This window comes from Phodopus roborovskii, unplaced genomic scaffold (genome assembly GCF_943737965.1).
Source record: "Phodopus roborovskii unplaced genomic scaffold, PHOROB, whole genome shotgun sequence".
Taxonomy (NCBI): domain Eukaryota; kingdom Metazoa; phylum Chordata; class Mammalia; order Rodentia; family Cricetidae; genus Phodopus; species Phodopus roborovskii.
Genome location: NW_026127045.1, coordinates 23,511 through 95,599, shown reverse-complemented (window position 1 = coordinate 95,599; position 72,089 = coordinate 23,511). Strand labels below are relative to the sequence as shown.

The window sequence follows — 72,089 nt, the reverse complement described above, 5'->3', positions numbered from 1 at the left end:
GAACTTGGAGTGACATTCCCAGAGAAGTTTCAAGGATCAGGGATAGATAGCCCAGCAGGAGCAAACACCAGAGCCTAGAGAGGATCCCAGCACATCCATTGGAGAAATTCAAGGGACACGGCTCTTGAGACAGAGTGGGATTGAGCATGGAAATTGCTGTTCATAGTTCTTTGTGAGATTGAGTGCTAACAGGAGAGCTAAGGATGTCTCCAGTGTGTGTGTGTGTGTGTGTGCACTCCCTCAATGTCCAAGAACAGGGGAGCACTACTGGACAAAGGGGCAGCCTTAAGTATTTTGCCTGTCTGTCTTTACCAATGCAGAAACTCCAGAAGCATGTTGGTCTGTGATTGTTGCCATTCTTGAGGTCAAAGACGAACATGAATTTGCTGCCGAGTTATGGCATGCATTTATTCTCAATCTGCTGGGTTTCATGCTGGACATGTTTCAAATACAAATAGAAAAGTCACTTCCCTTACATCCATTTTTTTTTTTTTTTGTCTGCCTTTTGGGTTGTTTTGTTGTGTTTTGTTTCTCATTGCATTCGCGATAATTTTGTTGTGTCTGAAGGCAATTCATTCCACTTGCTTAGTTTATATCAGTCTGCCTTCAGCCAGTGTCAAGAATCAGCTTCTGTCTCATTCTCCTGACACCCTAGGTGACAATCTGCGAGGAAGGCTGACAAGATGCCCAACTTCCAGTATGACTGGCATTCAGAAACGCCTATATGATAACACATCCTTGTACAATCTCTTTAGGACTTTGATTCCAGGACAAGTCTGAGCAAGAATTTGTTTGGTTAATATGCTCAAAGCCCATTAGTAGAAACCCAACAACCTCGTGAGGAGGAGCAAGAGAGATAAATACCTGGGTCAGTCAGGTGGAAATCTGTTTGTGTATGTGTCCCTTGTGTTGTCTGCATCCCCATAAGTGGGTGCTAGAAAATGTAGAGATGCCTAAGGCAGGAATGGCGAGATTTGCCCTGCATAACCTAGGTCTCCCTTTAGACTCCCTTCCATAATTAGTCAGGTCATACATTCTGACAACAACAATTTGAGCCGTGTTTTCAGAAAAGGAAAGCAGCCTGACTAAACCTGTTCCGAATGACCCGTCCACAGATTCCCCTGCCAGATATGAGGCAGGCCGAGGATGGCGGGCTGGATGTGCTGACACCAGCTAATAAGGAAAGGCCAGTGGCATCGGCCGAAGCCAAAGATGGAAAACCAGAGGAAGGTTCGTAGTCTATTCAAAGTCTCTTGTCTGCAAAGTTTTCTGGATGGTAAAATAGGATATCTTGTAGCAAAAACAAAAACCATCAAAATGTCTGCTTACAGAATACATGTGTATGGGGCTGAAGGAGCAAAAATGTGGGACTTAGAAAACACAAAACAAAACAACCAGGATAAAGGGACCCGTGTTCATGGGGAGCTCCAAATTGAATCATCTCCTTGGATAGTACCTCAGAAACAATCACAATACCAGTTAAGGAGGTGTGGTTATTCATAGAGTTCAGAAGTGCTTGATAGTCCTCCATGTGCCCCGAGGCCAGGATGTTGACAAGGAGAAAAACAGCAAGACTTCAAATGTCAGACAATTCACAGGGACAGAAAACTATATGGCATCCTGAGCAAAGTTTTGATGAAGTGATTAGTGATGTGTTGAAGACTAGATGTCCTTTGAGAGACGATAGGGCAGGCAGGTAACAACTGTGCCTTTGAAGGTTCTCTAAAGGGTGAATGGGAACTTTCACGGAGTGAGGAATTTCTAGGGAAAGCCTCCATGGTCTTGACCATCCACCTTCTTGCAACACAGCCTGTATAGATAGGTATTTCCATGTTTGCTAGTTGTTCTGAGGATTGCAATGGGCAGCGATTTCTTATGAGGGTGGAAACCGTCAATTGCGAAGATGAATTCTAGAGACAAGGAATGTGAAGTTATTGTTAGGTTCCATTAGAGTGTTTCTTTTTCTAAATTCGTCGTACATCCTTCTTCCACAGGGGACGTGCCATTGACACGCATGATGGAGGTCGGATGGCTGCTCACCACCAAGCACCCCGACGAATCACGTTCCTGTTGTGATGAGAGAGCAAATGAACAGATTTGTAAGGTAGAAAGCTGACCTTAATCACCTACTCCTGTTGTCTTCGATGACATCACCACCTGAAATGTAATGCCCATTTCTAAGCTACCTCATCCATTCCCGGCTCAGAAGCTGGATTTCGCAAAGAAAACATTTCTCGTCTTGGTCCTTGGTAGCTGTCCTAGAATCTCTTCCTATCGATTTGATTATGCTTTGTTGTTTGTGACTAATTTTCTCTTGTAAAAATGGCTTCGGTGTGAGCTGTAGCCACTATGTAGCTCATGACGGGGATCCCAACAGTCAAATTTCACGTTCCCAGTGAATCCAGCATTTCAAAGGGAAGGTCTACCTTGTATGTTAGAGACCAGGCCATCTATCTACTACATATCGACCCGGTGGCCAGAGAGCTCTTGATCTTATAGCACAACTCTCAGTTGAGTGGCAGTGTCTTTATCTCCTGAGTGTCATCTGGTGTCCTGTGGCCTGGTGTGTTAACCTCGTTTTATGCACCTGGGATTTGGGTCTCCTTTCTCATATATTCCTGATCTGTGCGGAGAGTCCTTTCCTGGGCCAGTTTATTATTTTGTGAGTAGCCACGCTGCTGTGGTGGGCTGAGTTTCAGTTCTTGTCATCATGGCCTGTGTGTGTGTCTGTGTGTGTGTGTGTGTGTGTGTGTGTGTGTGTGTGTGTATTTGGGGTGGAGATTCCTAATCAGAAGAAGGAAGGATCTCCTTCCTTCTTGGACGAGCTTCTCACCAGTTACATCTTCTGATCCACTGATCTTCTGTCCCTCAGGAATGTTTGTTCTAAATATAAGGCTCCACTGAGGTACAAGACACTGTCAGTTCCAAAACTGTGTGATTAAGGCAGACTCAAAATTCGGGAAGCTAAGTTGTGTACTTTGAGTGATGGAAGCAAACTGCCATGGAGTACCCGGTAGCCTCCTGTGTGCAGGGGCGCTGAACTTGGAGTGACATTCCCAGAGAAGTTTCAAGGATCAGGGATAGATAGCCCAGCAGGAGCAAACACCAGAGCCTAGAGAGGATCCCAGCACATCCATTGGAGAAATTCAAGGGACACGGCTCTTGAGACAGAGTGGGATTGAGCATGGAAATTGCTGTTCATAGTTCTTTGTGAGATTGAGTGCTAACAGGAGAGCTAAGGATGTCTCCAGTGTGTGTGTGTGTGTGTGCACTCCCTCAATGTCCAAGAACAGGGGAGCACTACTGGACAAAGGGGCAGCCTTAAGTATTTTGCCTGTCTGTCTTTACCAATGCAGAAACTCCAGAAGCATGTTGGTCTGTGATTGTTGCCATTCTTGAGGTCAAAGACGAACATGAATTTGCTGCCGAGTTATGGCATGCATTTATTCTCAATCTGCTGGGTTTCATGCTGGACATGTTTCAAATACAAATAGAAAAGTCACTTCCCTTACATCCATTTTTTTTTTTCTTTGTCTGCCTTTTGGGTTGTTTTGTTGTGTTTTGTTTCTCATTGCATTCGCGATAATTTTGTTGTGTCTGAAGGCAATTCATTCCACTTGCTTAGTTTATATCAGTCTGCCTTCAGCCAGTGTCAAGAATCAGCTTCTGTCTCATTCTCCTGACACCCTAGGTGACAATCTGCGAGGAAGGCTGACAAGATGCCCAACTTCCAGTATGACTGGCATTCAGAAACGCCTATATGATAACACATCCTTGTACAATCTCTTTAGGACTTTGATTCCAGGACAAGTCTGAGCAAGAATTTGTTTGGTTAATATGCTCAAAGCCCATTAGTAGAAACCCAACAACCTCGTGAGGAGGAGCAAGAGAGATAAATACCTGGGTCAGTCAGGTGGAAATCTGTTTGTGTATGTGTCCCTTGTGTTGTCTGCATCCCCATAAGTGGGTGCTAGAAAATGTAGAGATGCCTAAGGCAGGAATGGCGAGATTTGCCCTGCATAACCTAGGTCTCCCTTTAGACTCCCTTCCATAATTAGTCAGGTCATACATTCTGACAACAACAATTTGAGCCGTGTTTTCAGAAAAGGAAAGCAGCCTGACTAAACCTGTTCCGAATGACCCGTCCACAGATTCCCCTGCCAGATATGAGGCAGGCCGAGGATGGCGGGCTGGATGTGCTGACACCAGCTAATAAGGAAAGGCCAGTGGCATCGGCCGAAGCCAAAGATGGAAAACCAGAGGAAGGTTCGTAGTCTATTCAAAGTCTCTTGTCTGCAAAGTTTTCTGGATGGTAAAATAGGATATCTTGTAGCAAAAACAAAAACCATCAAAATGTCTGCTTACAGAATACATGTGTATGGGGCTGAAGGAGCAAAAATGTGGGACTTAGAAAACACAAAACAAAACAACCAGGATAAAGGGACCCGTGTTCATGGGGAGCTCCAAATTGAATCATCTCCTTGGATAGTACCTCAGAAACAATCACAATACCAGTTAAGGAGGTGTGGTTATTCATAGAGTTCAGAAGTGCTTGATAGTCCTCCATGTGCCCCGAGGCCAGGATGTTGACAAGGAGAAAAACAGCAAGACTTCAAATGTCAGACAATTCACAGGGACAGAAAACTATATGGCATCCTGAGCAAAGTTTTGATGAAGTGATTAGTGATGTGTTGAAGACTAGATGTCCTTTGAGAGACGATAGGGCAGGCAGGTAACAACTGTGCCTTTGAAGGTTCTCTAAAGGGTGAATGGGAACTTTCACGGAGTGAGGAATTTCTAGGGAAAGCCTCCATGGTCTTGACCATCCACCTTCTTGCAACACAGCCTGTATAGATAGGTATTTCCATGTTTGCTAGTTGTTCTGAGGATTGCAATGGGCAGCGATTTCTTATGAGGGTGGAAACCGTCAATTGCGAAGATGAATTCTAGAGACAAGGAATGTGAAATTATTGTTAGGTTCCATTAGAGTGTTTCTTTTTCTAAATTCGTCGTACATCCTTCTTCCACAGGGGACGTGCCATTGACACGCATGATGGAGGTCGGATGGCTGCTCACCACCAAGCACCCCGACGAATCACGTTCCTGTTGTGATGAGAGAGCAAATGAACAGATTTGTAAGGTAGAAAGCTGACCTTAATCACCTACTCCTGTTGTCTTCGATGACATCACCACCTGAAATGTAATGCCCATTTCTAAGCTACCTCATCCATTCCCGGCTCAGAAGCTGGATTTCGCAAAGAAAACATTTCTCGTCTTGGTCCTTGGTAGCTGTCCTAGAATCTCTTCCTATCGATTTGATTATGCTTTGTTGTTTGTGACTAATTTTCTCTTGTCAAAATGGCTTCGGTGTGAGCTGTAGCCACTATGTAGCTCATGACGGGGATCCCAACAGTCAAATTTCACGTTCCCAGTGAATCCAGCATTTCAAAGGGAAGGTCTACCTTGTATGTTAGAGACCAGGCCATCTATCTACTACATATCGACCCGGTGGCCAGAGAGCTCTTGATCTTATAGCACAACTCTCAGTTGAGTGGCAGTGTCTTTATCTCCTGAGTGTCATCTGGTGTCCTGTGGCCTGGTGTGTTAACCTCGTTTTATGCACCTGGGATTTGGGTCTCCTTTCTCATATATTCCTGATCTGTGCGGAGAGTCCTTTCCTGGGCCAGTTTATTATTTTGTGAGTAGCCACGCTGCTGTGGTGGGCTGAGTTTCAGTTCTTGTCATCATGGCCTGTGTGTGTGTTTGTGTGTGTGTGTGTGTGTGTGTGTGTGTGTGTGTGTGTGTGTATTTGGGGTGGAGATTCCTAATCAGAAGAAGGAAGGATCTCCTTCCTTCTTGGACGAGCTTCTCACCAGTTACATCTTCTGATCCACTGATCTTCTGTCCCTCAGGAATGTTTGTTCTAAATATAAGGCTCCACTGAGGTACAAGACACTGTCAGTTCCAAAACTGTGTGATTAAGGCAGACTCAAAATTCGGGAAGCTAAGTTGTGTACTTTGAGTGATGGAAGCAAACTGCCATGGAGTACCCGGTAGCCTCCTGTGTGCAGGGGCGCTGAACTTGGAGTGACATTCCCAGAGAAGTTTCAAGGATCAGGGATAGATAGCCCAGCAGGAGCAAACACCAGAGCCTAGAGAGGATCCCAGCACATCCATTGGAGAAATTCAAGGGACACGGCTCTTGAGACAGAGTGGGATTGAGCATGGAAATTGCTGTTCATAGTTCTTTGTGAGATTGAGTGCTAACAGGAGAGCTAAGGATGTCTCCAGTGTGTGTGTGTGTGTGGCACTCCCTCAATGTCCAAGAACAGGGGAGCACTACTGGACAAAGGGGCAGCCTTAAGTATTTTGCCTGTCTGTCTTTACCAATGCAGAAACTCCAGAAGCATGTTGGTCTGTGATTGTTGCCATTCTTGAGGTCAAAGACGAACATGAATTTGCTGCCGAGTTATGGCATGCATTTATTCTCAATCTGCTGGGTTTCATGCTGGACATGTTTCAAATACAAATAGAAAAGTCACTTCCCTTACATCCATTTTTTTTTTTCTTTGTCTGCCTTTTGGGTTGTTTTGTTGTGTTTTGTTTCTCATTGCATTCGCGATAATTTTGTTGTGTCTGAAGGCAATTCATTCCACTTGCTTAGTTTATATCAGTCTGCCTTCAGCCAGTGTCAAGAATCAGCTTCTGTCTCATTCTCCTGACACCCTAGGTGACAATCTGCGAGGAAGGCTGGCTGACAAGATGCCCAACTTCCAGTATGACTGGCATTCAGAAACGCCTATATGATAACACATCCTTGTACAATCTCTTTAGGACTTTGATTCCAGGACAAGTCTGAGCAAGAATTTGTTTGGTTAATATGCTCAAAGCCCATTAGTAGAAACCCAACAACCTCGTGAGGAGGAGCAAGAGAGATAAATACCTGGGTCAGTCAGGTGGAAATCTGTTTGTGTATGTGTCCCTTGTGTTGTCTGCATCCCCATAAGTGGGTGCTAGAAAATGTAGAGATGCCTAAGGCAGGAATGGCGAGATTTGCCCTGCATAACCTAGGTCTCCCTTTAGACTCCCTTCCATAATTAGTCAGGTCATACATTCTGACAACAACAATTTGAGCCGTGTTTTCAGAAAAGGAAAGCAGCCTGACTAAACCTGTTCCGAATGACCCGTCCACAGATTCCCCTGCCAGATATGAGGCAGGCCGAGGATGGCGGGCTGGATGTGCTGACACCAGCTAATAAGGAAAGGCCAGTGGCATCGGCCGAAGCCAAAGATGGAAAACCAGAGGAAGGTTCGTAGTCTATTCAAAGTCTCTTGTCTGCAAAGTTTTCTGGATGGTAAAATAGGATATCTTGTAGCAAAAACAAAAACCATCAAAATGTCTGCTTACAGAATACATGTGTATGGGGCTGAAGGAGCAAAAATGTGGGACTTAGAAAACACAAAACAAAACAACCAGGATAAAGGGACCCGTGTTCATGGGGAGCTCCAAATTGAATCATCTCCTTGGATAGTACCTCAGAAACAATCACAATACCAGTTAAGGAGGTGTGGTTATTCATAGAGTTCAGAAGTGCTTGCTAGTCCTCCATGTGCCTCGAGGCCAGGATGTTGACAAGGAGAAAAACAGCAAGACTTCAAATGTCAGACAATTCACAGGGACAGAAAACTATATGGCATCCTGAGCAAAGTTTTGATGAAGTGATTAGTGATGTGTTGAAGACTAGATGTCCTTTGAGAGACGATAGGGCAGGCAGGTAACAACTGTGCCTTTGAAGGTTCTCTAAAGGGTGAATGGGAACTTTCACGGAGTGAGGAATTTCTAGGGAAAGCCTCCATGGTCTTGACCATCCACCTTCTTGCAACACAGCCTGTATAGATAGGTATTTCCATGTTTGCTAGTTGTTCTGAGGATTGCAATGGGCAGCGATTTCTTATGAGGGTGGAAACCGTCAATTGCGAAGATGAATTCTAGAGACAAGGAATGTGAAGTTATTGTTAGGTTCCATTAGAGTGTTTCTTTTTCTAAATTCGTCGTACATCCTTCTTCCACAGGGGACGTGCCATTGACACGCATGATGGAGGTCGGATGGCTGCTCACCACCAAGCACCCCGACGAATCACGTTCCTGTTGTGATGAGAGAGCAAATGAACAGATTTGTAAGGTAGAAAGCTGACCTTAATCACCTACTCCTGTTGTCTTCGATGACATCACCACCTGAAATGTAATGCCCATTTCTAAGCTACCTCATCCATTCCCGGCTCAGAAGCTGGATTTCGCAAAGAAAACATTTCTCGTCTTGGTCCTTGGTAGCTGTCCTAGAATCTCTTCCTATCGATTTGATTATGCTTTGTTGTTTGTGACTAATTTTCTCTTGTAAAAATGGCTTCGGTGTGAGCTGTAGCCACTATGTAGCTCATGACGGGGATCCCAACAGTCAAATTTCACGTTCCCAGTGAATCCAGCATTTCAAAGGGAAGGTCTACCTTGTATGTTAGAGACCAGGCCATCTATCTACTACATATCGACCCGGTGGCCAGAGAGCTCTTGATCTTATAGCACAACTCTCAGTTGAGTGGCAGTGTCTTTATCTCCTGAGTGTCATCTGGTGTCCTGTGGCCTGGTGTGTTAACCTCGTTTTATGCACCTGGGATTTGGGTCTCCTTTCTCATATATTCCTGATCTGTGCGGAGAGTCCTTTCCTGGGCCAGTTTATTATTTTGTGAGTAGCCACGCTGCTGTGGTGGGCTGAGTTTCAGTTCTTGTCATCATGGCCTGTGTGTGTGTCGTGTGTGTGTGTGTGTGTGTGTGTGTGTGTGTGTGTGTGTGTTTGGGGGTGGAGATTCCTAATCAGAAGAAGGAAGGATCTCCTTCCTTCTTGGACGAGCTTCTCACCAGTTACATCTTCTGATCCACTGATCTTCTGTCCCTCAGGAATGTTTGTTCTAAATATAAGGCTCCACTGAGGTACAAGACACTGTCAGTTCCAAAACTGTGTGATTAAGGCAGACTCAAAATTCGGGAAGCTAAGTTGTGTACTTTGAGTGATGGAAGCAAACTGCCATGGAGTACCCGGTAGCCTCCTGTGTGCAGGGGCGCTGAACTTGGAGTGACATTCCCAGAGAAGTTTCAAGGATCAGGGATAGATAGCCCAGCAGGAGCAAACACCAGAGCCTAGAGAGGATCCCAGCACATCCATTGGAGAAATTCAAGGGACACGGCTCTTGAGACAGAGTGGGATTGAGCATGGAAATTGCTGTTCATAGTTCTTTGTGAGATTGAGTGCTAACAGGAGAGCTAAGGATGTCTCCAGTGTGTGTGTGTGTGTGCACTCCCTCAATGTCCAAGAACAGGGGAGCACTACTGGACAAAGGGGCAGCCTTAAGTATTTTGCCTGTCTGTCTTTACCAATGCAGAAACTCCAGAAGCATGTTGGTCTGTGATTGTTGCCATTCTTGAGGTCAAAGACGAACATGAATTTGCTGCCGAGTTATGGCATGCATTTATTCTCAATCTGCTGGGTTTCATGCTGGACATGTTTCAAATACAAATAGAAAAGTCACTTCCCTTACATCCATTTTTTTTTTTCTTTGTCTGCCTTTTGGGTTGTTTTGTTGTGTTTTGTTTCTCATTGCATTCGCGATAATTTTGTTGTGTCTGAAGGCAATTCATTCAACTTGCTTAGTTTATATCAGTCTGCCTTCAGCCAGTGTCAAGAATCAGCTTCTGTCTCATTCTCCTGACACCCTAGGTGACAATCTGCGAGGAAGGCTGACAAGATGCCCAACTTCCAGTATGACTGGCATTCAGAAACGCCTATATGATAACACATCCTTGTACAATCTCTTTAGGACTTTGATTCCAGGACAAGTCTGAGCAAGAATTTGTTTGGTTAATATGCTCAAAGCCCATTAGTAGAAACCCAAGAACCTCGTGAGGAGGAGCAAGAGAGATAAATACCTGGGTCAGTCAGGTGGAAATCTGTTTGTGTATGTGTCCCTTGTGTTGTCTGCATCCCCATAAGTGGGTGCTAGAAAATGTAGAGATGCCTAAGGCAGGAATGGCGAGATTTGCCCTGCATAACCTAGGTCTCCCTTTAGACTCCCTTCCATAATTAGTCAGGTCATACATTCTGACAACAACAATTTGAGCCGTGTTTTCAGAAAAGGAAAGCAGCCTGACTAAACCTGTTCCGAATGACCCGTCCACAGATTCCCCTGCCAGATATGAGGCAGGCCGAGGATGGCGGGCTGGATGTGCTGACACCAGCTAATAAGGAAAGGCCAGTGGCATCGGCCGAAGCCAAAGATGGAAAACCAGAGGAAGGTTCGTAGTCTATTCAAAGTCTCTTGTCTGCAAAGTTTTCTGGATGGTAAAATAGGATATCTTGTAGCAAAAACAAAAACCATCAAAATGTCTGCTTACAGAATACATGTGTATGGGGCTGAAGGAGCAAAAATGTGGGACTTAGAAAACACAAAACAAAACAACCAGGATAAAGGGACCCGTGTTCATGGGGAGCTCCAAATTGAATCATCTCCTTGGATAGTACCTCAGAAACAATCACAATACCAGTTAAGGAGGTGTGGTTATTCATAGAGTTCAGAAGTGCTTGCTAGTCCTCCATGTGCCCCGAGGCCAGGATGTTGACAAGGAGAAAAACAGCAAGACTTCAAATGTCAGACAATTCACAGGGACAGAAAACTATATGGCATCCTGAGCAAAGTTTTGATGAAGTGATTAGTGATGTGTTGAAGACTAGATGTCCTTTGAGAGACGATAGGGCAGGCAGGTAACAACTGTGCCTTTGAAGGTTCTCTAAAGGGTGAATGGGAACTTTCACGGAGTGAGGAATTTCTAGGGAAAGCCTCCATGGTCTTGACCATCCACCTTCTTGCAACACAGCCTGTATAGATAGGTATTTCCATGTTTGCTAGTTGTTCTGAGGATTGCAATGGGCAGCGATTTCTTATGAGGGTGGAAACCGTCAATTGCGAAGATGAATTCTAGAGACAAGGAATGTGAAATTATTGTTAGGTTCCATTAGAGTGTTTCTTTTTCTAAATTCGTCGTACATCCTTCTTCCACAGGGGACGTGCCATTGACACGCATGATGGAGGTCGGATGGCTGCTCACCACCAAGCACCCCGACGAATCACGTTCCTGTTGTGATGAGAGAGCAAATGAACAGATTTGTAAGGTAGAAAGCTGACCTTAATCACCTACTCCTGTTGTCTTCGATGACATCACCACCTGAAATGTAATGCCCATTTCTAAGCTACCTCATCCATTCCCGGCTCAGAAGCTGGATTTCGCAAAGAAAACATTTCTCGTCTTGGTCCTTGGTAGCTGTCCTAGAATCTCTTCCTATCGATTTGATTATGCTTTGTTGTTTGTGACTAATTTTCTCTTGTAAAAATGGCTTCGGTGTGAGCTGTAGCCACTATGTAGCTCATGACGGGGATCCCAACAGTCAAATTTCACGTTCCCAGTGAATCCAGCATTTCAAAGGGAAGGTCTACCTTGTATGTTAGAGACCAGGCCATCTATCTACTACATATCGACCCGGTGGCCAGAGAGCTCTTGATCTTATAGCACAACTCTCAGTTGAGTGGCAGTGTCTTTATCTCCTGAGTGTCATCTGGTGTCCTGTGGCCTGGTGTGTTAACCTCGTTTTATGCACCTGGGATTTGGGTCTCCTTTCTCATATATTCCTGATCTGTGCGGAGAGTCCTTTCCTGGGCCAGTTTATTATTTTGTGAGTAGCCACGCTGCTGTGGTGGGCTGAGTTTCAGTTCTTGTCATCATGGCCTGTGTGTGTGTGTGTGTGTGTGTGTGTGTGTGTGTGTGTGTGTGTGTGTGTGTATTTGGGGTGGAGATTCCTAATCAGAAGAAGGAAGGATCTCCTTCCTTCTTGGACGAGCTTCTCACCAGTTACATCTTCTGATCCACTGATCTTCTGTCCCTCAGGAATGTTTGTTCTAAATATAAGGCTCCACTGAGGTACAAGACACTGTCAGTTCCAAAACTGTGTGATTAAGGCAGACTCAAAATTCGGGAAGCTAAGTTGTGTACTTTGAGTGATGGAAGCAAACTGCCATGGAGTACCCGGTAGCCTCCTGTGTGCAGGGGCGCTGAACTTGGAGTGACATTCCCAGAGAAGTTTCAAGGATCAGGGATAGATAGCCCAGCAGGAGCAAACACCAGAGCCTAGAGAGGATCCCAGCACATCCATTGGAGAAATTCAAGGGACACGGCTCTTGAGACAGAGTGGGATTGAGCATGGAAATTGCTGTTCATAGTTCTTTGTGAGATTGAGTGCTAACAGGAGAGCTAAGGATGTCTCCAGTGTGTGTGTGTGTGTGGCACTCCCTCAATGTCCAAGAACAGGGGAGCACTACTGGACAAAGGGGCAGCCTTAAGTATTTTGCCTGTCTGTCTTTACCAATGCAGAAACTCCAGAAGCATGTTGGTCTGTGATTGTTGCCATTCTTGAGGTCAAAGACGAACATGAATTTGCTGCCGAGTTATGGCATGCATTTATTCTCAATCTGCTGGGTTTCATGCTGGACATGTTTCAAATACAAATAGAAAAGTCACTTCCCTTACATCCATTTTTTTTTTTTTCTTTGTCTGCCTTTTGGGTTGTTTTGTTGTGTTTTGTTTCTCATTGCATTCGCGATAATTTTGTTGTGTCTGAAGGCAATTCATTCAACTTGCTTAGTTTATATCAGTCTGCCTTCAGCCAGTGTCAAGAATCAGCTTCTGTCTCATTCTCCTGACACCCTAGGTGACAATCTGCGAGGAAGGCTGACAAGATGCCCAACTTCCAGTATGACTGGCATTCAGAAACGCCTATATGATAACACATCCTTGTACAATCTCTTTAGGACTTTGATTCCAGGACAAGTCTGAGCAAGAATTTGTTTGGTTAATATGCTCAAAGCCCATTAGTAGAAACCCAAGAACCTCGTGAGGAGGAGCAAGAGAGATAAATACCTGGGTCAGTCAGGTGGAAATCTGTTTGTGTATGTGTCCCTTGTGTTGTCTGCATCCCCATAAGTGGGTGCTAGAAAATGTAGAGATGCCTAAGGCAGGAATGGCGAGATTTGCCCTGCATAACCTAGGTCTCCCTTTAGACTCCCTTCCATAATTAGTCAGGTCATACATTCTGACAACAACAATTTGAGCCGTGTTTTCAGAAAAGGAAAGCAGCCTGACTAAACCTGTTCCGAATGACCCGTCCACAGATTCCCCTGCCAGATATGAGGCAGGCCGAGGATGGCGGGCTGGATGTGCTGACACCAGCTAATAAGGAAAGGCCAGTGGCATCGGCCGAAGCCAAAGATGGAAAACCAGAGGAAGGTTCGTAGTCTATTCAAAGTCTCTTGTCTGCAAAGTTTTCTGGATGGTAAAATAGGATATCTTGTAGCAAAAACAAAAACCATCAAAATGTCTGCTTACAGAATACATGTGTATGGGGCTGAAGGAGCAAAAATGTGGGACTTAGAAAACACAAAACAAAACAACCAGGATAAAGGGACCCGTGTTCATGGGGAGCTCCAAATTGAATCATCTCCTTGGATAGTACCTCAGAAACAATCACAATACCAGTTAAGGAGGTGTGGTTATTCATAGAGTTCAGAAGTGCTTGCTAGTCCTCCATGTGCCTCGAGGCCAGGATGTTGACAAGGAGAAAAACAGCAAGACTTCAAATGTCAGACAATTCACAGGGACAGAAAACTATATGGCATCCTGAGCAAAGTTTTGATGAAGTGATTAGTGATGTGTTGAAGACTAGATGTCCTTTGAGAGACGATAGGGCAGGCAGGTAACAACTGTGCCTTTGAAGGTTCTCTAAAGGGTGAATGGGAACTTTCACGGAGTGAGGAATTTCTAGGGAAAGCCTCCATGGTCTTGACCATCCACCTTCTTGCAACACAGCCTGTATAGATAGGTATTTCCATGTTTGCTAGTTGTTCTGAGGATTGCAATGGGCAGCGATTTCTTATGAGGGTGGAAACCGTCAATTGCGAAGATGAATTCTAGAGACAAGGAATGTGAAATTATTGTTAGGTTCCATTAGAGTGTTTCTTTTTCTAAATTCGTCGTACATCCTTCTTCCACAGGGGACGTGCCATTGACACGCATGATGGAGGTCGGATGGCTGCTCACCACCAAGCACCCCGACGAATCACGTTCCTGTTGTGATGAGAGAGCAAATGAACAGATTTGTAAGGTAGAAAGCTGACCTTAATCACCTACTCCTGTTGTCTTCGATGACATCACCACCTGAAATGTAATGCCCATTTCTAAGCTACCTCATCCATTCCCGGCTCAGAAGCTGGATTTCGCAAAGAAAACATTTCTCGTCTTGGTCCTTGGTAGCTGTCCTAGAATCTCTTCCTATCGATTTGATTATGCTTTGTTGTTTGTGACTAATTTTCTCTTGTAAAAATGGCTTCGGTGTGAGCTGTAGCCACTATGTAGCTCATGACGGGGATCCCAACAGTCAAATTTCACGTTCCCAGTGAATCCAGCATTTCAAAGGGAAGGTCTACCTTGTATGTTAGAGACCAGGCCATCTATCTACTACATATCGACCCGGTGGCCAGAGAGCTCTTGATCTTATAGCACAACTCTCAGTTGAGTGGCAGTGTCTTTATCTCCTGAGTGTCATCTGGTGTCCTGTGGCCTGGTGTGTTAACCTCGTTTTATGCACCTGGGATTTGGGTCTCCTTTCTCATATATTCCTGATCTGTGCGGAGAGTCCTTTCCTGGGCCAGTTTATTATTTTGTGAGTAGCCACGCTGCTGTGGTGGGCTGAGTTTCAGTTCTTGTCATCATGGCCTGTGTGTGTGTGTGTGTGTGTGTGTGTGTGTGTGTGTGTGTGTGTGTGTGTGTGTATTTGGGGTGGAGATTCCTAATCAGAAGAAGGAAGGATCTCCTTCCTTCTTGGACGAGCTTCTCACCAGTTACATCTTCTGATCCACTGATCTTCTGTCCCTCAGGAATGTTTGTTCTAAATATAAGGCTCCACTGAGGTACAAGACACTGTCAGTTCCAAAACTGTGTGATTAAGGCAGACTCAAAATTCGGGAAGCTAAGTTGTGTACTTTGAGTGATGGAAGCAAACTGCCATGGAGTACCCGGTAGCCTCCTGTGTGCAGGGGCGCTGAACTTGGAGTGACATTCCCAGAGAAGTTTCAAGGATCAGGGATAGATAGCCCAGCAGGAGCAAACACCAGAGCCTAGAGAGGATCCCAGCACATCCATTGGAGAAATTCAAGGGACACGGCTCTTGAGACAGAGTGGGATTGAGCATGGAAATTGCTGTTCATAGTTCTTTGTGAGATTGAGTGCTAACAGGAGAGCTAAGGATGTCTCCAGTGTGTGTGTGTGTGTGTGCACTCCCTCAATGTCCAAGAACAGGGGAGCACTACTGGACAAAGGGGCAGCCTTAAGTATTTTGCCTGTCTGTCTTTACCAATGCAGAAACTCCAGAAGCATGTTGGTCTGTGATTGTTGCCATTCTTGAGGTCAAAGACGAACATGAATTTGCTGCCGAGTTATGGCATGCATTTATTCTCAATCTGCTGGGTTTCATGCTGGACATGTTTCAAATACAAATAGAAAAGTCACTTCCCTTACATCCATTTTTTTTTTTCTTTGTCTGCCTTTTGGGTTGTTTTGTTGTGTTTTGTTTCTCATTGCATTCGCGATAATTTTGTTGTGTCTGAAGGCAATTCATTCAACTTGCTTAGTTTATATCAGTCTGCCTTCAGCCAGTGTCAAGAATCAGCTTCTGTCTCATTCTCCTGACACCCTAGGTGACAATCTGCGAGGAAGGCTGACAAGATGCCCAACTTCCAGTATGACTGGCATTCAGAAACGCCTATATGATAACACATCCTTGTACAATCTCTTTAGGACTTTGATTCCAGGACAAGTCTGAGCAAGAATTTGTTTGGTTAATATGCTCAAAGCCCATTAGTAGAAACCCAACAACCTCGTGAGGAGGAGCAAGAGAGATAAATACCTGGGTCAGTCAGGTGGAAATCTGTTTGTGTATGTGTCCCTTGTGTTGTCTGCATCCCCATAAGTGGGTGCTAGAAAATGTAGAGATGCCTAAGGCAGGAATGGCGAGATTTGCCCTGCATAACCTAGGTCTCCCTTTAGACTCCCTTCCATAATTAGTCAGGTCATACATTCTGACAACAACAATTTGAGCCGTGTTTTCAGAAAAGGAAAGCAGCCTGACTAAACCTGTTCCGAATGACCCGTCCACAGATTCCCCTGCCAGATATGAGGCAGGCCGAGGATGGCGGGCTGGATGTGCTGACACCAGCTAATAAGGAAAGGCCAGTGGCATCGGCCGAAGCCAAAGATGGAAAACCAGAGGAAGGTTCGTAGTCTATTCAAAGTCTCTTGTCTGCAAAGTTTTCTGGATGGTAAAATAGGATATCTTGTAGCAAAAACAAAAACCATCAAAATGTCTGCTTACAGAATACATGTGTATGGGGCTGAAGGAGCAAAAATGTGGGACTTAGAAAACACAAAACAAAACAACCAGGATAAAGGGACCCGTGTTCATGGGGAGCTCCAAATTGAATCATCTCCTTGGATAGTACCTCAGAAACAATCACAATACCAGTTAAGGAGGTGTGGTTATTCATAGAGTTCAGAAGTGCTTGATAGTCCTCCATGTGCCCCGAGGCCAGGATGTTGACAAGGAGAAAAACAGCAAGACTTCAAATGTCAGACAATTCACAGGGACAGAAAACTATATGGCATCCTGAGCAAAGTTTTGATGAAGTGATTAGTGATGTGTTGAAGACTAGATGTCCTTTGAGAGACGATAGGGCAGGCAGGTAACAACTGTGCCTTTGAAGGTTCTCTAAAGGGTGAATGGGAACTTTCACGGAGTGAGGAATTTCTAGGGAAAGCCTCCATGGTCTTGACCATCCACCTTCTTGCAACACAGCCTGTATAGATAGGTATTTCCATGTTTGCTAGTTGTTCTGAGGATTGCAATGGGCAGCGATTTCTTATGAGGGTGGAAACCGTCAATTGCGAAGATGAATTCTAGAGACAAGGAATGTGAAATTATTGTTAGGTTCCATTAGAGTGTTTCTTTTTCTAAATTCGTCGTACATCCTTCTTCCACAGGGGACGTGCCATTGACACGCATGATGGAGGTCGGATGGCTGCTCACCACCAAGCACCCCGACGAATCACGTTCCTGTTGTGATGAGAGAGCAAATGAACAGATTTGTAAGGTAGAAAGCTGACCTTAATCACCTACTCCTGTTGTCTTCGATGACATCACCACCTGAAATGTAATGCCCATTTCTAAGCTACCTCATCCATTCCCGGCTCAGAAGCTGGATTTCGCAAAGAAAACATTTCTCGTCTTGGTCCTTGGTAGCTGTCCTAGAATCTCTTCCTATCGATTTGATTATGCTTTGTTGTTTGTGACTAATTTTCTCTTGTAAAAATGGCTTCGGTGTGAGCTGTAGCCACTATGTAGCTCATGACGGGGATCCCAACAGTCAAATTTCACGTTCCCAGTGAATCCAGCATTTCAAAGGGAAGGTCTACCTTGTATGTTAGAGACCAGGCCATCTATCTACTACATATCGACCCGGTGGCCAGAGAGCTCTTGATCTTATAGCACAACTCTCAGTTGAGTGGCAGTGTCTTTATCTCCTGAGTGTCATCTGGTGTCCTGTGGCCTGGTGTGTTAACCTCGTTTTATGCACCTGGGATTTGGGTCTCCTTTCTCATATATTCCTGATCTGTGCGGAGAGTCCTTTCCTGGGCCAGTTTATTATTTTGTGAGTAGCCACGCTGCTGTGGTGGGCTGAGTTTCAGTTCTTGTCATCATGGCCTGTGTGTGTGTGTGTGTGTGTGTGTGTGTGTGTGTGTGTGTGTGTGTGTATTTGGGGTGGAGATTCCTAATCAGAAGAAGGAAGGATCTCCTTCCTTCTTGGACGAGCTTCTCACCAGTTACATCTTCTGATCCACTGATCTTCTGTCCCTCAGGAATGTTTGTTCTAAATATAAGGCTCCACTGAGGTACAAGACACTGTCAGTTCCAAAACTGTGTGATTAAGGCAGACTCAAAATTCGGGAAGCTAAGTTGTGTACTTTGAGTGATGGAAGCAAACTGCCATGGAGTACCCGGTAGCCTCCTGTGTGCAGGGGCGCTGAACTTGGAGTGACATTCCCAGAGAAGTTTCAAGGATCAGGGATAGATAGCCCAGCAGGAGCAAACACCAGAGCCTAGAGAGGATCCCAGCACATCCATTGGAGAAATTCAAGGGACACGGCTCTTGAGACAGAGTGGGATTGAGCATGGAAATTGCTGTTCATAGTTCTTTGTGAGATTGAGTGCTAACAGGAGAGCTAAGGATGTCTCCAGTGTGTGTGTGTGTGTGTGCACTCCCTCAATGTCCAAGAACAGGGGAGCACTACTGGACAAAGGGGCAGCCTTAAGTATTTTGCCTGTCTGTCTTTACCAATGCAGAAACTCCAGAAGCATGTTGGTCTGTGATTGTTGCCATTCTTGAGGTCAAAGACGAACATGAATTTGCTGCCGAGTTATGGCATGCATTTATTCTCAATCTGCTGGGTTTCATGCTGGACATGTTTCAAATACAAATAGAAAAGTCACTTCCCTTACATCCATTTTTTTTTTTCTTTGTCTGCCTTTTGGGTTGTTTTGTTGTGTTTTGTTTCTCATTGCATTCGCGATAATTTTGTTGTGTCTGAAGGCAATTCATTCCACTTGCTTAGTTTATATCAGTCTGCCTTCAGCCAGTGTCAAGAATCAGCTTCTGTCTCATTCTCCTGACACCCTAGGTGACAATCTGCGAGGAAGGCTGACAAGATGCCCAACTTCCAGTATGACTGGCATTCAGAAACGCCTATATGATAACACATCCTTGTACAATCTCTTTAGGACTTTGATTCCAGGACAAGTCTGAGCAAGAATTTGTTTGGTTAATATGCTCAAAGCCCATTAGTAGAAACCCAACAACCTCGTGAGGAGGAGCAAGAGAGATAAATACCTGGGTCAGTCAGGTGGAAATCTGTTTGTGTATGTGTCCCTTGTGTTGTCTGCATCCCCATAAGTGGGTGCTAGAAAATGTAGAGATGCCTAAGGCAGGAATGGCGAGATTTGCCCTGCATAACCTAGGTCTCCCTTTAGACTCCCTTCCATAATTAGTCAGGTCATACATTCTGACAACAACAATTTGAGCCGTGTTTTCAGAAAAGGAAAGCAGCCTGACTAAACCTGTTCCGAATGACCCGTCCACAGATTCCCCTGCCAGATATGAGGCAGGCCGAGGATGGCGGGCTGGATGTGCTGACACCAGCTAATAAGGAAAGGCCAGTGGCATCGGCCGAAGCCAAAGATGGAAAACCAGAGGAAGGTTCGTAGTCTATTCAAAGTCTCTTGTCTGCAAAGTTTTCTGGATGGTAAAATAGGATATCTTGTAGCAAAAACAAAAACCATCAAAATGTCTGCTTACAGAATACATGTGTATGGGGCTGAAGGAGCAAAAATGTGGGACTTAGAAAACACAAAACAAAACAACCAGGATAAAGGGACCCGTGTTCATGGGGAGCTCCAAATTGAATCATCTCCTTGGATAGTACCTCAGAAACAATCACAATACCAGTTAAGGAGGTGTGGTTATTCATAGAGTTCAGAAGTGCTTGATAGTCCTCCATGTGCCCCGAGGCCAGGATGTTGACAAGGAGAAAAACAGCAAGACTTCAAATGTCAGACAATTCACAGGGACAGAAAACTATATGGCATCCTGAGCAAAGTTTTGATGAAGTGATTAGTGATGTGTTGAAGACTAGATGTCCTTTGAGAGACGATAGGGCAGGCAGGTAACAACTGTGCCTTTGAAGGTTCTCTAAAGGGTGAATGGGAACTTTCACGGAGTGAGGAATTTCTAGGGAAAGCCTCCATGGTCTTGACCATCCACCTTCTTGCAACACAGCCTGTATAGATAGGTATTTCCATGTTTGCTAGTTGTTCTGAGGATTGCAATGGGCAGCGATTTCTTATGAGGGTGGAAACCGTCAATTGCGAAGATGAATTCTAGAGACAAGGAATGTGAAATTATTGTTAGGTTCCATTAGAGTGTTTCTTTTTCTAAATTCGTCGTACATCCTTCTTCCACAGGGGACGTGCCATTGACACGCATGATGGAGGTCGGATGGCTGCTCACCACCAAGCACCCCGACGAATCACGTTCCTGTTGTGATGAGAGAGCAAATGAACAGATTTGTAAGGTAGAAAGCTGACCTTAATCACCTACTCCTGTTGTCTTCGATGACATCACCACCTGAAATGTAATGCCCATTTCTAAGCTACCTCATCCATTCCCGGCTCAGAAGCTGGATTTCGCAAAGAAAACATTTCTCGTCTTGGTCCTTGGTAGCTGTCCTAGAATCTCTTCCTATCGATTTGATTATGCTTTGTTGTTTGTGACTAATTTTCTCTTGTCAAAATGGCTTCGGTGTGAGCTGTAGCCACTATGTAGCTCATGACGGGGATCCCAACAGTCAAATTTCACGTTCCCAGTGAATCCAGCATTTCAAAGGGAAGGTCTACCTTGTATGTTAGAGACCAGGCCATCTATCTACTACATATCGACCCGGTGGCCAGAGAGCTCTTGATCTTATAGCACAACTCTCAGTTGAGTGGCAGTGTCTTTATCTCCTGAGTGTCATCTGGTGTCCTGTGGCCTGGTGTGTTAACCTCGTTTTATGCACCTGGGATTTGGGTCTCCTTTCTCATATATTCCTGATCTGTGCGGAGAGTCCTTTCCTGGGCCAGTTTATTATTTTGTGAGTAGCCACGCTGCTGTGGTGGGCTGAGTTTCAGTTCTTGTCATCATGGCCTGTGTGTGTGTGTGTGTGTGTGTGTGTGTGTGTGTGTGTGTGTGTGTGTGTGTGTGTATTTGGGGTGGAGATTCCTAATCAGAAGAAGGAAGGATCTCCTTCCTTCTTGGACGAGCTTCTCACCAGTTACATCTTCTGATCCACTGATCTTCTGTCCCTCAGGAATGTTTGTTCTAAATATAAGGCTCCACTGAGGTACAAGACACTGTCAGTTCCAAAACTGTGTGATTAAGGCAGACTCAAAATTCGGGAAGCTAAGTTGTGTACTTTGAGTGATGGAAGCAAACTGCCATGGAGTACCCGGTAGCCTCCTGTGTGCAGGGGCGCTGAACTTGGAGTGACATTCCCAGAGAAGTTTCAAGGATCAGGGATAGATAGCCCAGCAGGAGCAAACACCAGAGCCTAGAGAGGATCCCAGCACATCCATTGGAGAAATTCAAGGGACACGGCTCTTGAGACAGAGTGGGATTGAGCATGGAAATTGCTGTTCATAGTTCTTTGTGAGATTGAGTGCTAACAGGAGAGCTAAGGATGTCTCCAGTGTGTGTGTGTGTGTGCACTCCCTCAATGTCCAAGAACAGGGGAGCACTACTGGACAAAGGGGCAGCCTTAAGTATTTTGCCTGTCTGTCTTTACCAATGCAGAAACTCCAGAAGCATGTTGGTCTGTGATTGTTGCCATTCTTGAGGTCAAAGACGAACATGAATTTGCTGCCGAGTTATGGCATGCATTTATTCTCAATCTGCTGGGTTTCATGCTGGACATGTTTCAAATACAAATAGAAAAGTCACTTCCCTTACATCCATTTTTTTTTTCTTTGTCTGCCTTTTGGGTTGTTTTGTTGTGTTTTGTTTCTCATTGCATTCGCGATAATTTTGTTGTGTCTGAAGGCAATTCATTCAACTTGCTTAGTTTATATCAGTCTGCCTTCAGCCAGTGTCAAGAATCAGCTTCTGTCTCATTCTCCTGACACCCTAGGTGACAATCTTGGAGGAAGGCTGACAAGATGCCCAACTTCCAGTATGACTGGCATTCAGAAACGCCTATATGATAACACATCCTTGTACAATCTCTTTAGGACTTTGATTCCAGGACAAGTCTGAGCAAGAATTTGTTTGGTTAATATGCTCAAAGCCCATTAGTAGAAACCCAACAACCTCGTGAGGAGGAGCAAGAGAGATAAATACCTGGGTCAGTCTGTTTGTGTATGTGTCCCTTGTGTTGTCTGCATCCCCATAAGTGGGTGCTAGAAAATGTAGAGATGCTGAAGGCAGGAATGGCGAGATTTGCCCTGCATAACCTAGGTCTCCCTTTAGACTCCCTTCCATAATTAGTCAGGTCATACATTCTGACAACAACAATTTGAGCCGTGTTTTCAGAAAAGGAAAGCAGCCTGACTAAACCTGTTCCGAATGACCCGTCCACAGATTCCCCTGTCAGATATGAGGCAGGCCGAGGATGGCGGGCTGGATGTGCTGACACCTTCTAATATGGAAAGGCCAGTGGCATCGGCCGAAGATGGAAAACCAGAGGAAGGTCCGTAGTCTATTCAAAGTCTCTTGTCTTTAAAGTTTTCTGGATGGTAAAATAGGATATTTTGTAGCAAAAACAAAAACAAACAAAATGTCTGCTTACAGAATACATGTGTATGGGGCTGAAGGAGCAAAAATGTGGGACTTAGAAAACACATAACAAAACAACCAGGATAAAGGGACCCGTGTTCATTGGGAGCTCCAAATTGAATCATCTCCTTGGATAGTACCTCAGAAACAATCACAATACCAGTTAAGGAGGTGTGGTTATTCATAGAGTTCAGAAGTACTTGCTAGTCCTCCATGTGCCTCGAGGCCAGGATGTTGACAAGGAGAAAAACAGCAAGACTTCAAATGTCAGACAATTCACAGGGACAGAAAACTATATGGCATCCTGAGCAAAGTTTTGATGAAGTGATTAGTGATGTGTTGAAGACTAGATGTCCTTTGAGAGACGATAGGGCAGGCAGGTAACAACTGTGCCTTTGAAGGTTCTCTAAAGGGTGAATGGGAACTTTCACGGAGTGAGGAATTTCTAGGGAAAGCCTCCATGGTCTTGACCATCCACCTTCTTGCAACACAGCCTGTATAGATAGGTATTTCCATGTTTGCTAGTTGTTCTGAGGATTGCAATGGGCAGCGATTTCTTATGAGGGTGGAAACCGTCAATTGCGAAGATGAATTCTAGAGACAAGGAATGTGAAATTATTGTTAGGTTCCATTAGAGTGTTTCTTTTTCTAAATTCGTCGTACATCCTTCTTCCACAGGGGACGTGCCATTGACACGCATGATGGAGGTCGGATGGCTGCTCACCACCAAGCACCCCGACGAATCACGTTCCTGTTGTGATGAGAGAGCAAATGAACAGATTTGTAAGGTAGAAAGCTGACCTTAATCACCTACTCCTGTTGTCTTCGATGACATCACCACCTGAAATGTAATGCCCATTTCTAAGCTACCTCATCCATTCCCAGCTCAGAAGCTGGATTTCGCAAAGAAAACATTTCTCGTCTTGGTCCTTGGTAGCTGTCCTAGAATCTCTTCCTATCGATTTGATTATGCTTTGTTGTTTGTGACTAATTTTCTCTTGTAAAAATGGCTTCGGTGTGAGCTGTAGCCACTATGTAGCTCATGACGGGGATCCCAACAGTCAAATTTCACGTTCCCAGTGAATCCAGCATTTCAAAGGGAAGGTCTACCTTGTATGTTAGAGACCAGGCCATCTATCTACTACATATCGACCCGGTGGCCAGAGAGCTCTTGATCTTATAGCACAACTCTCAGTTGAGTGGCAGTGTCTTTATCTCCTGAGTGTCATCTGGTGTCCTGTGGCCTGGTGTGTTAACCTCGTTTTATGCACCTGGGATTTGGGTCTCCTTTCTCATATATTCCTGATCTGTGCGGAGAGTCCTTTCCTGGGCCAGTTTATTATTTTGTGAGTAGCCACGCTGCTGTGGTGGGCTGAGTTTCAGTTCTTGTCATCATGGCCTGTGTGTGTGTCTGTGTGTGTGTGTGTGTGTGTGTGTGTGTGTGTATTTGGGGTGGAGATTCCTAATCAGAAGAAGGAAGGATCTCCTTCCTTCTTGGACGGGCTTCTCACCAGTTACATCTTCTGATCCATTGATCTTCTGTCCTTCAGGAATGTTTGTTCTAAATATAAGGCTCCACTGAGGTACAAGACACTGTCAGTTCCAAAACTTTGTGATTAAGGCAGACTCAAAATTCGGGAAGCTAAGTTGTGTACTTTGAGTGATGGAAGCAAACTGCCATGGAGTACCCGGTAGCCTCCTGTGTGCAGGGGCGCTGAACTTGGAGTGACATTCCCGGAGAAGTTTCAAGGATCAGGGATAGATAGCCCAGCAGGAGCAATCACCAGAGCCTAGAGAGGATCCCAGCACATCCATTGGAGAAATTCAAGGGACACGGCTCTTGAGACAGAGTGGGATTGAGCATGGAAATTGCTGTTCATAGTTCTTTGTGAGATTGAGTGCTAACAGGAGAGCTGGGATGTCTCCAGTGTGTGTGTGTGTGTGCACTCCCTCAATGTCCAAGAACAGGGGAGCACTACTGGACAAAAGGGCAGCCTTAAGTATTTTGCCTGTCTGACTTTACCAATGCAGAATCTCCAGGAGCATGTTGGTCTGTGATTGTTGCCATTCTCGAGGTCAAAGACAAACATGAATTTGCTGCCGAGTTATGGCATGCATTTATTCTCAATCTGCTGGGTTTCATGCTGGACATGTTTCAAATACAAATAGAAAAGTCACTTCCCTTACATGTCCATTTTTTTTTCTTTGTATGCCTTTTGGGCTGTTTTGTTGTGTTTTGTTTCTCATTGCATTCGCGATAATTTTGTTGTGTCTGAAGGCAATTCATTCAACTTGCTTAGTTTATATCAGTCTGCCTTCAGCCAGTGTCAAGAATCAGCTTCTGTCTCATTCTCCTGACACCCTAGGTGACAATCTTGGAGGAAGGCTGACACGATGCCCAACTTCCAGTATGACTGGCATTCAGAAACGCCTATATGATAACACATCCTTGTACAATCTCTTTAGGACTTTGATTCCAGGACAAGTCTGGGCAAGAATTTGTTTGGTTAATATGCTCAAAGCCCATTAGTAGAAACCCAACAACCACGTAAGGAGGAGCAAGAGAGATAAATACCTGGGTCAGTCAGGTGGAAATCTGTTTGAGTATGTGTCCCTTGTGTTGTCTGCATCCCCTTAAGTGGGTGCTAGAAAATGTAGAGATGCCGAAGGCAGGAATGGCGAGATTTGCCCTGCATAACCTAGGTCTCCCTTTAGACTCCCTTCCATAATTAGTCAGGTCATACATTCTGACAACAACAATTTGAGCTGTGTTTTCAGAAAAGGAAACCAGCCTGGCTAAACCTGTTCCGAATGAATGGTAGCTGTCCTAGAATCTCTTCCTATCGTTTTGATTTGTTTCCTGTCGTTTTGACTGTTAACCTTGTTTTATGCACCTGGGATTTGTGTCTCCTTTCTCATATATTCCTGATCTGTTAGTGTGTGTGTGTGTGTGTGTGTGTGTCCTTTGTAGCTGTCCTAGAATCTCCTCCTATCGTTTTGATTACGCTTTGTTGTTTGTGACTAATTTTCTCCTGTAAAATGGCTTCGGTGTGAGTTGTAGCCTCTATGTAGCTCATGACAGGGATCCCAACAGTCAAATTTCATGTTCCCAGTGAATCCAGCATTTCAAAGATTGTTTGCCCTATATATTAGATTCCTGGCCATCTATCACACATTGACCTGGTTGTTGATGGGCTCTTGATCTCATAGGTAGGCTCTCTGTCGAGGTCCAGTGCTGTTAACTCCTCAGTGTCATCTGGAGTCCTGTGGCCTGGTGTGTTAACCTCATTTTATGCATCTAGTAATTTGGGTCTCCTCTCTCATACATTTTTTGTCAATGTTATTGTTTCAACAAGAGTTGAATAGGCAATTGTTTGTTAATATGCCAAAGCTCATTAGTAGATAATGTTACCACATCCTTAGGAGAATTAATAGTGATGATTATCTTGGTATGTCTAGTTGAACTCTGTTTTTGTATTCTTTCCTTCTGGTGTTTCCTTAATCATAAGTGGGAGCTAGAAGATAATAGAGATTCACCTCTCTTGAAAGATGTGAATTCCCCAGGATAATCTTTGTGTCCCTTTAGACTCCCAATTTTATCAAGTCTTATTTTCTACAAATGACAAATCAAGCTGTTTTCAAGAATAGAAAGCATCCTAACTGAAACCTCTTCTAAATGTCCCTTTCATAGACTTCACGGAATCATGAAAATGCTTTTGTGTTTGGTATGCCTGAGATTCCACAATCCAACAAAGAAAGACCAGTGGCAATAAGTTTTGGTCGAAAACCAGATGAAGGTACTTAGTCCACTAATGAGTATCTTGTCAACACTATATAATGTATGGTAAATTTGCATAATTTGCAACACCAAACTTGTCATAGGATACATGTGTCTGGGTCTGAATGTATAAAAAGTTGGGAATAAGGAAAATTCAGGGCAAAAAAAAAAAAAAACCAGCCTAAAAGGACCTGTGTTCATTGTGAAGTCCAAATTGAATCACCTGATGGGATAGCACCACTGAAAACAATCACAATACCTCTGTTATGGAGGTGAGGTAAGTCATATAGCCCAGAAGAGCTTCCTCATCTCCCCTGTGCCCTGAGGCCAGGATTTTGAAAAGGAAGCTTCAAATGTCAGAAAATTGACACTGACAGAAAAATAAATGTCATCCTGGTCAAAGTTCTGATGAAGTGATGGTGAAATCTTCAAGACTTGGTGTCCTTTGAGAGACAATAGGGAAGCCACATAATAAATGTGCCCTTGCAATTCCTTCAAATGTAGAAGTCAAACATTCATGGAGTCAGGAATTTCTAGGGAAAGCCTCATGGTCTTAACTATTCACCTTCTGGCAACGGAGCTTATCTGTATTAGGAAGGTGTTTGTGTTTCTTAGTTTGCAAGTTGTTTTTGGACAGTGACTTCTTATGGGTGATTGAATCTGTTAATTGCAAAGCTGCCTTGTAGTGACAACTCACATAATAATATTGTTGGATCTGTTAGATTATTTTGTTTCCTAAAAGTGTGGGTTTTTTTCTTGACAGCGGACTGGACATTGAATCCTGAAATAGAGGATGAGTGCCTCCTTAACACTGAGCACCACAACGATCCACCTTTGGATGGTGACAAAGGCTTGTTTTGTAACGTAGTAAGATCACTTTAATCACTTTGTCTGTACTGTTGGATTTGGTGACATTACCACATGGAAAGTAATGGCCAATCTATACTACCTCATATAGTTCATGACTCAAAACATAGAAGTTGCAATGAAAACATTTCTTGTCTTTGTAATCATAACTCTCTTAGAATATAGTCCTGTCATCCTTCTGTGATAGATCTTAGTTGAATTTTTAGTGGAGATCCAGAGCCTAGGTGAATTTGGAGTGTAGATTTATATAGGGGAGAAAGAAGGATCTCTTTGCATTCCTGTAAGAGGTTCTGCCCAGTTATATCTTCAGATCCACTGATCTACATTCCTTCAAGGATGTTTGTTCTAAGACCTGATGCTTCGCAGCCATACAAGAAACTGTCAATTCCAAAAGTGTGTAATCTCCCTGGACACACAAAGTGAAGGAAGCTATACTGAGTACTTTGAGTTATGGAGCCAGGTGAAGGTCAAATGCTCAGGGATAGGTCAGACTGCAAATTGAAACAGTAGCTCTGAAAGAGAAACCCAGCGCATCCATGGCAGAAATTCAAGGAAAGCTGCCCTTGAGTCAGAATTGGATTTAGCATGGAAATTGCTGGTCAGTGTTTTTTTCTGAGATTGAGGGTTATGTGGTTAGGTAGTGATGTGTCCAGTGTGTATGCCTTCCCTGATTGGTCTAAGTTACATCGATGACTGTTTTCATGCCCATGTTTCTAATTGTCCATTATTCACATTGCCTGTTTGTGGCATTCATCATCTCTATTTATCCTGTCTTACTGTTAAAATTGAAACACATTTGAAAAATTAGTTTTGTGAATTATTAAACTCATTTCTTTAATGTAATTCAATTGAATGTTCTTCCTCCTTCTTGATTTAGTAGTAACATTTTGCATGTTTTCCATTTGAACAATGTTGCATGTTTTTATCATATTTTATGTTGCAGTGTGAATTTCTATATTTCTTCCTGTAATTTTTTAAACAAGAATATAATATGTTTTTCTATAATCTAGGAAGATTTTTATCTAAAAAATTGTGTTACTAGTGCTTTTTTTTCTTTTTTTTTTTTTCTTTTTTTTTTTACAGAAAGTGAATGACCATACTGTCATCCAAGCAACTGGTATGGAAAGTTCTCTTTTATTGAATATGAACAAAGCTACATACATAAATATTGGGATGCGTGTAGGAAAGTGTAAGTCATACCTTTTGCAAAGTATACATTATGTAAGTTTTGGAAAGTAGAACAGTGTTTCAATCAGCTAAAGAAATGTTCACCAAAACATACACCAAATAGACTAGTGATTAGAGAAGACACAAGTTACTAGCTTTGAGTAATAGGTAAAGTTGAGCTAGTTATTGATGAAGCTGTATCAGTTTAATATTATGAACACTTTCCTGCCTGCCGGGTTCCACACCTGTGTCAGGTCCAAAATAACACACAGAGACACTTTTGGTTGTAAAGCTGTTGGCAAATGGCTCCAGGATTTATTGCCTAGCTCTGTCTTTAAATATTAATCCATAATGACTAATATATGTATTTATATATGGTCTCATTTTTTGAGAATGCCAGACTCCTGTCTTCTCCTCCTGGGATCACATCGAGACCCTCCTCTATCCTACTTCTCCCAGAATCCTCCTTGACCCCTAGTCCTGTCTTGTAAGGAGTACGATTTTTCTGCCCGCCGCCTGGTCTTGTCCTGCCGCCATGCCGCCAGCCCCAAATAATGCACAGAGACTCTGCATTTGATACAATGCTATTGGCCAGGTGCTAGTTTCTAATTGGCTAGCTCTGTCTTGATTATTAACCTATTTGTGTTAATCTATGTATTTCCATGTGCTCTTCTTACCGGGAGCCGGCTGCCACATATTGCTCTCTCCAGACTCTCCATCTTGGCTCCTCCTTACTTCCTTTTTCCTCCTTGTCTCCTAGTCCCTTCCATCTTCCTTTCCTATTGGCCAACAGGGCTTTATTATTAACCAGTATGAGAAACCTATACAGAATAACATCTCCCATCATCTCCTCTTTTCTGTCTAAATAAAAAGAAGGGTTTTAACCTTAACATAGCAAAATATATAACACAACAGTTATCAAATAAGAATCACAGTTAACAATATTTAGTCCATTAACATTTAGCAAGATTTGAAGAAAATATTTCATCATCTATTCTATCTTTGTGTATCTAAAGTCTAAGTAACTTATCTTTAATCCTAACTAATGAAAACTATAACCATAACTATCTGTCTTCAACTCCTTCAAAGACCACAGAAGGATAATATATAAACTCTAGAAATGACAGAGACAACTCACTGCCTGTTCACCCGAAGTTCTTTTGTAATCTTCCATCTTCAGCCCATAGGCCATAGTGTGTCTGGCAGACTCTTCAGCAAAGCAGGAAACTTTAAACTGTCTGACTGTATTGGCAGTTTGTTTGTCAGTCACTTTTCTCTGTGTCCTGCAGACTGTCTGGCAGACTCTTCCATGAAGCAGGAACTCTGTAGCAATGTCCATCTTGAATCACCAGGCACCTTTCTGTGGGTCCTGCATGTCCATTTTATACAGCATAAAGTCAAACAGTCCAGACAAGTGCAGTATCTTGTCTAAAGGGCTAGTCTTGCCATATTGAAAGCAAACTCCATAATGAGTTTCTTCAATGTCCATCTTCCTTTTGACGAAGGTGGTGTTGCCAGGAACAATTATGTCTCATTGTCGAGAAAAACCCTAAACCATTTTAAATGCCATATTCTGTAGGTCTTTGAAAGGTTTGAAGAATTCCTATCTATCTCAAATACATCTCTGTGTATCTTGAAAACCTAACTAACTTAACTCTAAGCTTTGACTATCATAGGTAATTATCTATAATCTGTATGTACTACATTATACATTACATTTCTAAATGAGCAATATAAAAACAATACCTAAACAAAAGGAGAAATATACACATCACAAAATTGACCTTAAATTGTATCAATAAATGAAAATCCATTCCAAAACAAAGTATTCGTATCTATACCATAATTCCATTTTTACCTTTAAAAAGATATTGCTTGTGATCATTAACCATTTGGAACCAACCCCATTTGAATGAGGAAAGAATAGATGCTTATCTTCAAAGAACTCTCGATATGTTCAAAGCACAGTTGTTCAAGAAGTATTAGGGCCTATAAAGGCACATTTTTGAGCCTGAGGAAATCAATCATATCTGCAGAAATAGAAAGTATAATAGTATACATCACCAAAGTACTAGTTCAATAGGATACTATATGCTTCTTAAATTATTTCTGATGAGTTTATATAAAAGCAGATATTAAAGTAATACTTAACTGGAAGATGAAATGGATGAAGTCAAGAAACATGTGCAATGGATATTTTGCAAAAGGTGGGTAGTCGATTGTTTAGGCAGATGGTAGGAAAAGAACTTGGTGAATTATGAGTTTATCTTTCAGAATCTTGACAGAAGTCTAACTGCATTTTTATTGCAATCAAATAGTAGATGTTTCCTGCTGTAGGGAGTTTTGCAAACAGAAGTATGGAAATTGGGATACACTGTACCAATCACTCCTCCCTCCCACAACTCTCAGGTATCCAAATGTAATCTACATTAACCTTAGGTAGTGTTGGAGATAAATCTAAGTACATAGGAGAAAGTCACTTTTTAACTTCATCTTATTGTATATGAACTGATTCATAAATGAGCCTCAGAATATTTTGGCATGCCATTTGTATACATGAGGCTATTCAGCTTATTTGTATACATCTGTGCATGTTTTACTGTATGCATCAGTTATTTCAGTGCCCTTGATCAGTCATGGATACAGATCTGTAGCTACAAATGCTACAGTATAACATGAATAACATGTCTTCTTTTTGTCCTTATCTTGCACAGTTAACATATTAGAGACCCCATTCTATCCTCTAGAGCAGTTCCAGTGAGCTCTGCATGCAAAGTCACAGACCCATACAACCATAAGCTCTCATTTCTTTGTAATGCTTACCCTTTTGTTTTGTTATATGAAATTTTCTTATTGTTGGTGGTATTTTGTTTAGGGATTTTTCTAGAATCTCAACAGAGTAGGCATGTTTTGTGCCAGTGAGCTACACCTCTAGTTAATGGTATTGTGTTGTGATATGCTCTGGGCTCCACAAGGCATCACAGGGCACCCAGATGAGTGCTTCAACACAGGAAAATGTGCAACAGAAAAATGACAAAGTGACACAAACAACACAAAAATGTTCACATGGGTCATTCCCATCTGACCTGCTTATTCAAGGAATAAGGTAGTGCAGTTTTGCACAACTTCAGATTTGTACATCTTCTAATTCCTTTATTCACATTCCCTATTGGATACTTGGCTGTGACCATTTAACAAGTTCAGTCTTTCAGAAAAACCCCTTACTTCAGATGGAAAACACCTTCCCTTCCTGTAAACCATTCCCCTAACTTACTCATTGTGCCAAATTCAGGCACCAACCACACAGAGAAAGATCCCCTTGCAAAGCAGTTGTGAACATGAACTGTTGTGTAAACACGGAGGTCCAAACACATAGAAATTAACTTGTATAACCTGAGTCCGTTCCAACACTGCATGCTGAGCCATTCTCTTCCTGTGTTATCCTCTGCTATTTCTAAGTAACTAGTGATATCCTAACCATGATAGTTTTAATAGAGTGATAGCTATAGCTACTCCTTTTGGTATTTCTCTTCATCTCTTAACTACACCGCCTTTCATGCTCTTCCCACTTTGTGCTTCAGAGTGACCTTAACTTATGACTTTCTGTTTGGGACATGGCATTTCCTACAGAAAACCTCTAGCCGACAACTACTATTTCCTACTTGAAAAGTGATATCCAAACCTTACAGGCACACATCAATATTGAGTAAAATAAAGTATGCTCCTATCAGAATGATTTAAATGATTGCCCACCAGCACAGTAGAAAATTTTATGATGAAAGACTGAAATAAATTTCTGTCCAATAAATAAAAATAGTTAGGAATCATTAAACACTAAGACACCCTCATGGAAAATAATAGCTGTTCCCTTTTCGTATGTGGGTATGTGTATACAGTGTTGCACTATTGACATATTGAAATACCAATTAGTATTTTTATAAGAAGTAAATATTTCATCAACAGTTTACACCTCATTTTTTTTTTTTTTTATAACTCCTGCCTACTCTTTCCCTCTGCTCTATGCTGAACATCTATCTCTAGGCTGCCCTATGTTCCCTAATGCAATGGCAATGGAAGAAGAAACTGCAGCAGCCCTTGTTATTGATAATGGCTCTGGAACGTGCAAAGCTGGCATTGCTGGTGAGAGTGCCCCCCAGGGCCGTATTCCCCTCCATCATAGGGCGGCCCCGCTACCAGAGAATCATGTTGGGCATCGATGATGAGGATTTTTACATAGGCAACGAGGCCCAACGCAAGAGGGGTATCCTGACCCTGAAGTACCCTGTTGAGCATGGCATCGTCACCAACTGGGATGACATGGAGAAGATCTGGCACCACACCTTCTATAATGAACTGCGTGTGGCTCCCGAGGAACACCCACTGCTCCTAACCGAGCCCCCACTTAACCCAATAATTAACAGAGAGAATACGATGCAAATAATGTTTGAAACATTCAAAGCCCCGGCCATGTATGTGGCCATTCAGTCGACACTATCTCTATATGCCTCTGGCCGAACAACAGGCATGACCGTTGAGTCTGGTGATGGGGTCACACATACTGTGCCCATCTACGAAGGCCAAGTCCTTCCCTATGCCATCTTGCGTATGGACCTGGCTGGCAGGGACCTAACCGACTACCTAATCAAAATTTTGTTAGAGCGGGGCTATACCTTCAATACTACTGCCTCCAGGGAGATAGTCCGTGACATCAAGGAGAAGCTATGCTATGTTGCATTGGATTTTGAAAAAGAAATGGCAACTGCTGAACACTCCTGCTTAGAGAAGAGTTACAAGCTACCTGATGGCCAAATCATCACTCTGAGCAAGGAGCAGTTCCAGTGCCCAGAGGCACTTTTCCAGCCCAATTTTCTGGGTATCAAGTGTTGTGGCATCCACAAAACCACAATTAGTTCCATCCTGAAGTGTGATGTTGACATCCACAAGAGCCTGTATGGCAACATTGTGTTGTCTGGTGGCACCACCATGTTCCCAGGCATTAATGACAGGATGCAAAAGGAACTCATGGCCCTAGCACCTATAACATTTAAGGTAAAGAGCATTCCCTCCAAAGATGGAAAGATTTCAGTTTGGATTGGTGGCTCCATCCTGGCTTCACTGCCCACTTTCAGGCAGATATGTATTACCAAAAGAGAATATGAGGAGTTTGGTCCTTCTATAATACTCCACAAATGTATGTAGATGGACTCAAAGTGATTGGGAAGTATAATTTTTTTCCTGCCAGACGTACAACCCTCTTATGAATTTACACAACTGTACGAGTCCTTTAAAAATAAATTAATACTTAAAGTTTGTATCTGAATATCAGCATTGGATGAAAGAACTTGCTCATTTTAGATTTTGTGTTCGAGTTGTATATTTAATATCTGTGAAATGTTTAATACCCTACAAATATCTTGATTAAGTCCTTAGTCCATGTGTCTTAGTCACCTGGATGCTGAGGGAACAGGCTAGGGAAGGGAAACCCCCTGCCTGGTGAGTCTGTGAGAGCACAATGCAGTGACCTGTGTGTGCACTAACTGACTGTTGACTGTTCCAGGATTTTTTTTCAAGTCTGGCAAGGGTCCCTGAAGCAATTACCACTTCTGTCCTACCCATCTAAGCCAGTGAGGAAGTCTGGCCTTAGGATCCAGTTTTGGTTCTAGTGTTTTCCCTCCTGAACCCCACGGGTTGTTGGGGTTGTCACTTGTCTGAAGTCAGGAATGTTTGCATTGACACCAATGAATTTATTCTTCCCTGTTATTTCAGTAAGGTTATGTGCACTCAAGTCTTTAAGAAATGACAAATTTGGATTGCTAATGCTCAGTGAAAAACTTAGGCCCCACAAACATGTCTGAAGGTGTTCAGGAATTTTGATTTTTACTTTGGAACACAAAAATATTTTCTTAAAATAAGTTTTTAAACATCATCATAACAACCAATGGCTTTATTTATAATTACTCATTATAGTTAGCTCAGTGGGCTCCTCAGCAGAATCTGTTTTGAGAGAACAAAACAATAGTTCATGAAAAGAGAGCAAAATGGAACAATGGTAGAAAAATTATGCTGCCATAAATAAGTAAATAATTACATTTCAATTATACACTCTGAGCTGCTTTCTAAAAAACATTGGCTAGGATCTATTTTCTCAGCAATGTTCCCAAAGCCAAGGGGTTAAATTGAATATTTCTTTTATCATTAATGCACCAAAATGAAATTCTTCATTGCTTGACAACTTTTCATTCAGTCTTTGAAAGTTTCAATAAAACTTTGAAAATTTTAAGAAATCTTATGCACATGACTAGCCCTCACCAATGTCACCTGGTATTTATTAGTCTGCCTCCTTCTAGAGTTCACGGCCTTAAAAAAATACTGTTAGCCCAGTGAGTCTGTTAGTGCTACTCATATGTTCACGGCTGTGCAGCTACCAGCTGGAATATGACCAAATGTTCAGCAGTCAGGACTCCAATCAAAAGTGATTCTTCTACTTTGGCAGCGATGAATTGCCAACAGCTACTTGAGTAGAGGAGAGTCCTTGGGAGCCCTCCCCTCAAAAATATGAAAACTCTGACTGACTTAATCTTATGCCATTCTTATGTAGACCACACAAGTGACAGGATTTGGTATATTCACCAGTCATGTCATGTTCAGAAAAGAGTATTTCCAGGAATTATCCCACAGTCAGATTTTTGAAGGTTTTTTTTTTTTTTTTAAACCTCAAAACTCCCTGAGCCTTGGGTAATGGGAACTTATTGTAGGTAACCCAACTGAAGCTTAAGACTAAGAGTAATTTTTCTTTTCACTTTAACAGGTTTATATGTCTATGCATTAAGTACTACTTTCTGCAAAAAAAAAAAAAAAAAAAAAAAAAAAAAAAATGTCTTCTCTGGCTGATGTTGAAAGCAGGACAAATCTATGAATACAATATAAATAACAAGAATTAGGTTGATAACACGACCACTGATGAAGACATCAGTGACAGGTTCTGTAACTAGGGCCTTTGACTTCCTTAGAAATGAGCATTTGACAAGGCTTAAATAGTATGTGATATCAAATCCCTCATATGAAACAGGTCTCAAATCCAATCAAAATGTGGTTGGTTGCTTTCATAACCATCATGCCACCATAGCAGAAGTGGAAACATCTTACTTCTCAGTTCATTAGTACAGTATCACTGAAAGTCCATGACCGGGTAAAATCACTGATGCCTTTCACATCTAAGGGCCCACAATATGAAAACCTGCCAACAGGGAGTTTACTGGTCAGTTTTGCATTGATTAATCAATGTTCTGCCACCAAAATGTGTGGGGTCTTTAGAAATATGATCTTTGCATTTAGTTATTTTGTGCAACAAGAAGCTTTGGCAAAAGCTTGTGTTGTTGTGGGTGTCTCTGCTTCTTGATCAGTAAGTAGTTCATAGGCAAGTATTCAACACCTGGTTCTCTTTTTTTTTCGCTCATTTATGTATTTATTTTTATTCTTTTACTATTTTACATATTGAACTCAGGCCCCTCTTCCTCCCCCTCTCTTTCCCTCCCTCCCTCTCTCCTTTGCTCCCATGCAATCTCAACCATCCTCCCATTCCATCCCCCCCAAAACACACACACACACTCCACAAGGAAGGTGATATCTTCCAGCAAGCGTCAAGAAAATATGTCAAGTCATTTGGAGTAGGAACTAGGCCTGCCCTCCTGCCTCTAGGTTAAGGGATTATCCCTCCATGAGGAATTTGCTCCCAAAGTCCTTTTTTGCACCAGGGATACATCCTGGTTCTACTGTCAGAGGTCCCTTAGATTGCCGAGGACTTCTGGGACCCATATTCAGGGGGTCTGAGTCATTCCAATGCTGGTTTCCAAAGTATCAGTGTGGGGGTCCATTTGTTCCTCTTTGTTCAGGTCAGCTGTCTCTGACAGTGGGTTTCTATAGCCTGGTCTTGTCCTCCCTCTCTGTATCTGGATTCCAGTCTGGCTCAGTGTTTAGCTATGGGTGTCTGTTTCTGTTTCTGTCACCTACTAAATGAGGACTCCATGATGGTAGATAACTTAGTCATCAGTCTCATTATCAGGGAACGGCATTTATGTTAGCCTTTCCACTGTTGCTCAAATTGATAGTAGGGGTCAGTCTTGTAATTCTCTAGACATTTCTCTAAAGTCAGTTCTCTTCAAAACTATAAGGGCTCACTATTTTATGGTATCTCTCTTTTTATTTCTCTTGTCTATTCCTCCCCTGACTCTATATTCCTAGTCCCATGTGCTTTCTTCTCCTCCCCTTCTCTTTCTCCTAGCTCCATCTCCACTCACTGCCCCTCCCCCAATTCCTATATGCTCAGGAGATCTTGTCCCTTTCCCCTTCTCTGAGGGACCTTATATGAATCCCTTAGAATTCTCCTTGTATCCTAGTTTCTCTGGTGGTGTGAGTTATAGGCTGATGATCCTTTGCTCTAAGTCTAAAATCCATATATGAATGAGTACATACCATATTCCTCTTTTTGTGACTGGGTTACCTCACTCAGGATGGTTTCTTCAAGATCCACCTATTTGCATGCTAATTTCAGGATTCCATTGTAATTTTTTTTTTTCATAGAGTAGTATTCCATTGTGTAAATGTGCCACATCTTCTTTATCCATTCTTCAGTTGATGGTTATCTAGGTTGTTTCCAGGTTCTTGCTATTACAAATAATGTATCTGGTTCTTGAAGTTATATTCAAAGTCCAAAGGATTCTCCAAGCAGCATTTCAACACTTTCCATTTTCCTCTGCATATACTCTTTTTAGTATATATTTTAAATTCAATTAGTGGATTTCCACATACTTCTTCATGGATCTTTAGTTTTGGTTAACCCACACCTTATGCCTTGCCCTCACATACCCTTTACTCTCATATCCACTTGAAATTTTAGTTTATTCTCCCACTGTTATTTTTTTTGTCAACTTTGGTCTATTGTCTCCTCCAATCATATTTTACTCAGGTGGCAAAATGATGAGTTAATATAGTGTCTTTACCTAATCCTCATTTTGATGAAGCATTTACCTCTCATTTCCCCACATCCTAACACCTCCATGTTTAGATATTTTTCAGCTTTCCCCTTCCATACTGTATTTTCAGTCTCTTCTACCTCAATAGGTCCATCCACAATGCTTCATTTCTAATTATACAGCTTCCAAGTGTAGCCCTGTTTAGCATACAGAACCTTCAAAGATAGGGTTCCATATTATGAGAACATACAACATTTGACTTTTTGAACCTGGCTGATCTGGGAATATATTTTTATCTGGCCATATATATTGTCCTGAAATTTTCATTTCATTATTTTTACAGAGGAGTGATTGTATACATACAAGCACACACACACACACACACACACACACACACACACACACACACACACACCAAATATACTTGGCTGTTTTGACACATATAACTTGCCTGTCACATGTCACTTGCACTTGTGTCTATGCACGTGACTACTTAATCCTCTGAGTATAAATTGGATGATGCTCAGAATAAACGTGGCTATTATGTGAGAACTTAATTCACAATATTTATCAGCCCCATTCCCTCATTTCCCACTGTTATCTTAGAGTGGTAAACACATTATCATTGGGAGACTTTGTGTTACTGTTTCAAGTTTGCTTCTAGTTTTAAATAAGTTTAAATCACTTATTTTATCTGGTTTAAATATTTATATAGGATGATTCTAGAAATGCATCCAGTGATTTTATGTGTTCTAATTTAGTGGAGTAGGACTTTTCTTGTTTTAATTATGCCCATATTGTTTTCTGAATTTCATGCATATCTGTAGTAAAGTTTACTAATTTCATGCCTTCTTTTACTAACTGAGGTATTTCATCCATTGATTTGTCTAAAAGTTTATCAATAGTATTTGCTTTTTCAAAGAGTCAATTTCATTTTAATAATATTTTAATTTTCTGTTCCACTAGTTTCAGCCACACTTTTCATGATCTTTTCCCGTATTACGTTTCTAGATATTTTTTTCAAGGCCTTAAGAATAATCACATCAAATTATTGGGACTTGCCAGGTTATGGTTTCACATGCCTTTAAAACAACTACTCGGGAGGCAGAGGCAGTTGGGTCCCTGTGAGTTTGAGGCCAGTCTGTCTACAGAGTGCATTCCAGGAGAGACAACAAAGCTACAAATAGAAATCCTGTCTGGAAAAAAACCAAAACCGGAAAAAGAAAAAAGAATATTATTGGGACTTCTTAAAAGGTAGATAATTATCAGTGTAAACAATTCCCTTTAATACTGCCTTCCTTGTGTCCCACTGTGTTTTTGGTTGTGAGCCTAGCCTTTAATGGCTGATCCATCTCTCCAGCTCATGTCCCATTTATATATTTTGGTTTTTTTTTTTTTAGGTTTAATTTAGGTTTACAAAACATTTTAAAAGTTCTTCCTTGCTTTCTTCATTGACACACTTACCATAACACAGCCAATGAGGTTTTGTATTCTCCGTGGTTTCTATTACTATGGATGTCTATAATAATTCCATGGCTTGTATATACCTTCCCCACCATTCATCTTCAGATGGTTCTATTTGTTATAAGAAAGTGTTTCTCGGGGCAGTAGAAAGATGAATGGTATTTTCTAGTATATTCTACTTGGCAGTGTGTTTTATTGTGGAGTTAAGACTTAACATTCAGCGTTCCGGTTGAAATATGTGTATCATTTTGTTTTCTGAGACTATTTTGAAGGACTGTTCTGCTATCTCTTGTTTATTCCATGTGACATCTTAGCTGTGCTTTCATTATCTCCCTCAGACCGAAACAGGCTTTCAAGAATCCTCATGGAAAATGTAACTCTCTTTCAATTTCAGTACTTTCGCTGGATATAGCAGTTTGTGCTTACAGTATTGCTCTATCAAACGCAGACTCTGTCTCTCTAGGCACATCTGGCTTTTACATTTTCTGTCACACAATCAATTGTTATTGTAGCGAGTTTCTGTTTATAAGAGTGTTCTGAGACGGGGAAGAGACAAGATCTCCAGAGCACATGGGGAGAGGGGGCAGTGATGAACTATTACTACAAGGAATTTTGAAGTTTTTCCACTTTTATATTGGAACTCTCCAAGACAACAATATAATTGGAGGGATAACACATCAGTCAGTCTAAACATGAAAGAACCCATGTTGTAGATGTTCATCTCCTCATCCCATAGATGATCACCTTGTCCAGGGTGTGGCTGAGAGCAAAAGATCTGAGTGAAATTTTTTCTATGGAGACATTATAAGACATGGCTAATGACAGATCCTTAAGAAGTCAACTTCATGCACACCAGGTAGACACCTTCAGGTTATGTTAACTGGCACCCCCAGCTGTCTATTCTTTAGAAACATAGAGCATTGGACCCAAGGAAAATTCTATTATGAAACCTGGACGTGACCATCCAACAGGATAACCTGTGGGTGAATAGAGACTGGAAGGCTTGTATGATGTACCAGTAATGTTTGAAAAAGTATGCCTCCCATCCCCAGACCCCCCAAGACATTGCCTTACAAGTCATTCAGAGTGGAGACTAACCGTACTGACCCTCCAGTGACAGACAATTAGGAATGGTGGATGAAGACCCAGTATAGCTAAAGAGAGGATGTAGATAACTCTCTGATGCATTTAACTAATTATGGTAGTTTAATAGACAGGTATTTTTAAACAAACCTTGATAGACATATATATATATATATATATATATATATATATATATATATATATATATATATATAGTCAGATTTTTGTAATTATTGCTTTTAGACCTTAGAAGTTTATCAAATCATATATAATATCTTTAAATCTCATTATTTATAGCACTTAAATAATGTTATGTTCTGACCTTTAGAGCTTAGAGAAGCTGCAAGGAGTTGGTGGTGCATGCTTTTAATCCCACCACTAGGGAGGCAGAGGCAGCCTGCCTCTAGAGGGTGAGTTCCAGGACAAACTCCAAAACAATACACAGAAAGCCCATGTCTCAAAAAACAAAACAAACAAAAACCAGAACAAAATCCTTTGAAAAGCTTAGAAAATCCATTCTAGTTTTCTATTCTATAAACATGTATCTGATTTATCTGTATCATATTTATATATACATATATATATGTATATATATATTAATTGTACTAAAACAATTATACTGTTTTATCCTTATACTGTTTGATTCTATTAATACAATGAGATTTTTGAGATTTTATACTCATATAAATACATCACTCTTCTTTTGATATTTTTGAAGAAAATTTGCTGAATTGGGTGTACTTCCAATTTGTGTCTGTGTGTCTGTGTATAGGGGAGTATTAAGATGTAAGAAGTTGTGGTTGGCTTAGTTAAGCATAGCTAATGATAGAAAAATAACAGTTGTTCAACTTAGAAGAAAGAGCAGAAGCCCTATAATGGATATTTACGAATTCATTTATTAGTTTGCAATTAAAGAGACGACACAAAAAAAAATCCTTTAAATATTTGTATTTGCGTAATATATATGTATGTAGTGTAGGGTGGGTGGGGGTATGTTATTTTCAACTAAAATGAAGGAAAGTGTGTGTGTGTGTGTGTGTTATTTTCATTTAAATTGAGGGCAACAATAAACAAAATAAAAAACAATGTTTGGGAGCAGGAGCAATCACCATTTTAGTCTGTAAGTGCTAGCAAACCTACCGGAGCAGATGTTTAGTGGCAGCAGTTGGGAATTATTCTCCATTGGGATCTGTGAATTTTAAAGGGTTACTATTTTAGCACTCTGCCTTATATAGAAACCATGTCAAAAATTAAATAGCCATTCATGAAAATAGAGAAATGATCATCTTTTAAGCTTATGGGAGCTGAACCCATAAGCAGCTGACAGGGTGTTAGGAATCTTTCTTCAGGTGTGAATAAATAGGAAGAGAGGAGAAAAAGTTAGCTTCCCAAGTCTTCCTAAGGAATATTTCCTAGCTCAGTTCCAAGATAGGTGCAGGGTTCTAGCAGTTCTCTGCCCATAGAGTTAGTGGGCTGGCTTTCCCTTTTTTGAATATGTTTAGGCCATTAGTTTTCTTCTTATTCCTGTGAGAATCGGTGAGCAGTTTGACACAGGACAGGAGTTTGGAGGACATTCTGAGAAAAACACTGAGTCTGCTGTCCAAATGTCACATTACAGAGCCAGTTTCTAGAATTTTCAACATAGTTTTGTACTAGAGATGACTATATATAAAATTACATGAAGTGAAAACAACAGTAATAATTTTGTGTGGGACTTTTCCTGAACAGACAGGATATACATCTATTCAGATACAGGGCCAGGATAATGAATACTCCAAAGTCCAATTTGTGGATCGGAAGTGTTTGTCGGGGCTATTTACAGGAGCTGGGATGATTCCAATGTTTCTGTATCAGCAAAAAGTCCACCTTGGTGTGACTGATGACTCATGAATGCTGTAGCCTTGGAGCCCTCTGCTAGACTCACAGGAAACTCTTTGGGGCAAAGAATCTCCACCCGGCAACTTGGTTGAACCTCTAGCCAGTTGTTGGTCATTACTTCCATAATCTTGAGGAAGGGTCATTATGACCCTCAGACCTATAGAGCTGTTTACTTACTGAGTCTCATGAGCCCCTTCAATGAGGGAATATTTCTATTCAAAGGAGCTGCTGCACTCCCATCACTTCAATGACTCTCATTCCTCCCCCTTCGCTCTTCTGTGATAGTGAGATAAAGGACTACATAGGGCTAAGAACGGGATGGTCTTGCCACAGTGACAGTCACATGTCCTCATTGGCTATATTAATGGTTCTGAATCTCTGAAGTATACAATACCTTCCAAAATGCAAGTCTCCTTCCATGACCCATTGCAGGTGACACCAGTAGTGATCTATAAGAGCAGATACAATGTTAAGAAGGCAGCCACATCACATCCATTTATCAAACAAATAACATTGAACTCCACACTGGGGTCGGTGACCTTCCCTACCAACAGATTTTTGTGCTGAATGTCAGTTCCAGGTGTGAATTCCCTCTTGCAGAGTGATTATAAATCCCATAACAAAGATATTGGTGGTACTCATGATAGTTGTGCCACTATCTCACCAGAGCCAAGCTGGACTGTTGGTGATAATTATTTCCTAGAAAGCCACATAGCAACACCAGGTACTCTGAAAGCTAGCCAGTACAGACATAGTATGAAAGCCAATTCTAATTTTATTTCTCCATGTCCTGCATCCAAAGTATGTAATGTCTTCAGCAATAAAGTGCTACTTTCTCATTCTGGAATGCAAATGAGGCAGTGTCGGTGAGAATTTAGAGACTCTCCTAGCCAATGACATTTGGTACTAAGATTTTCATTCAAAAACCTATTTGTCGTTGGGAGTGCCCTTTTCTATAGATGCGGTGTTTCCTCTATACATAATCATTTTTGCTTTTTCTCATCATCATTTTCATTTTGAAGATGTATTTTTAAATATTTAATCACATGTATGCATTTGTCTCAGTCATTGTTCTGTTGCTGTGAAGCCATACCATTCCACAGGCAACTATTAGGAGAGAAAACATTTAATTTGGTGTTTAGTTATGGCTTCATTAATAGTCTCGGAGGTTTAGGGCATTAATGGTTTCAGAAGTTGAATCTGTTATGACAGCCTTGGGCTAAGCAAAATATTTCCATCTCAGTATGTATTTTCCTGAAGAGATTTGCACACAACTTACCTGCCCTTAGGATAAGCTTAGCCCTCTTTACCTGTATTGTTTTATCCCTCTATCCCCTCAGGGATGCCCATTTCCCATGATGATTTCACAGCTTCCTAGAAGGGAAATAAAAAATTGAATCCATGAGGATATGTGCTGCACTACCGAAGAGCTGAATACATTTGCTAATTCATTCAAGCAGAAGTCTGGGGAATATGTGTGGGGATGGATTTTACAGGTATGGGATAATGGTGGAAAGAACATAAAACTAGAGCAGCCTGAGTTTACTGATAAAGATCAAAGGAATGGAGAGTCTAGGGTTAATACAGAAGCTAGAAAGTTAAAAACAAAAATGGGTCAAATGTTTACTTGAAAAGTTGGCTGAGGCGTTTCTCAAAAGATGGCGTGCTGAAAAGCAGTTAAGAGATGCCTCATATTCCCTGACTTAACGTAGAAGAAGGACATTTAAGGTTTGGGAAATTTCAATTCTAGAGTTGGTGTGCTGTGTAAAACCTAATCTTCCACAATGGGAAGGCCCAGAAGAGTTGCCTTACAAAATTCCTACAAGATGAAAAATGCTGAGAGGGACACCAGCACATTTGAAGAAATTTGCTATTGTCCCTTTCCTTGTTCCAGACCGAAGGGTGGATATGCTGCTCCTCAGCTGGATAAATGAAATACAGTGGGTTCAGTTGGGCTGTGAGGTACCGGGCCAGGTGGCAGCATTCAATTGCTAAAGCAAGGTAAATGTACTCATCATAATGGATAGCATAGACATGACAATGTGTTTTGGCCCAACCAGGAATGATCAGCACAAGCAAAGTGCATTTTTTATTAGCATGGCTTGTATAATAAATGTTAGTGTTTCCGGGCACAAAATAGATAAGAATCATACTGAATTTTTATTAAATCTGTATGGTTGAAAATCCGCAAACCAATGAGAGAAGAACTACATTGAATCACAGCAAAAGACAATCTCAGCCAGTGAATCACTTTCCAGACATGAGCCAGGTTGCAGATCCATAATCCCTTGAATGAAGGGGTGGCCAGGCTCCCCCCGAGGAAGGACCTTCCTAAGATACATAAAAGTCTTTCTGTTAGCCTTTCTCTAGTTCATCCCCCAAATGACCTATGGCTTTTTACAATGGTAAGTGTACACTGTGGGAAAGGAAACAATCAGAGTGTCCAGGTTCTACTGGATACAGGTTTTGAGTTGATACTGATTGCAGGAGGTCCCAAGAATCATTGTGTCCCTCCAGTTAAAGTAACCGCTTATGGAAGGCCAGGTGAGTAATGGAGCTTTGGCTGAAATGTGACTCATATTAGACCCTGGAGTCCCTGAACTCACACTGTGTTTATTTCCCCAGTTCCAGAATGCATAGTAAGACAGATATACTTAGAAGTAGGCAGAAGTCTCCATTTGATTTCCTGACCTGTGGAATGAGGGTTGTTATGGTTGGAAGGCTAAATGGAAGGCTTTAGAGTTGCCTCTGTCAAAGAAAATAATGAAGCAAAACTAGTCTAGCATCCCTAGAGGAACAACAGAAATCAGAGGCACCATCATGGACTGCTGCATAGCTGCATGGCTGCTGATTCTCCCAAATCTCTCTGTAATTCTCCTATCTGGCCCAAGCAGAGGACAGATGGATCACTGAGAATGACAGTTGACTAAAAAATCTTGATCAGGTAGTAACTCTGATTGCAGCTTCTGCACCAGACATAGTGTCCTAACTTGATTTGAGCACATTAACACACCTCCTGGTAATAGTATGCAGCTACTGATTTAGCAAATGCTTTTTGTTTCCTACGAATGCCTGGCTGAGGACCAGGTTTCCTGATGGTTCTGCATGTTATACAAGCACCACCCAGAAGTACAGCATTACAGCTTCAGCACTACAACCCCTTTATGGGACAAATCTGAAAGACAGTGGCAAAGGGAAATCTTCACAGTGGGAAGAACATGTGCAGTACACATAGTATTCTAGTTATTTTGTTCATTGACTCATGGACTGTAGCCAATGGTTTGGCTTGATGGTCAGGGACTTGAAAAGAGCATGATTGGAAAATTGGTGAGAAAGATATCTGGGGGGAAAGAATGTGGCTACATCTCTGCAAATGGGCAAAGGATGTGAGGATACTTGTGTCCCAAGTAAATGTTCGTTCAAAGGTGACGAGCAGAGGTAATCAAGTAGATAAAATGACTTATTCTGGGGACAAACAGGCTTTCTCCCCAGCCATTCCTGGCATTGCTCAATGGGCTCAAAAACAAAGTAACCATGGTGGCAGAGATGGGGTCATGCATGGGCTCAGCAACCTGGACTTCCACTGACCAAGGCTGGCTGGGCTACAGCTCTGTCTGAGTGCCACATCTTCCAGCAGCAGAAACCAACACTAGGTCCCAGATATGGCACCTTTCCCTGGGTGGCAGGTTGAAGATATTGGACCGGTGCCTCTTTGAAAAGGACAGGTTTTGTCTTTAATGGAGTAGATAATTATTCTGGTTTGGGATTTGCCTCTCCTGCACATAATTCAGCAGACAAATGCACCGTCCGTGGTCTTATAGACTGCTTCATTGAACATCGTCGTATTTCACACAGAATGATTCTGACCAAGGAATTCCCTTCACAGATAAGTGTGAAATTCAACCCATGATCATGGGATCCACTGGTCTCTCCGTGCTCCCCACCCTGATTCAGCTGGCCTGATAGGATGATGAAATGGCCTTTTGACTCTACCCTGGAGATCTAGGGCAGGTTTCTCCAGAAAGCAGCATATGATGTTTTTAATCTGTGACCAATGTATGTATGGTTTATCCCATAGCCAGGATACACATGTCTTGGAATCTAGGGGTGGAAAGGGAGTAGTTCCTCTCACTGGTACCCTAGTAACCCACTAGGGAAATGTTTATTTCCTGGTCCCTCAACCATAATGCTTCTACCGTATTTGATTTGGTTCCAGGGGCCAGTGCACCTGAAATGAGCCATAACAAACATTCCATTGAACTTTAAGCTCAGACTTCCCTTGGTCACTTTGGTCTTCTGATCCTCTTAACCCAACAGGCTAAGTAAAATATAACGGTGTTTGGAGCAGCAATTGCTCTAAATAACCATGAGCCAAGTGCATTGTTTCTCCACATTGGAGGTAAGATTATATCTGAAGTGCAGGGAATCCACTGAGGCATCTCTCGGTGCTACCATGTCCTATGATGAAAGACAGTGGTAAACTCCAACAGGCTACCCAGGAAGGATGACAGAGGGCACAGACATTCAGTAATGAAGGTATGTGTCACTCCTCCATGAAAACTCAAGGCCTGCACAGGTGCTTGCAGAGCTTGGTGGAAATACAGAATGGCTAGTAGAGGAAGTTTTAAGAACCATATAAGGCCACATGACCGTTGCAGAAATGAGGTTTATAACCATCATGAGTGATTCTGTTGGATTAAGAATGCATTAGAACTGCTATTTGTATTATCTTCCAGTTTGTGAATCATATGTTGTAACATCATTTAAGAGATTGCTAGGAAAATGTCAGCAAACCGACTCAAAACGCACGAAGTTCAGAATACTTCCGATGAATTATTACACTGTCTCCTGTTATTATTAGTATTCAATTCTCACCATCATGTGGAGATGATACACCCTGGACCATCCATCTTTCTTAACACAATGTTTGTCTCAGTGAGGTTTCTATTGCTGTGAAAAGACACCATGACTATGGCAACTCATATAGGAAATATCTGTCTCCTTATAGTTGCAGAGGTTCAGTCCATCATCGTCATGATGGGGAGCATAATGGCGTGCAGGTATATGTGGATCTGAAACCAAGAGTACTTACATCTTGTTCAGAGGCAACAGGAAGTTACATTGAGGGAAGCTTGAGCAAAAGAGAACTCAAAGCCCTCCCCCACAGTGACACACTTCCTCCAACAAGGTCAAGCCTCCAAATAGTGAAACTCCCTTTGGGGGCCATGTTGTTTCAATCCATCAAAGCAATCCTAAATGTGTTTATACTTAACACACACATTCAAGATGAGAGACCCATAAATTCAGACTAATCCACAGCTTGCCTTGACAACAGCAACATAACTAAGTAACTGAAAGAAAACTCATATGAAAAACCAGGGTTTATAAATATGCTGAAGGTCATCATCATTCAATTTATGTTGTGGTCCTCCAGGGCTGAACTGGTCTTGTGTTTAACCTGAGGTGAGATCCTCTGATGGGAATTGTTGAAAGTCTGTCCTGGTTTCTAGTTGTTCTTGTGAGATTTCTACTGAAATAGACCAGGTCTGCTATCCAAGGGATGAGCTGTCTGTCTGGCCTTGATGTCTAAGCAGTTCTTCAAAGAAGCTGTTGATGCCCTTGTCCATCTGCCCCTGACTTCTATACTGATGTCCCCAGAACTTCCAGTCCAGGTCAGAAAGAAGTGTGCATGAGCAGGTGTGGGGTATTTGAGCCATGGACTGTAAAGAGCAAGACATATGCAGGAAGGTCAGGTGGCACATGCATCCACCAGCTATGCTCCATTCTTGCTATTTCAGTAGAAATCTGATGGAGGTCTCTTCTCTACAGAAAGTTACCTAGTCTGGGTTCTGGTGGAAGGTAGGGCACAGAGCCCAGGCACTGGCACTGGCACCTGGCATCTTTGCATTGTTAGCATACTTCAGCCAGTAAACCTGTTTCACAGGCAGATGACAAAGTTAGTTCTAGGAGTGATGTTTTCTTTGGGGTCCTGTTTGGTAAGTCTTTCTTATTTTTAAGTCTCTTTTATTTGCATACTGGTGATACCAATGAAACAGAAATTTCATTTTTATGTTTGTACACGTGGAAGAACAATTTTGAGTAAGGTTAACAGTGTCTCATCAGTTGTATGAGAACAGTCCAGTATTGCTTAGAGAGCCAGTGTAAGTGTTGGAATTAAGATATTGCTATTGAGTTTTTATAATACCTTGGCTGGTCATTGCTATTTACTATGAATTTTGGTATATTTCTACTTTTAAAGTTGTACTATCATCTTTTTTCAGGGTAAACACAGGAATACACAATAAAATTAAGATTTCTCTCCGTGAAAAATTTTCTCTGTGTGGAAAAGTTAACAACTTATGCAAGGTAGATTTTTTAGGAAGGTTGACTAACTTGCCTTTCCTGATAAAGGAGGGGAAACCAGAAACAGAGAAACCAAGGGACTGGAGGCAGCTGAGCACTTGAGTGGGATGTGCAGGACAAGGCTTGTTTTTATTAGTATGGTTCTTTTGGTAACAGAGTTACAAATCTACATTTCAGTGGGAAAGACTGTGTCAAGGCCAGTACTTTCAGGGTTATTGAATACACAGCATTGTTTGTTTACAGAGAAACATTTGATATGTAAGACCATCATTTACCCTAACTATTCTGTAGACATGGAGGAAGTCACAAGTATTCCTGTGTTCCTTGTCACATTTGTTGGCATTGCAAGTTCTCTTCTTTAGAAATGCCAATACCAGATGTTTACATGCCCATGTCACAAGTTCACTAAATACTCACATAAACTTAATACTCAGCCCAACATTCAATATTGGCTTCATGTCAGTTCAAGTGTGTTACAAGTTTTACTCCTCTCACATCTTTAAGATTGTGATTAAAATGACATGAGACTTATGAGAGACTGAGACCACCAGAAGTATGCAAAGGCCAAAGGCAAAGCCTTCGTTAAGAAACAGACTGCCAGATAGCTCCAAGAAAAGGGAGAACAACCTTGCAAAAAGGGAGTTTGGGGTTGTATAGGGTGGCTTTAGCTTGCAATGGACTGTGTGATGTAGACTTGAGATAAGATGGATACCCCTCCGGTCCTGTTCCTTCAGGAACAGCAGGATTCTATTGTGATAAAAACTCTTACCAGAAGCAACTTATAGAGGACAGTGTTTAATTCATCTAACTGTGGTATTTCATCATGTTGGGGATTCAGGTCAGGAACACAAGGGAGGAACCTGCAGGCAGGAACTGATCAGAGACCATGGAGGAATGCTGCATTCCGGCTTGTTCCATTTGTTTCCTTATACAACCCAGAACCAACAGCCCAGAGTGGCCTAGTACACTGAGCCCTCCCACATCCATCATTAATCAAGAACATCCCACAAACTTCCATATACACACCAAACTGATGGAGGCATTTTCTCAAATGTAGGTCCTCTTCCCAAATAATTCTAGCTGTGTTAAGCTGACAAAACCAACCAGGACAAATGGTCCGTCTATACAGTACTACTCAGTGATTGAAAAGAAAAGCAAACAATTGCTGCAAAACTACAACATGAGTGAAGTTTAAACCATGCTTCCAAGTGAAAGAGCAAGCCTGAAAATTTTACCAGTGCTTCAGATGCAGATAGAAAAGATTTGGAAGCTGTATAGTTATTTTTTTTATTTATAAGTTTTTTATTTAATTTTATATAACAAAGTCCAATTAAATGAAAACAAACATTTATACACAATATTTGGGAATTTGGGCGTCGTTCTTTCCAAACTACTTCCTGCTGGTAAGGGGCGCTGTCATGGGGGATTCGAAGAGGCAGAGAAAGAAATCAGAGAAACATCACCCTTTACAATATCCATGCTGTATAGTTATTTGCTGTCTCCAAGTGTTTCATTGTGGCAGCTGGGACCCTTGACTGTGGACAGCACATACTTCCAAATAATGTACCTTCAGATGACCTGCCTGTTATTTCTTTGGTTTCAGAGCTAAGTACTCAGGAGTTCCCCTCATGGGCATCTCACTCTGGACAAAAGTACAAGGCTTTTTTTCCCCTATGAATGAAAAGTGCATTTTAACATTATGTGTTTGTCTGTACAGTATATGGGTATGTGCTTATGTGTGTGTAGGTACAGTTTGTGGGTGGGTTTTTGGGTAAGGACAACATATTAGTATTTGGATGTGTGTGTTTGTGTGTGTGTATGGATAGTATGTGGGTGTGTGTGTATGTACAGTATGTGAGTATTTGCATGTATGGCTGTAAGTACAGAATGTGTGTATGTACATACATTTATGCACATGTATGTAAACTATATAGATATGTATAGATGTATGGTATATATGTATGCATATATATGTACAGTATGTGTGCATGTGAGTGTATATACAATATATGTGTGTGTGTATGTGCATGTGTGTGTATGTATACTATGTGGGTGTGTGCATGTGGGAGTGTATGTATAGTATATGGGTATATGCGTATGTAGAGTATGTGGTATTTTATGTTTACAGTATGTGCGTGTGTGTGTGTGTGGACAGTATATGAATATGAGCATGTGTGTGTGTATGGATAATATGTGGGTATATGCACTGTGTGTATGTACAGTATGTGGGTAAGTGCATGTGTGTGTGCATGTATACTATGTGGGTGTGTGCATGTTTGTGTATGTACATATTGTGGTTATGTGTGTGTGTACATTTAAGATATGTGGGTATATTCATTTGTGTGTGTATGAAACTATGTGGGTGTGTGGTTGTGTATGTATGTACAATATGTGGGTTGTGCGTGTGTGTATATATCTATATGGGTTGCACATGTGTGTGGATGCACAGTATGTGGTTTATGCATCTGTGTGAATGTGTTCTTAGAGGTCAGAGTCATCACATCCTTTGGATCTGTGCTAAATACAGTTGTGAGACACTGGTTGTGGGTTCTGGGAACTGAACTGTAGTCTTCTGGAAGAGCAGAAAGCATTCATACATATTGAGCTATTTTGCGGTATTTGCTATGACAATTTTGCTGTATACTTTTTTTTTTAACGAAATTTGGGTTGTTAGATGTGAAGTCTTTGAAAAGCAGGGCAACATGCACATAACCACAGAGGTTAAGAACAGACTAAGGGGCTAGGGAGAGGGAAGAACCTTGCAAGGAAGGGGAAACAGAATAAATAAATTTGGTTGTTTGAAAAAAATGGTCCACATAAGAATTGACACTCTTAGGAGGTGTGGCTTTGTTAGAAAAAGGGTAGCCTTGTTAGAGGAATGTGTCACTGTGGGGGTGGGTTTTGAGGCCTCACTTGATCAAGCTCCACCCAGTAACAAAGATTCCTTCTTGTGCATGAGAATCAAGACACAGAAGAGCTCCCAGCTCCTTCTCCAGCACCATGTATGACTCCACACCATCCTGTCTAACAGTGACGACAATGGACTAAACCTCTAAATTTATAAACCAGCCCCAATTCAGTCATTTCCTTTATATGAGTTGCTGAGGTCATAGTATATCTTCACAGCAATGGAAAGCCTATGACAACGTGGATAGAAAGTGGTGGTAGGGGCTAGAACAGGTGTATCCAGCAAAAGAGAGGAGGAAGTGGTTGTAAGGCAGAAGAAATACAGGGAGGGACAGCTAAAAGTAAGGAATATTTGAAGGCAATATGGAAACTGAATACAGTAAAAGCTAATACATATTTTATATAATACATATACATTAAATATGTAGTACACAGACATGGGCACACAGAGATAAACACACACACACACAAACACACACACGTGACACCCCACCAAGATATCTAAGATATCTCTGGGTATCAAATGAAACGTTCATTACCAGGAATGGGTTACATTTAATTAAATAGCAGACCAAAGAGTTCCCATAGAACCTTCCAAATAATTTAGGATTTGACAAGGTTATTAACTGCTCACCACAAACTAGTGGTAAGATATAATTGGTGAAGCTAACACTTATATGACTTACGTTATGTGGAAAAGTCAAGCTAGTGATAACTTAGAGTCTCCCCTATATTGACTAGTGTTCATGGTACTGGTAGGTACTTTGCACACTACCAGAGGAGAAAGGGAAACACAGGCCTGGCTACAAAGCTTGTGTCTAAAAGGTGCTTCGTGCATGACACGCTGGTGCACTAGTAGCTCAAAAATTGTGAGAGTAACAGGCCACTATGTGATTGCAGTTAAGGCCTACTGCATGAGATGAAAGGCATCCACGACACTGCTGGATGGCTAACAATATAACATTAGATAGGGCATGAGTCTAAGAAAAGAACAAATACTACTGTTCAGCTAAACAAACATAGCAATAAAATTACTCCTAATGACACTCTGCTATAGAAATGGATCAATGTCTCCCTCAGCCATCAACAGAGAACCTTCTTCCTGCAGCAGATGGTGGCAAATACAGGGACAACTGAATAATATGAAGAGAAGGAGACTGCCTGGGACACTCAATCCTAAATGGGATGTCTCCATCAAATCCTCCCCCAACAGAGGAGACTGACTGTAAGAGCCAGCGGGGATGGGAGACATCAGGGAAACAAGGCATTCTGGGCACAACAGGATTGCCACACAGACACACATATAACATCACAGAACCATGGCAGCATACACAGGGAAGCATAGCTCTCAGCCAGATGGGATCCCGGTTCTGACAGGGAAAGTGGAAACAAGTTCCCAAACAATTGTAGAACTCTCTCCAGTTGGTGACCACACAAAAAGGTAGAAGAAGTTTCCTCCAGTGGAGTTACACTGGCAACACACACTACACTCAAGAGCAGGCCCTGTGGCAAGCAGTAGTTGGCCAATAGAAAACAAAATCAGTGAGATTATTTGTTTCAAACTGCTTCTTCTATAAATAATGTGTACCTTATGTTTCTTTTGCTTATATATTATGGCTTCCAATTTTGTTACTATGGGTTTACTGTGTATGCAAATTTGTAGGTCTCAGCCTCTTATGTGTTTCTTTTGATTTCCTTTTGGCTGTTTCGTTTTCCCTGTTTGTTTTTATTTTATATTTTTCTTTTATTGAAAACAGAGATTCTGTTCTTTTACAACACATCCTAATTCTCCTTTCCCCTCCCTCTGCTGCCCCCAGTTCCTCTCCACCTCCCCTCCCTCTGGATCCACTCCTTTCACTCTGTCATTAGGAAATGCCAGGCTTCTAAGAGGTAATAACAAAGCATGACACAATAAAATATATGTGAAGCCAAAACTATCATGCCAAAGTGGTTTACAGCAACCCATCAGGAGAAAATGAATCCCCAGGACAGGAACAAGATTCACATACCAACTCTTTCTCACAGTCCCGACTCACATTAAAATTCTAAGGTAAAGGCTACAAGTATAAATGCAGAATCCTGATTCAGACAAATGAAGGGTCTGAGCTTGCTGGTTCTACCTCAGTGAGCCTTATGCATGTTGCTCAGTTCATTCAGAGTGCTTTCTTACTCCTGTGTGTGTCCTCATGCCCTCTTTTTCTTACAGTGTTTCCAAATCATCTAAGCAGGATTCCCTGAGCTCTGAGGGGTGGGACTTGTTGGAGATCTGTAATTTAGGCTCTCTCTATCTGCATAATGTTTGCATGTGGTCTTTGAAATTGTTGGCATTTGCTGCCATCAGAGAGGAAACAGCCTCTATGATGATGACTGGATAAGCTATTGTTCTATACGCATGGCAGGATATCATTGGAAATCAGTTTATTGGTGTGTGTGTGTGTGTGTGTGTGTGTGTGTGTGTGTGTTTCACCAGTAGTGTGTGGTTTTACCCTAGGCCTCTGGGCTCTCTACTCTCTTTTTCATGGTTACCAAACCAATGTTGGGCATGCATTCCTTCTAGTGCAATAGCCATAAGTCAAGTCAGACATTGGTTGTCAACTACCAGAAATTCTGTACCACCATTGCCATAGTATATCTGAAGGTAAGACAGATTGTAAGTCGAGGGATTTGGGCTGAGATAGTGTCTACTTTCTCTTACAGTATGTTCATTTATTATTACTTTTAGAGATTGTAGCAGAAATTGGAAACGGGAAAGGAATACATCTTTTGGGGGGAAACTACTGGAAAATAAAAATGGTGACAGTTCCCATTGCAAGAAAAGCTATATGCTAAGGGAAAAGGTACCTATTTACCTTATGGTCAGTGGATTATTAGCAAGTCTTCAATTAAGAATAGGATATGGTCCTATATTCAACTGAACGGCGTATAACAGGTTGTATAAGCAGAAAGTTTGGTTTCAGAATGAAAGCTTTGTTGAGAAAATACAAGCAAAGATGCTCCAACCTTTCTATTTTCAATTAAGTATAAAATTATGTCAAATGCACCTCCTGGAATATAGTTACTGACAGGGAGGAGTGATAAGAAAATGGAGCAAGACCAGGCTAAAGATCCCCACAGAGACAGCTGACCTGAATGAGGGGGAGCTAATAGACCCTCTGACTCACAGCTAGGAATTCAGCATTGGTCAGACTCAGACCTCCCGAACATCTCATTTAGAAGGTCTGAGCAGACTAAGGGACTTGTGACAGTGGAACCAGGATGTATCCCTGGGGCAGGAAAGGACTTTAGGAGCACATTCCCCATGGAGGGAACTCCCTTAGCTTAGAGGCAGGAGGGTGGGCCTAGTCCCAACTCCAAATGACTGGACAGATTTTGTTGATTCCTCCTGGAAGCCATCACCCTCCCTGTGCAGTGTGGGAGGGATGGGATTGAGGAGGGCTCAGGGGGCATGGGAGGGATGGATAGAAAGAGAGGGAACTGAGAAACATGAAATTATGTCAAATTCTCCTCCATTGTCTTCAAATAATCTATGTTGTACAAGGTAATGATCCATCCTGGTCACACAGTATGAATACTGTCTACCTAAAATCTCTTCAGACATACAATCTATGAACTGTACCATGAGGTCACCGAAGCTCTAGCACTATTTTTCCTTTCTTCTTCTTTCTTTTTGTTTATTGTTTATTTTGAGATTTGTATTGCATTGGAGCCTATCCTGGAACTAGCTCTATAGAAGAGACTCCCCCTGAACTCACAGAGATCCTCCTGCCTCTGCCTCCCGAGTGCTAGGATTAAGGCATACACCAACAAGCCTGGCTTGAACCTCTATAACTTTGTTGGCAAATTTCTACTAGGCAGTGAGAAGTTCAGCACTGAATATTTCAGGTGACCTGTTCATACTCCTATTCCTTTATCACTCAGAAGATTGCGGCAGTGCTGTTGGAGGACTCATCGGAGTCAGAATTGGTCAGAGTGGGTGAGCTTGAAACTGACAAGACAGCTGGAATTCTCCATCTAAATGGGAAGCAGACACAAATCAAGAGCTAGGAGGGAGGGCAAGGAGGACATGTGCTGAGAAAAGAAAGAAGAAAAAGGATGATTCTGTTCTCTCCAGTAGATTTTCAGGAGAGCTAGGGTGTGGAGAAGCTTGGGGCAGAGGTGTGCTGTTGCCAGAACCTAGAAGATGCAGGAGAATGAGACTAAGATGCCCAGAGAAGATGAGAAAGATGATGAGGAGAAGGAAGAGGAAGAATGAATGAAGAGGAACTGTGTCACAAGGAGGAGGAATGTAGAGTTAGCAGGCTCAGGGGACATCACAGAAGAGGGTAGGAGACTGTAATAGACACAGGGGAATGTACATCTGCTGCAAGACTATGTCTCCTATGTATGACACGGCCCCTGAATCTAGGAAACCTGACAATATGGCTGCATACAGCACTCTCCATCAAGAGCTCCAGGCAAATAATGACTATTGAGACAGGGAGGGTAAGCTTCCCTATAGATGACTATCGATGAGGCCCTTAGTTGTTCTAATTTAAGTCTTATGCCCTGGGATCACATTCCTATGAGGAAAACTAAATGGACTCAGTAGGGAGTATTAATATATTTATTTGTTTATACATGTGTGTGTAACAATAATAAAATGAGAGGGCATGGATTAAAGAGGGAGGAGGAAAGAAACGGAAGAGGTTGGGGATAAAAAGAGGAGACATGTAAATTCTGTACATATACATAGAGATTTAAAACAAAATTCAAATAAAAATGAATGCAAAACTACATACCTGAGGTCTGCTGCATTTCTGTGTGTTCATCTCGCCTGCATAATGTGCGCTGAATTCTCCAGGGGAGCTCAGCTGTCTCTGAAATCATGGAGCAGAAGCATGTACTTCAACTGCTAAATCCTTGTGTAGTCGCCAGGGCTCAGGGTCTGAGGAAGAGAAATAAACAGGTAAATAGAGAGGGTTTTTTGAATATTCTTTTAAACTATGCTTCCAATTCTTGGCATTCACATTATTTTCAATAGTTTCCTGTGCAAGGATACCAATTTCATAGTTGTGAGTCAGTGATTCACAAGCCTCTGTCATGAAGACCTGAATCTTTGACCCTTAAAGGAACACGAGGCTGTAAAGGAGGAGATTGGGCAGGCCTTACTCTGCGCTTGCGCACTGCACAATGAATGTCAGCGCCCTTTGATGAGGTCAGGATCACACTGCTATCCAGGGACATGCAATTGCGCATGAGCACTGAGATACATTTGCACGGACACAGCTTCACATCCGCGTGGACATATGTGTAACTGCTAGGAATTTTTGAGCATATTCGTTAACGAAGGTGGCTTTGCACCACCCTTTCTGATCAATATATCCACAACTGATCGACTCTCAACACTTGTGCTCAGTATCCTGACATTGTGAGGACAGCAGGTTGCCTTTTAATGGGTGATGGTATCAAGACAAATTACAGAAGTGCAGCACAGAATGGCCGCTTAAGGTATGTCTCCTGCAGACCAAGGAAGCCATCCAGAGAAGGGGTTCTTGAGGTTCTTGACTTTAGAGAATTTTAGACTTTAGAATACTATTTCTGGATATATAGAGCATTAAGAAAAGCTATGAGGGTCTTTTGGAGTTCTTTGAATTCAGGAAGACATGAAGCTTCATGTTCTTTTTGCCTGAAAACTTCTGTACATATGTCTCATAAAATCACAGAAGTCGGATGCAAACAGCTCTAAGAATCTGAGACAAAGAGCTATGGTGTCTCAGTGTGGGTGCTCACAGGTGGATCACACATGTTGAAAGCAGGTAAGAGGCCCTCAAGCAGGATCCATGGCAGAGAAGGAATCAAGTCCAATATGGGAGGAGCCATCTCTCTTGTCTTCCCAAAGGAGACGTATGTGGGGAGTGCCCAGCTGTGCTTTCTGTCACCCATCTTTCCCATAATTTTGATCTGCATAGTTGGGCCGGTTTGGGTGCTTGGGCCATCTGTGTGAGCAGCAGGATGGGACACAGATTATAACTGTTTCCCCTTCTATGGGAGCCTCTTACACACCATGACTCTGTCTCATGCACAAAAGAAATACATGTTACATGTCTTAGTTTTGTGTTCATGTGCCTTCTTAGTTTTGCCAACATTTAATATCTTCAAAGAAATCTTTCCATTCCTTGTTTGCAAATTCTATTATCCACACACACGCACAGACACACACACACATAGACACACATATATAATTGCATGTATGTTCTCATTATTTTATATTATTTAACTATAGAGTGAACATTCTTAGGAATGTAAAATGTGACAAATACTGTTATTGGAAATATACTAACTTTATAAAGATTTCCTTAAATATACTCACCTTCCCAATCATGTATCCTGTTTCTTGAAATCCATTTATTCTGTGTCATATGTACTCCTATTTCTCACGTTTCTCTGTCTGCTATAATGACTGTGACTAATCTGAGCCTCACTTCCCCATTTAAACACAGATTTTCCTTTAGATTAATGGTTCTTGAGAAAATGGGGGTTTGGGTCCCTTTAGATTAAATTTTTCTGTTTCTAATGTTGTAAAGTCTACTTCATTTGCAAGAAAAAATTTGCTATCCCGTCTTGATAATCATTCTGTTATATACCCGCCTTTATCATAAATCAGAAGAACATTTTTCTTTGTGAAACCACCTTTTTTATGTACTAAAGAATTTGTAACTTGTTCCCAATTGTCATTGTAAACATCAAGAGTTGTTATTGTTATTCTAGCATTCAAATGATAATAATGCATCATAAGCCAGCCATGGCAACACAGCCCTATATTTCCTGCCCTTTGGAACCTGTGGCCAAATTGTATGAATTTGTGTGGAGCTTGTGCAAAAGTGATAACTATACCTTGTGTTTTGTTTTGTTTCTTTGGTTTTTCGAGACATGGTTTCTCTGTTTAGCTTTGACTCTTATCAGGGCACTTACTCTGTAGCCTCAAACTCCTAAAAATCTACCTGCCTCTGTCTCACAAGTCCTGTGGAACCAGGATGTATCACTGCTACACTAAAGCAATTTGGGAGCTCATTCTCATGAAGGGATACTCTCTTAGCCTTGTTGCAGTAGGCAGGGCCTAGACTCTCCTATGTGGCATCCCCCTCCCTGTGAAATGGTAGGGTGAAGGTAGAAGGGTGGTCTGAGGGCCTGAGAGGGAAGGAGTGAGGCAGGGGCAGGGGAAGGAGAGGGAACTGGGATCTGTATGTAAAATAAGTATAAAAATAATAATAAAAGAAAGAAGTTTTAAAAAATGAGTAGATGTAGGGCTAGTGAGATGACACAGTGTTAGTAGCCGTGTCTGTTCTGACAGAGGACGTAGGTTCAGTTTTCAGGGCCAGCATAACAACTTGTAACTGCCTATAACTCCTTTTCTCAATAATCTGATGTATCTGTGGATTCTATAAACAGAAAACACAATTCATTACACAAGCATTTATACTTGCAATATATGCACAAACATATTAAATAAATGAGCCATTTGTTTTATTTTATAGTAGTTGTGCATCAGGTTTGTGGGATCATCATTAACTTTGAGAATGTTATATTTTCTGACAAACTTGTTTCTTTCTGTAAGTTATGTTTATCGACATTCTTCCTTGATAAACTTGCCTGTTTTTATTCCAGTGACATGCTGGTTTTACTAGTATTGCTCTATACTACAACTTTAAAACTGGGTTTGTGATAACCTCATAAAATTTGAATTACCCAGAATTGATTTCTCTCTCCTGGGGATACACGGATCTCCCTAGGAAGGGAAAAACAGAATGATTACACATGGATTGGGCTCAGGTGGTGATGGGAACAGGAGGGATCATATGGGGGAGGGTGGGGCAGAGCAAGAGAGTGCTGGGTGACATGACTAGAATTGGGGTTGGCATTTGGGAAGTGAAGTGAAAACTAAGTGCAATGGAATCTTCCAAGAGTGACCCTAATGAGTATTTGTAGAAATGGAAGACTCAGAGCATTATCCAGTCATCTCCTCTAACACGGCAAGGCAATAATGGTGGGACTTGGACACCAACCTAGCCACAAAGCCTTCAACCCACAATCTGGCATGGCTGCAGGATGTGTTGGGACAATGGTGGCTCTGAGTTTGTGGGAGTGACAATCCAATGACTGGCCTAACTTTAGACCCCAGGCAGGAGAGGGATCCCATGCCTGACTGATGATAGATATCATTCTGTAAATATTTTTCTCTCATTGGTCAATGAATAGATCATTGTTGCCCAATAAAAAAAGAACATAGGTAGGACTAGGAGACAAGGAGGAGGGAGGGAGGTATTAGGGAGGGGTTCCAAGATGGAGGGAGAGCAAAAAGCCATCCCCTCTCTCCTGTAAGATAAGACCACGTGGAAATACTTAGATCAATAGAAATGGGATAATGATTAAGACAGAGTAGGTGATAAGAGACTAGTAACAGGCCAATAGCATGGGAGGGTGGAAGAGAGAGACGGGGGGAGGGGGAGGAGTGTGTCCTGGGATCAAAATGTAAAATAACAAAAATAAATAAATACATTTAAAAAATATTGTATTGACCATGACACCCATTGCTATCATCAGAAAAAAATGTATACACTGGTTAAATCATGGTATTCATCTGCTAAAATTCCTCCCATATATGAAAACAAAATACTCCTAACATCCTGGATCATAAGAATATCTGCCATTGGTATGGAACAATTGAACTAATTTAATTTATAGGTTTAAAGTGGGAAGGATGTTGCAATTACCATATCCTGGACCTTTGATGCTACAACATGAATTTCTAGGCAACTTAGGCCAACTAGTGCTGTAGTGTCATGATAGCTGTGATAACTAAGCACATTCATATTGGATGTGACACATGTGTCACAGGAAGGATTCAATGCCTGGTACTGCAAACCCTATACTGCGAATAGCTTATGTCTGTGTGAGTTCAGTTGCAGAGACTGAGGAGTGATGAGAAAAGGGGTCAAGAGCAAGCTACAGAAACCCACAGAATGAGCTGACCTAAACAAGGGAAGCTCGTGGACCACAGACTCAGAGCTAAGAAAAAGGATTGGACTGACTCAGACCCCATGAACGTGTGTCTCAGTAGGAAAGAATGGGCAGTCTAAGGGACCCATGACATGGAACCAGGATGTCTCCCTGATGCACAAAAGGACTTTGAGAGCCCATTCCCATGGAGGGATACTTTCTTTACCTAGAGGCAGGAGTCAGGGCCTAGACCCTACTCCAAATGCCTGGACAGATTCTGATGATGCCTCCTGGGAAGGCACCACCCTCCCTGTAGAGTTGGGGGGGGGTGATGAGATGGAGTAGGGCGTTGGGGTAATTGGTAGAAATAAACGGATTTGGATCTATATGTAAAATAAGAATAATTATATTAACAGAAAGAAACTTTTTAAAAACTGAGTAGATGTTTGGCTTGGGAGATGACAGAGTTCTAAGAGAAGTTGCTGTTCTGACAGAGGACCTGGGTTGTAGTTCCAGGATCAACTTGACAACTTGTAACTGCTTATAGGTCCATTTCTTGATAATCTGATGCATCTCTGGCCATTATATACAGGAGAAACACATTCAGTGCACACACAATTATGCTTGCAAAACATGCACAAACATATTATAAAAATGAGCCATTTTGCTTTATACTAGTTGTGCATCAGGTTTGCAGGATCATTATTACCTTTGGGAACATTATATTTTCTGAGCTTTCTTACAAACTTGTCTCTTTGTGTAAGTTGTCTTTATCTATATCCCCCTGCCCTATGTTTTATTAAGTACTTTGCTTCTATGTCTATTCAGATTGAAACACACATTTGAAGAACTTTAGTGTTAACACAAACACGTAAGAAAAAAACAGATATTTGTAGTTCGTATCAAGGTTACCTCACTCAGGACTATTTTTATCCAGCTCCATTCATTTACCAGCAGATTCATAATTCTATTGTTCTGAACAGCTGTGTAGTATTCCATTGTCTAAATGTACCACTTGTCATAATCTGTTTATGTCTGTTCATAAATCATTGATATATAGGCTATTTCCCGTTATGAATGTTATTAATAGAACCAAGACCATGGTTAGGCAAATGTCTATCATAGGCTGAAGTATTCAGTGGGTCCATATCCAAGGGAGGTGAGACTGGAACCATGGTCAGCTTCCAGAGGAACCCACACACTGATTTCTAGAGTGACCAGAGCAGTTTTGTCTCCCATGGGAATGGAGTGTTTCCTTTCCAGCACTAGTTGCCATTGCTTTATTGCTCTTGTCCATTTTTAAAGGTGTTACAAAGAATTCCAAAGTATCATAATTTTCATTTCAGTGGTAACTAAGGGTGTTAACCTTTCTTTGTTCTCAGCCATTTGTATTTCATCTTGTAAGAAATATCTGCTTAAATTCCATATGTAAGTGAGTTCATGTCATGTTTTTCTTTTCATGACTGGCTTACCTAACTCAGGATGTTTTTCTGCTATATCAAGATTCCATTATGTTTTTGTGTGTGTGTGTGTGTGTGTGTGTGTGGTTGTGTGTGTGTGTTTACTTGAGTTGAAGAACATTGTGTAAATGTATCACATTTGCTTTATCCATTCTCTGGTTGAGGGGCATCTAGGTTACTTACAGGATCTGGCTATTACAATTATGCTATGATCATAGTTATACAGATGTCCTTTTGTATGAATGTGCATTCTTTGGATATAGGTCTAAGAGTAGAATTGCGGGATCATGTGGTAGACTGATTTCAATTTTCCTGAGCAAAAGAAATACTGATTTACAAAGTGACTGTATGAGATTGCACTCTGACCAGCAGTGGAGGAGCGCTTCCTGTCTCCACAAACTTTCCTGCATAAACTGTCTTTGTTGTTTTTATTTTTAGGATTCAAGTGGGTAACAGGGAGGCCCCTAAGAGAGATATACATGGTTCTCTGGAGAAGGGGAAAGGAACAAGATCTCCTGAACAAATTTGGAGCATGGAGGAGAGAGTGATTAAGATGAAAGAGAAGGTAAGAGGAGAACATGAGGGAGGAGGTTGATTCAGTCAGGGGAAGAACAGAGGAGAGCAAGAAAAGAGATACCATAGTAGAAAGAGCCATTATAAGTTAAAAGAAAACTCTGGCTCTAGGCAATATCCAGAGATCTACAAGGATGACCCCAAGTAAGAATCTAAGCAATAGGAAAGAAGCTATCTTAAATGCCCTTCAGTAATAATGACATTGATGACTATCTTATATGCCATCCTATGTCCTTCATCCCGTTGCTGATGGAAACAAGTAGACATGCACAGCAAAACACTGATCTGAACTCCTGGATTCCAGTTGCAGAGAGGGAGGAGTGATGAACAAAGTGGTCAAGACCATGCTGGAAAAATGCACAGAGACAGCTCACCTGAAGAAGCGGGAACTTATGGACCCCAGACAGATAGCTGGGAAACCATGTTGGGACTGAGCCAGACCCACTGGAGGTGGGTGTCAGTTAGGAGGCCTGAGAAATTTATGGGTCCTCTGGTATTGGATCAGTATTTACTATTAGGATACCAATTTTTTTGGGGGGGGCACATTTTACATAGAGTGATACTCTCTCAGCCTAGACATAAGGCAGAGGGCTCATGCCCCGTTCCAAATTATATGACCAACTCAAAATAACCCCTTCTGGAAGGCCTCATCCTCCCTGGGGAGCAGAAAGGTGATGGGATATCGTTTTGGAGGATAGGGGAGGAGGGGAGGGAGAAGGAACCGGGATTGCCATATAAAAAAAAGCTTGATTCTAATGTAAATTTAAAAAGAAATACCTACTTAGTTCTGTGCCCCATTTTTAAATATTACTTTACTTGTTTTTAATTTTGCATCCCAAACACAGATCTGCCTACCTGCTGTCATTCCTCCTCATCTGCCCCATCCAATACCCAATTCACTCCTCCCTAACAGTGAGGTCTCACATGAGGAATCAACTCATTCTGACACATTATACTGTGCCAGAACTAAGACCCCTACTCCACTCCTCCTGTATTAAGTCTGAGCATGGCATCCCAACCATAGTCAATGGTTTTCAATATACTAGCTCATTGTGCCACATCTTTTAACTGGATAATTTGTTTCATTATTTCTCTGTACTCATGTACGTTCTTTGAGATGATATTATCAGAGGTATAATTGTCAAGGATGTCTGCATATTGTCAGTTGCTTGAAGGATGCTGTCCTTTGCTATATAGAAGATGTTCAGGTGCATGAGTTCTCATTTTTTTGCTGTTTGTCAAAGACCTTCATTGTGCAAATGAATTCAAATATAGTCTATAGTTTCCCCCCTCAAATCCAGAGTATTTGATGTTATGGTAAGGTCAGTGTGTTCCATCCTGAGTTGAGTTTTGTGCTGATAGACAGATATAGATGTTTTCAGTCTTCCACAGGCAGCCATCCAATTTGATGGTCACCAAAGAAATCAGGTCTCCCTTTTTGTGTGGAACACAACAGGCTCTTCAATTCTATTCTCTCTTGATCCACATGCATGTTTTTTTCTCCAGTGATATGCTGGTTTATTGCTCTATACTACAACTTTAAAACTGGGTTTGTGATACCCTCATAATATATATATTTTTTTAATTACCCAGACTTACTTTCACTCTACTGGGGATACATGGATCTCATTTGGAAGGGAAAAATAGAATAGATTACAGGTGGATGGGGAACAGATTGTGATGGGAACAGGAATGATCATGTGGGGGAGGGTGATGCAGAGGGAGAGAGTGCTGGGTGAGATGACTGGAAATGGGGTTGGAATTTGAGAAGTGATGTGAAAACTAAGTGCAATGGAAACTTCCAGAGAGTGACCCTAATGAGTTCTTGTAGAAATGGAATACTCGGAGCATTATCTAGTCATCTCCTTTAACCCAGCTAGGCAATAATGGTGGGTCTAGGACACAACCCAGCCACAAAACCTTCAACCCTCTATCTGGCCTGGCTGCAGGATGTGTTGTGACGATGGTGGCTCCAAGCTTATGGGAGTGACCATCCAATGACTGGTCTAAATTAAGACCCCAGCCAGAAGAGGGATCCCATGCCTGGCTGATGAGAGATATCATTCTGTAAATATGTTTCTCTCATTGGTTAATGAATAGAGCACTGTTGGCCAACAGGAAAGAAAGATAGATGGAACTAGGTGACAACTAGGAGGGAGGAGGAGGTAGTAGGTAGGGGTTCCAAGTTGGAGGAAGTTGAGCAGAACACCATCCCCACTCTCCGGTAAGATAAGACCGCGTGCAATTACTTAGATTAATAGAAATGGATTAATGTTTAAGACAGAGCTAGCTGATAAGAAACTAGTAACAGGCCAACAGCAGTATATCTAATACAGAGTCTCTGTGAGACATTTGGAGCTGGTGCGGCCTTGAACCCAGGCTGGTGGAAAAAAACACACTCTTACCACCTGACACTGCCTGAACATACAGGAACAGGAGCTTGATCCTACAGAGAGGAATGTTTGACATGAGTGGTAGACTGTCACCTCCTCTTCTCAGAAAGTGGGCTTAGGTGCCAGCCATGGCACTCATGATTTTAGGAGTTAAATTTTCCTTTACCACCAGAAGTTCCCTTTCTCTGTAGAGCTTAGGGCCCAAGTTTTTAAACTTTGATTAAATTATTTTTTGGTTCATCATTTCCCCTTTTCTTTTAGGTAACCCATTTTTGGGTTACTAGAGAAAGATTCTCGGGACATTTCAGGTACAGGTAAGTAAATTTATATCTATTGTTATATTGTTCTCTATATATTCAAGTTTCCTTTTGATTAACATCTCAATCAGGGCAAAGGAGCCATGTATTCTTTCCTGTGATACTTCCGGCAGAGTTTTGTGTTGTTGTTGCGTGGGGCCTGAGAAGGCTAAAATGCTAGCCAAAGCAAAATAAATAAATAAATAAATAAATAAATAAATAAATAAATAAATAAAAAGTGGAACTCAGTAAATGGAACATTTATCAGAGGCATTAGTTTGCAGGCTCTGTTGAAGATTCACATCGACTGGACTGGTTCACATCCACAGCAAGTCCAGGGCTAGCAGTCTTTTTGAGCAGCCTATAGTCAGAAACTGATGCTTGTCTTCCAGAAATGGAAATCTGTGGAGACATGTTTAAACTGGGAAGAGAAGTTAAAACTTATATATTAATTGGAACTCTTAGGCCATAGTTTTAGTGATCGATAAGGACAGGAACATACAGGTGAGATAACAAAAAATTTACTTATCTAGAGTCCTTTAACCTGTGAGAAGAGGATCCAAGCTTTATGACTTTTGGTCCTCTATATGAATTTTATACCCTTTACATCCTTAGGTGCTGTATCGAGGCTGCCTGATACTGTCAAACTGACAAAGTTATAGGTAGCGAAACCATCAATAGTATCAGAGATTTGAGAAGGATAAATTTTTAAGTAACTTCTGAATCTATTCAAAAATGACAGGGACCATACAGTTAGCTAACATACAGTTAGGCATACCCAAGTCTCTATAGCATCAGTGGCAGAAGTATATCTTCACCAGGTCTATAGAGTGGTAGTTTTCTTTCTCTCTGTGGAAGAGGGACATGGAAAAGACTGACCTTATTTTGTCTGGGCAAAGGTGGTGCATTGAATTTTCCAGTGCCTGCAGCCTGTCCATGGTATGCACCAGGTCCTGCCTGGTAGTAGGCATCACATTTGAGCATCTTGCCCACTGGTCAGTGATGTCACAATCCGTGGTGCCCCATAATCTTCTTTAGAGATCTTCGGTCACTGTTAAGATCTGGGACTATCTGTCTGATATTATAAGCTATTTAGTTAACATTTTAAACACCATATTCTACAGATCTCTGTAGTATTTGAAGTCTGCCTAGGTAGATCTGAATAGGCAACTTTTTTTTAGTTACTTGTTTTAAGGTTAACCTTTAAAAACATATAAAGGAGATTGAGTAAGGTGTATCCCTATTATTAATCATTCGTACCTATATTTTTATCATCTTATAATGTGTTAGCAGCTTTTATTAAACTAGAAATTTATTTTTGGGTAATTTAAGTACTTCTTCCTTATAGCTCTCTTCTCCCTACCCAGCTGTAGAACTTCCATGCAAACAAGGTTGAGTAAAAAAGGTTTTTTTTCAGAACTTCCAGTATACAGTGCCCATACCTTGACCCCAGGTGTGTGTAATGTTTGACTTTTCCTATGCTTAGCCCATACCCTGGCTTGGGTATATAAGCCCATTTCTCTCTGTAATAAATGGCAGCAGCTTCTTCTTCTTTACTTCTCTTGGTGGTCTGTTATGTGTTTCAATCCCAGCACCCTCTGCCAAGCTCGGAACTCTGGCTGTCTGGGCATGGCACTTATTATTGTCAGGTTTAGCTTAAAAAATAATGATTTTAAATTGAAGCTCCTTTTATCAAAACATGAAAATATATGTGACACAGTTTATCTAAATAGCTTAAGCTTACCAAATTTAGCAAAAACAAGGATGAACATCACAACTTAATGTTTTGCATATGGAGCTTATGGCTATGATCTTACATGTTAGCACTTTGATTTAAGTCCAAACATTAACCATAACCACAAATATCCTGTAACCATATAAATTTAAACATTATCAAAACTGTTTTAAAAAAACAATTAAAAATCCTTTAATGTCATTTTGCAATATCAAAATAAAGCACCCTTTATGTCTTCAAAACCAATCTTATCAATTTTCATTGTTGCTTTTTTTGTTATATTTTCTTATTTTACATATCAATTGCAGTTCACTTTTCCTCCTTTTCTTCCTTCCTCCCATAACTGGACTAATCTCCCATCCCATTCCCCGCACTCTACAGGGAGGGTGATGTCTTCCAGGAGGGATCAACAAAATCTGTCAAGTCATTTGGAGTAGGGACTAGGCCCTCCCTCCTGCCTCTAGACTAAGGGAGTATCCCTCTTTCCATGCACCAGGGATACATCCTGGTTCCACTGGCAGAGGTCCCTTTGACTGCCCAGACCTTCTACTTGAGAACTATGTTCAAGGGGTCTGAGTTGGTCCAATGTTGGTTCACAGCTATCATTACCTTTCATTAGCTCTCCCATGTTCAGGTCAGATGTCTGTGTGGGTTTTTGTAGCCTGGTCTTGCCGCCATTTTCTTATCACTACACTCTCTCAGCAACTGGATTCAAGCAGGTTGGTTTAGTGTTTAGCTGCTTCTGTTTCCTTCAGATAATAAATAGATGAGAGCTCTATGATGGCAGAAGGAGAAAGGAACAAGATCTCCTGAGCATATAGGGAGTAGGGGGAGTAGATCAGGAGTTAGGAGATAGAGATGGTGAGCAAAGGAAAGCATGTGGGACTAGGAAGATTGAGTCAGGGAAGGAATACACAAGAGAAACAAAAAAGGAGAGAGGTACAATAATAGAAGGAGCCACATAGGTTTGAAAAGGATTTTGACTCTAAAGAAATGACCAAAGACCCAGAGACCTACAAGGATGACCCCAACTTACAATCTGAGCAACAGTGGAAAGTCTGCCTTTATTGCCCTTCCCTGATTACGAGATTGATGACTAATAATGCCCATTAAACAGATGCAGAACATGACAAATATGGCATGTGTTATGTGTACAGGCAGTATAATTCTCATAAAATTGTTACAAGAAGCCTCTCATGTTCATTTCAAATGTATGACAATATACTCACAGTTAAGTGTGGTTTTTCCTGATCTTTGATGGTAGTTTGATGATGTACCATTGTTTTCACTAATAACAACTACAAAAAGTTAACACAAACTATTTTGCTATGGATAGGATATTCAGGCAAACTCTAAGCCAGTGTTGACACATAAGAAAAAATAGTTAAGTATTCTCTTAGTATATAGGTGACTTCATGTTTAACATGTAACATAACAGATATCAATCACACACAGCAAAGTCAGAATGTAAATCAAGAATGGCTAGACTGGTTTCACATGTTTCCTTCAAAGAATAAGGTTATGTGTTCTTCACCTGTAGTATTATCATTCTAGTGTTATCACACTTGGAAATACTCATGTGACAATCTTGATGACAGTTTTGATGACAGTTTGATGATACTTTTGATGATCAAGAGTCTGTTGGCAACACTGGAAGCTCCAGAAGCTCCAGTTACACCTGTATTGTAAAACATTTTTATCCATCCTTTTGATGAATCAGATATATGATGATAGAAAAAAATTTATAAAAAGGAGAGTATATGCCTTATCTTTGGTGAAAAAAGTAAAAATCGGACCAGAAGAGTAGCAGATACACAGAGCACTTTCCTTTGAATCATGGAATCTTGGGTTCAGTTTCTCAGATAAAGAGAGTAATTTTTAATTATACATTTAAGAACTCCATCACTACACTGCAGGAGAACAAGAAGTAATTGCCTTGTAAGAAAACATCTCAGTAACATTCTGTGAATGTATTTTCCTAAATGGAGAGTTTGAATGCAAAATACAGCTATTTTAGGTTTGTGAGTCACTTTTTCTGAGTGTCTCTTTTTTCCCTTTCCTCTAAGCAACAGCCATATGGGAACCCACAGATAAAAATCCAAGCTTAAACCCTCTTTTTTTGTGAGTCACCTTTGTTCAGTAAGTCTCTTCTGCTTCCCACCCCATTCCTTCTTTCTTCTATCACCAATTTCTCATGCTTTGCTTTAGACCAGCAGGTGGCATGGCCTCTATGTTTTTAGTTACCTTTGCTGGGGAAGTTGATTTTTCACTTTCTCTGCAAAAACACAAGCCTATTCTTGAACCAAGGTTGTGAACCCTGTTTTGAGCCATATTACCCTTATTCCCCCACAATTGCCCAGTGGGGGCATCTCTATACCTAGAGGCCTAGCTTAAGGGCAATGGCTAAAACAAAGATGAAAATTGAAAGCTTTAATATCCAGTTAGAAGTTCACAGTAAATCCTTAACAATATAATGAAGCAAAGAAAAGACAGAATATCAGGATGTGATGACAAAGTACAAGATGTAGACGAATTTAACAGACAATATGAAAAATAATAGGCAAAGTAAAGGACAGGCTAGGAAATCACACACCATCCTATCTTCAAATTATAGGTATACATACAGGAGAATAATTCTAGGTCAATACCACAGATCAGATTTGCAACAAGGTCACTGAGGAAAACTTTACCCATGTAAGGAAGGATATACACATAAAGATTCAAGAAGCAATCATAAACATGACAAGACCTGAAAAGAAACATCACAAAGTACATGATAGTTAAATCACCTAATATTCTGGGTAAGGAAAAATCATGGAAGCTTCAAGAAAAAAAAAGTCACACAAATAACTTAGAAATGAAAAGCCATCAGAGTAACAGCTGATTTTTCAAGTGAACTCTGAAAGTCAGAAGATTCTGGAGCAATGCAGTTCAAATACTGAAGAAGATGCATGCCAAGTGATACCCCTATGCACAGCAAAACTGTCTGCTGTCTCTGAAGGAGAAAACATACCTTTCCATGATACACACATTCTCTAATAGTCATATGAAACAAAAACTCTGAAGTGAATGCTGACAGAATACTTTAACGGAAAAGAAGAATAAGTATAAAAAGTCTTTTACAAAGAAAAACAAACAAAGCTATATTTTGATGAAATACAAAGCACAGCTAACAAGATGAAATAGCTAGAAAAAAGGCTGAAATCCATACATACCTATTGATAATTGTTCCAAATATTAATGGCCTCAACACTCCAATCAAAAGACAAAAACCACTTAAATGGACTAAGACACTAATTGTAACTTTGTGTTGTCAAAAGCATTTTAGTTTTAATGCCAGGCACCATCTTACAATGAAAGGATGGAGAAGGTATTCTAAATAAATAATGGCAGTAATCAATGAACTATTGCCATCCTAATACATGAGAAATAGACTTCCAACTAAATGAATTAGAAGAAGCAAGAAAAGTCAAATCATAGTGATCAAAGTATCACTTAATCAAGAAAATATAACAATATTTAGCATGCATGCATGAAAATCTGATGCAAACTTTGCAAGCATCTGCTTGGTAGTATTAAGTCACAGATGAAAATAAACCCCAAAATAGTAAGTGATTTAAAAACCTCAATTTTTCAAATAGGTAAGTCATGTGGCCAAAAAATGATCAAATCAACCTACTTTCAAAAGGCTCACTTAAATGTAAATCATAGCGAAATTTTGAAAAGTCTATGCAGAATTCTTTTAATTGACAGTGTTTTTCTTGTTGCAACATCAACAGGCTGTGCTGTACTAGACTAGGAAACAAACATTGTTTCTGTCTTTGTGAGAATGGATCAGGAAACAATATTAAAGACTCAAACGGAGAAACACCAGTATGTCATGCTATATACATTGATTTGACAGATGTTGCTTCCAGTCTTCTGAAATTCGGCGGGAAACTGTAAGAGAACTACAAAGGTAACAATTGTCCAAATTGATACCAAGTATTTGAAAACAATTTGCCTTAAAAACAAAGTATGGTGTGTAGGGAATTAGATAGTATAACTTTCTGATATTCATCATGGCAAATATTTGTCAAAACACTTAATGTTTTCAAATGTCTAGTTGACTTACATTTCAGTTTCTTTCCACTATTGGGAAAGTCAGAGGCAGGAGCTGGAAGCAGTTGTTCCCAATACTTGAACCCGATAAAGTAGAGAGCAATGAGTTAATAGAATTTTCCTTTTTTAATTACAATTAGTTTTTCCTATTTAGAATCTCATTGTGATAAGTATATGAGCTTATATGCATGACTAAATAGGCTTCGATTGTTTTCTGTAACCATTAATCAATTTTAGTTCAATTATTATGTATTTTGAAATCTATTAGAGTCACAGTATCTGGGGTAGATATTAGAAAGAACAGCTCTTTTTTAGAAGTACTTTGACCTTGAAGAATCATTATGGTAAGGAGAAAAAGTTCCTTGTGGAAAAGAGTGATTGTTTTCCATGATTTGTAGAATTGTTTTGCTGAAGTTGTCTTTTAACTAGACTACATACTGACCTATGGTTATCCAGATCAGATTGTTTCCAGGTATATTTCCATATTGGTTGGCCACACCTGGCACCTGCCATCCTTGGCTTCTAGGCCATCTGGCAGAAGAATCTGTGAAAGGGACATTAGAAACAATTATTAGTCAGGACGCTTTCTCTCCTGAGAACACAACTAAATTAGCCATTTTTAGAAAACAACATTGGCAAATATGTGACATCTATAGGGAGAACTAGGATTTGCAGGGCAAATGTCTGCTCTAGCTCAAGTGCATCTATCCTTTCTTCTAGTTCCCAATTATGCAGAACTAGAGACCTGAAGAAACACATTTCCATAGTTACACCTGATTGACCAAGGTAATCATCTCTGTTCATCCTCCTCAGTAGGAATTTTATTTTTCTTCTCTTGGGCTTTAAGCATATTCCTAATACATTCTTGCTCAGACTCTTCCAGGAAACAATGAACTAAAAAGAAGAGAAAATGATGTGCTATGAAATGAAGAATGAGTCTGCTTGGGATAATTGAAGGCAGGTATCATGTTTGCCTTCCTCAAAGAATGTGTTGCGACAGATGTCAGGGGAATGGGGCAGAAAGTGATTCTTGGCACTAGCTGAACGCAGAGTAGCATAATCTACACAATTATAATTAATGTACTGCACACACAACAAAATTCTCGTGAATTCGATGAAAAAGGAAACGAAGATGGACATGTAAGGCAAGTGACTATACTGTTTGTATGTGAAACATGCATGCCAACAAACCCAGTGGAGAAAAAATAAATGCATGCACAAATCAGGCAGCAAAGTAAAGTTTGTCTTTGACCATGACTTTGGCACGAATCATGGAGGTACAGGACTGATGTACAACCCAAACCTGCTTTCTGAACTTTCTGAATTTGTAACAGTAGACTGAAAAACCACATAAGGATGCCCCTGTGTCGAATCTTGCACCTTGTTGTTGATGTTCAGAGAGGGCACACAGACACTGGATACCTTACTAGCTTGACTCATAGCCCTCAATCTCAGAATGAACTCTGACCAGCAAGTTCCATGCTCAGTCCCACTGTGACTAAAGGGCAGT

General features: G+C 41.3%; 1 pseudogene; it reads left to right on the top strand.

Annotated features, from left to right (window-relative positions):
* The first annotated feature begins 32,383 nt into the window (after nt 1-32,383).
* Nucleotides 32,384-33,577, top strand: LOC127214769 (uncharacterized; annotated as a pseudogene).
* The last annotated feature ends 38,512 nt before the right edge of the window (nt 33,578-72,089 follow it).